The sequence below is a fragment of the Barbus barbus genome (genome assembly GCF_936440315.1).
Source record: "Barbus barbus genome assembly, chromosome: 2".
NCBI classification, from domain to species: domain Eukaryota; kingdom Metazoa; phylum Chordata; class Actinopteri; order Cypriniformes; family Cyprinidae; genus Barbus; species Barbus barbus.
In genome coordinates this window covers 10839466-10894568 of record NC_136730.1, presented here as the reverse complement: position 1 = coordinate 10894568, position 55103 = coordinate 10839466, and the positions used below count along the sequence as shown (strand labels likewise).

Genomic DNA, 55103 nt, shown 5'->3' with positions numbered 1-55103 from the left:
GCTTCTGGGCCCTGAAAGGCGATGCTGAATCGCTGTATGAGTGTGGTGGTCTGCTAGACAATGACTCCACTGTGTGACTTCCTCTTTTTTAACTTCCCTCTTTTGACAAGTAAAAACTCCCTCACTGCACACACAAAATTAATCTAAGCTAAATGGCTCAACTTTTCAGGTTTTCTCTTGGTCATCGCCATCTCCCGCTCTGAATGTCTCTGTGAGTTATGGTGCAAGCTTTGCTGAATGGAAAGAAAGGGACATTTTTTCAACCCTTACATATAAGCTGATTCTTTTATCCTCTTCATATATAATTCTTGAGTGTGTGCTGCTAGATTTAGACAAGCTTTTTGGAACTATAATGTAGATGCTTCCACTCTCAAAGCTGTAAATATCTTTTTTTTGTTGTTGCAAAATGTGTTGAAACTTTCTGCTTTCTGGCCATGCTCATATCTAAAGGCATGTGTACATTTTTTCTGGGTTTGATTATTTTGTTCATATGGTGATCCTCAAATTGGCACTAGATGCCGCACTAACGAGTAGTTTCGTACTACAGACAGAATGCTGCACAAATAAATAATTTTTATTGAAACGAGTTTGTTTTTATATAAGAGGGATAGAAAATATATTTTTATAATATGCATGTATTTTTACGCAAATATCTGAACTTACATTCTTACATGTTCTACAACAACAACTTACATGTTCTACAGATTAATTAATAGTAAATATTAATAATAGTAGTGATAATAAATAATAGTAATAGTAGTAATACATAACAATAAAATAAATGCAATATAATAATAATAATTATTATTATTGTCATTATTAATATTATTATAGCTATTATTATTGTTATTACTATTACATTAGGCATCAAGTGAATTCCATTGACTTCTAGGAGACGAGTGACATATCAACTCTTGGCTGTCTTAAACTGACTCTATTTGGATAAAAAGCTTTCTTTGTTTGTATAAAAACGATTTAGTCTCGTCGTACGTAAGAATCTTTTGAGACGATAATGAGTAGACAAAAGACCTGATGACAGAGACAATATGGCTTGTATTGATGCTTTAGCAATGTTATGTGGAAAAAAAGTGATGCCCATAATGCACTGTCAAACTGAACAGAAACAAAATGACATTAATTGAGATTTAGCCTAACAGTGTTATATTAATAATACATATTAATTTTAATAAATGAAAATATAATTTTATATATGTCTATATATTCGACGTATTTGTTTAAATTGTAGTTACATGTCACCTTTGTCTTTATTTCGTTGATTTAAAAACACTTAAAAGGCACATATATAAATCTCTGATTAATATTGATTCTCCATCAGGTCCCTTTAATGCATTAATAATTTCGTTTGCTTAGGAATGAAAAGTGCTTTTACGAAATACGTCTATGCTGAAGCTAAATTTCTGATCTCATGTGTGAAACAAAGGCACACAGACTAATGCAAGCGTGCAATTAACCAGAGGCCCATTTGGCAGTGCGCCAAATTAGGGGAATATTTGCATCGCGAACAGTAGAGATTTTAAATGAGAACGAAAGATGAGGGTTCATCTGAAAAACAGCTTTGTAGTCTACGTTAGAATGAAAAGTGCAGTAGAGCCTGGAAACTTTATTAAAGCGTTTAGAACAATATTTAAAGAACAAACACCTGCGTCTGTGAAACTGGTAAAATAAAGGTGTTTTAAAAAGAAACACTCCTTGGTTCCTGATCCAAGATGGAAAACATTGCTGAAAATCGTAGGAGTTAATAATGTAATTCATAATGAACGTGCTTGTAAAGGTCTGTAAGACAGACTTTTGAAAAGTGACAGTCAGTGCTTTTGGCACAATTTGCTTATTTCATTTAATATTGTGTTGATTCTTGCATTTAAATGTCGCCATCAAAAAATAGCTGTGGCTTTTGAAAGATGACGGTAGGAATATATTTCTAAATGATTTGGGGTTTAATATTTGGACAACACTATTCTTTCGAACAACCATTTTTTTTTTTATCCTAATAAGCATGTCAGAATAATATTTAACACATTTGTCCATACAAAATAAAAATGTCAAGACACTTTGATTAGCATATTCTCACATCTATACACGCTCTAAGCAATGATATAATGTTTGTTAAAGAGTATGAAAGTTGTTTTCAATCAGAAGGCATATATATATATATATATATATATATATATATATATATATACATGTTTGCAATTCCATTAACAGCATATGCATCCATCCATCACGACAGGCTTTTTTACTCGAGCTCTAAGTGTTGGAAACGCGCCAAATGTGGCACCTTCTTCTTGCCAAGTGTTACATTAGCTGTAATTATGTGTAAAGGGTCTGTTCTGTGTGCTGAACACTGCACCACAAGCACTAAAAGCCAAGTCAAACTAGTGTTTATTCAGGCCTCGAGTGAGTTTGCTTCCCTCAATACCTTTTCCTTTCTCTCAACCGTGATGTTAATAATAACCCATTAACATATTGTTAACGCCCTGCCTGCTTTAACAGAGGATGAGCACGTTATTAGCACATGTTGAGAATTATAGTTATGTGTACAGTATCATAGGTTTGAGACATATTCTTGTAAATAAATTGCAGTTGAATTTAAGGTTGCTTTTTTAGCACATTGTCCATCTCTGCAAAAATTATTTTATTTAATAGCATTAAAATTAAATGCATTTAAATGTTATATTTTAATTATTTTTTTAAATAAAGTATTTAATTTAAAATGAAATGTGTGTGTGAGAATGGGCTCTCGTGCAGCACAAGCAAAGGACTGAGACTAAAAGATCTGTTTATTCTCGCGATACAACGAGGTGCAATGTGACATCACACACAATTAGCCTATGCATAAATTAACTCGCGATAATTAATGTTGTTGATGCCTTGATGTTCACACAGTTTAATATCCACTCAGCAGCTTACACCAACGCACATCCCCTAGATGGAGGCGTAGATCATTGTGGGGTAGGCTATTGATACTTTATTGATCCTTTAGGGTTTATTTTCATGTGAACAGTGCCTGTTAGTTCTGCATAATCGCATGCATCTATTTCAGGATAAATCCAAGTGGTTGTTCAATGCCTTGTTCAAAGGATGCGGCGGGTCTTCTATTGTTGGTGTTCCAGCCAAAAGATGTCGCCTTTTTCCTTTAGTTCTACAGATGCGTAAATACGCAGTTCGCGTGGGGCGCGCTTGACGGGCAAAAAATGGGCTCTCGCATCCTCAGTGTCTCATTATTATTGGAAATCCATTAATAAACATTCATGTAACATTTAAATCAAATGTCCCGGGGCTTATTAATCGATGCATTATCAGCTAACAATGAAAAGTACAGTAGGTGCCCATCTGCCTCATTAGATATTCGCCATTCATCAAAGATGCAGGGGCATTTGTTAAACTCTCGTGCACGCGCCCAATGCCTCAAACCTGCCTGTCACTGAGCACTGATAGTAACGAGCTTCAACTTGCTATTTATTTATATTTCAATAAACTGCAACCCTCCAAGAAAAAAAAAATGTAAAGAGTTTGCTTTTGTGAAGGCAAGATAGTTGCACTATTTGGGGTGCATCCTAGGCGTGTTATTATTGTGGAGGTGATTGCAGACTAATTGTACTCTCTTTTTATCAAAATGATACTGAAAAGATGGGAACATTCATCTTGGCTTTTTTTAGGTTATAAGAGAAAGCTAGTCCCGTAGGAAAGAGCTGTAATGACAGAATGAATCGACATAGATGCCTACATCAAACTGGACTCAAGCAGCCGGGGGGCTTAAGATATATTAAATTACCATGATTGGGAATTTAGGCATGGTTCAAGCCTGTTGAAGAGGCTGGGGTGTCTGAAAGTGGTGCTATTCATCTCGGGAAAAGAGGGTCAGAAGGTCGGGGAAGTTCACAGGATCTGTTCCTATTCTTATGCTAACTTACAATACAGACTCTAATGCTTACTGGTTTGGAAGATATAAATGATTGGACAATAATCCCGGCGCTCTTGGCTTTGCTGAGCTGCTCTGTTGCTAATTGCTGCTCGTCTGGCTCTTAATGAAAGACTTTCGGTTCTGAGCTTTTTTTTCCTCCGTGGATCTTTTAGTATTTTGGGGACCGTATGTTAGGGGAGACCGAGGCGCGTTGCCCGTAGCTTTGTGGGTTTTGAGCTAAATGTGTCTCAAACTTCAGTTATTTGTTGTAAATCTATGACTTAATTTTTTTTGGTTTTCTCCAGTGAAAACACTGTTTAAAAATGTACCGTTGTAATCAAAATGTTTTTTTTTAATCTCATCTCCACCCAATTTCTCATTTACTTTTTAAATATTTTAAATATACGACACACATTTTAGTTTAAAGCAGCAAATAAAATGAGGGACAAACAGAAAAAATACACAACGCAGATATATAAAACAAGGTGTGTGTGTGTGTGTGTCACAAGATCGTGTGTTTATAATTAAACAAGTGAACATAAGCTGATGTATCTGATTTTATTTAATATCAAACGATGTGATAACAAATCCATAAACTAAAAAATAGTTTATAGTAATAGTAGAATAATTGTATTTATTTTCTCTTTTTAAATCTTTTATGTTTTACACGTCTACTGTCACCTCAGAAGGGTGATGCTCATTATTTTAGTCATGCAGCTGATTTGTAATCTGTTCAATTTAAAAACTCTCCCCTAATGTACGCTTCTTTGTTTACTTTTATATAACGAAAAAATGTGTTTTCTCTCTACTACATTACGCCTAACGATTAATTTCTTCTGTGTTTTTAAATAGGTGAGACCTTTATGCCTCCTTGTGCCTCCTTGTACAATGGTTGCTATTTATCTGCAGAATAAATGAATGAATACAACAGCGCCACGTGACTTAACACCTGCAGTTAGCGCGCGCACTTTGGATAATTTCCAGCATTTTTAGCGTTCTAATGCGTTCCATTTAATACAAAACATGAAGAATGTACATCGGAATGCAGAATAAGAGTGTAGCCTACATTAGAACACATGGGTACACCGGCGACCTTTCGTGTTATGAAATATTTTTATAAGTCAACGCTTAATTTTTGTTATCCAAGCTTATGCATTCAACCTGTTTTATTTTTATTAAAAAACTAATTTTATTTAGACATTTTTCGAAAATGAAATTCGTGTTTTGCCATAAATATAAATAAGGCCTAAGCCTTGTTTATGATGCTTTCAACAAAAAATAGGTTGTATCTTTTTTTAAGTGAAATTAAGTCAAATGAATTAATAGTGGGACACAGAGCAAAATCATGTCATCTCTTTCAGCTTTGATCATTCGATTGGCCCTTTGGGAATAACTGGACAAACCACTTGAACCTAGCACATCACCTCTGACCCTTGTGTCAGCTGTGACTGGTCCTCAAGAGACTTCAAATATGACACTGAAAAGCATCAATGAGGTCTTTTGACTGCTGGATTGCACACTGGTTAATATTTATGTTCAAGACTTAATAATATTAATAGAAGGCCTACATTTTGACAAAGGCCTAGCTCTAACAACTCATTAAAATTGATTTTACGGTGGTCTAGATGTTTGTGCCTTCGCTTTTTTTATTTAGGCTACTTTAGCAATACATCAAGACTAATATGTGTTGCTTGAGCATGAAGAATGAATATCTCTTCTTATTGAAGAATAACAAAATAATTCTCCTCCCCCACAGTCTCTTCATTTGCTTAAATGGTATTCAAGTTATTTAAGAGGCTTGTATAGAGCAAAGAACAGGTGTCTGGTCAGTTCTGAGTCAGTCTGACCTCTTGATCCAGGTCATAACCCTATTCTATTGCCTAAATCGCAGAGGTCAGCTAGGAAAGCTGTTGTAAAAATTAGGAGAGATCATGGAGTGTGTGTGTACCTTAACCATATTTTGGGGACAACTTTGTACGCAAAGTCTAGGCCTATGCAATATCTCCATTTGTAATTTGTCCCCCACAATGTCCCCCAACAATTTTTTTTTTTGCTGGCTCCAACATAACAATGAGACAATTTACTGCACATAAACATATTTATAATCTTTTTAAAATAAAAGTCTTTTAAAATGTAAAACCAACACTGTGCAATTAATGTCAAGTACAAAGCGTTGCTATACTGTTACAACTGCCATGGTGGATTAAAACATTAATAGAAATCATGGACATTTTAAACATTTTAATTTAACAAATAGGACCATTTAAAGCAAAACAGCAAATGCATTTGGAAACAAACACATGCGAACAACTGTACAAACAGACGTGTGTTGGGCATTCTATCAGTCACTGTATCGTTCTCCGCAATATTTCTGGGTCCAGTAGAAGCGCATTGGAAAGTGTTACAACTCTTCCTGTCTTGATATAAAATGTAGATTTTAAACATTTAAATGAAAAGCTTGTGTGTATTTCAAATTAAACAAGTCAAGAGCACCTGCTGAATCAGATGACATGAACATATAACAAAAAATCATCAAACTAAAGAAGACGCAAACGTCTCGGTGCTTTTTGTCTTGTAAATCGTCTATATTTTTACAGTCTTACGATTTGTACTTCCACCTCACTGCAGTGGTGCTCATGTACATGATGCTGATTTCCCCCCTATAGCTGATTTCTAATTGCAAACTAATGTCGTTACAACTTACCCCGTGTTACAGCAGTCCAGGTCTCTCCTACAATAGTAACTCGATATCCGACGACTAACAAGTCTCTTTCTCCATAGGCTTATTCAGATATGAGCACTGTGTGTTTGTTAGATTTAGATGGCTGGAAATCTAATACAGAGGTTGTTTATTGCTTACAGTAAATGTTTATTAGCATGTAAAATGGATAGTTGTTCAATTTTTTATATATATAAATATTATAAATTAATGTGTTCTTTTGATATCGTCAGATTGTTTCTTCCCTTCTTTTTTGTTGCTTTAATTGATGCAAGTCCATTCCGCCATAATATATGATATGCAGGCTACTGGTGGGAAGGAGTTTCATTATGTAACAAATTGGAGAAAAGTTTCCGCGTCTCTGTTACCGCGGTTAAGCCAGTCGCAGTTCAGAAAAACACGGTCAAGCCAGCCGCGATTGAAGTTAGGGTGCACGTGTATTACTCTGTTTACGGTCATTGCAGGACCAACACAGAGGGAACGCGCATTCAAAGCGCTTTTCATTCTAGACGCCCAGAATTCAGATGTAATTACATTTTTCGTTATTTTTTTCTGTTTGTTTTATATACATCTGCTTAATATTTGTGTTATTTATTGATGTCTTTATATCTGTATTAGGCCTACTATATTCTTCTACCTGCATTTCATTGCAAGATTCGTAGTAAAGGAGATATGGGACATTAATCGATGTAGAGGGGTATTACGACCCCGTTTCTAATATAGATGGTCAATGGTCAGTTCTTAAACAGGACGTCCTACACCATATGCACGCCTCATATGAAACCATTTTACTGCAGAATTTTTTAGATATGGGACATTATTACATTTAGAGGGGTATAAAGACACCATTTTTAACAAATACAAGAAATGAATGGTCAGTTCTTATATGGGACGTCCCATACTAAATGCACACCTCATATGAAAGCATTTTACTGCAGCGTTTTCAAGATATAGGACATTATTGAATTTAGAGGGGTATAAAGACCCCATTTCTAATAAGTACAAGAAATGAACGGTCAGTTCTTATATGGGACGTCCCATTCTATATGTATACCTCATATAAAACCATTTTACTGCAGCATTTTTGAGGTATGGCACATCATTCGATTTAGAGGGCTATGTGTACTGGACATAGCATGCATCTGAATACAACAAATACAACAAAATGCTATTTAACCACAGAAGTAGAACCATTTTTTAAAAGGCACATAATACATGAGGGGTACCCAATCCTTTTTCAGGAGATCTATCTTCCTATAGAGTTCAGTGTCAGTCCTGCTCCAACAAGCCTGCCTGTAACTATCTATTGTTCCTGACTCTTAATTAGATTAGGTTTGGAGCTGAACCTTTAGTGAGATCTCCAGAAGGAAGACTGGGCATACGCTATGACCCATCCATGTTCCAAACTGCTACAGAGCAAAGACTCCATATTAAGTGTTCTGAAACTGTGTGAGGTATAGTGTGACATCTCTGACAGTGTGTGCCTTCATTTTAGCTGTGCTGATAGAATAGGAGGTACCTTGCATGCAAAGGCCATTATTTTTATCTACATATTTATATTGATGTTTCTATAAGCCTCAAAATTGGAGAAATAATGTACTGTCTTTCAGAACTTTGTTGAATTTGGATGTATGCAACTTCAAACTGCCACAGTACACAGACTTCTCATTTGGTGTGCTGAAAAAGTAGGAGCAGGAGGTATTTTTGAAGAAATAGCTTTTTTTTACTTATCTGAAATAATATTTCTAGTTTTCAATACTGGAAAAATTGTGCAATGTCTGAGAATTTTCTTGACTTTGAATTCCAAATTGCTACAGTAAAATGTTTTTAATATAAAGGGTGCAGATAGTATGGGAGGTCCATTATAAGATTTGGTTGTTGATTTTTTTGTACTTATTAGAAAGCATAAATGTACAGTTGTATAACATGCACTTTAAAAATGATACAGTAAAATGTTTTCCTCTGATGTATGTATAGAAGATGGGAAATGACTTATAAGAATCAACTGTTTTTGTACTTCGATTACACGTAGATTAGACCTCTCTATAAGCTTTTGAAGTAAAATATAATGGTACATTTCTCTAGGTAACACTTTATTTTAGGGTCTCTTAAGTTGCTGCTTATTAGCATATTACTAGAATATTAGCCATTTATCAGTAGTAATTAAGCACATATTAATGCCTTATTCTACAATCCTAATCCTACCCAATACCTAAATTTAACAACTACTTACTAACTATTAATAAGCAGCAAATTAGGAATTTATTGAGGGAAAAGTCATAGTTAATAGTGAACAAGTGTTACCATTCTCTAAAGTGTCTCAGCAAAATAGCTTCATATGAGAACTGGCCACTCATGACTTCTACTTAGCCAAAAATTAGATCTTTGTAGCCCTCTAAAGTGTTGTAATATTACATATCTCTAAAATTCTGCAGCAAGCTGTTTTCATATGAGGTGTGCATAAAATATGGGATGTCCCATATAATAACTGATCATCCATTTCTTCTTATTAGAAATGGGGTGTTTTCGGGACACTGAAATGAGACAATAGCACATTACTCTGCAGTAAAATGCTGCAGTAAAAAGGTTTCATATGAGGTATGCAGATAGCATGAGATGTCTTGTATATGAACTGATCATTTTTTTCTTCAACTTATTAGATGCCCTCTGAAATTGAATAATGCAACATTTCTTCAAAACGGTGTAAAAATGATTAATATGAGGTGTGCATATAGTATGGGACGTCTCGTAAAAGACTTGACTATTGCTTTTTGCTTATATGACTATTGCTTCTTATATGGGACGTCCCATATAAGAACTGACCATTCATTTCTTGTACTTATGAGAAATGGTGTCTGTATACTCCTCTAAATCGAATAATGTCCCATATCTCGAAAATGCTGCAGTAAAATGGTTTCATATGTGGTGTGCATATAGTATGGGATGTCCCATATAAGAACTGACCGTTCATTTCTTGTACTTATTAGAAATGGGGTCTTTGTACCCCTCTAAATCGAATAATGTCCCATATCTTGAAGACGCTGCAGTAAATTGGTTTCATATGTGGTGTGCATATAGTGTAGGACGTCCTGTTTAAAGAACTGACCATTCATTTCATCTATATTAGAAACGGGGTCGTAATACCCCTCTACATCGATTAATGTCCCATATCTCCTTTACTACGAATCTTGCAATGAAATGCAGGTAGAAGAATATAGTAGGCATAATACAGATACAAAGACAGCAATAAATAACACAAATATTAAGCAGATGTACATAAAACAAACAGAAAAAAATAACGAAAAATGTAATTACATCTGAATTCTGGGCGTCTAGAATGAAAAGCGCTTTGAATGCGCGTTCCCTCTGTGTTGGTCCTGCAATGACCGTAAACAGAGTAATACACGCGCACCATAACTTCAATCGCGGCTGGCTTGACCGTGTTTTTCTGTTAAACTGTATTTTTTCCGCTTAAAGGCAAAAGAAGTCTCAACATTAACGGGGGTCAAATAGTTCATGTACATTAACCATAATTTGTTCCCAACTTATTAAACGCATTTAACGATTGCCAGCAATATATTGTGGGAAGATGATATTGAGAAAGTACTAAAATCTTTTTAATCTCTAAAATGACCTGCTCGTCTTCTGTATACGCGCCACAAAAACTGAATGAAGCAACAGAATGAGAATTTTATTTCTAAATAGAATATCCAGTGGAATATTGATTGAAAGTAATCCAAGTAAAAGCAGGCCTATCATAAAATATATCACAATTGAAGCATATGAGATGTAAACGTTCGAGTTCACCTTGGCCAGTTTACCCTTCATTTATAAAGGTTTAATGTTTAACGAACTCAAGAGTGAAATCTCTTCAAGTGTTTTTGTGATTCTGGAACTGCGGAGGAAAAACGCCCATTAAAAATAATTTCACTTGAAGATTAAATCTTGTCAGATTTGGCACAGAGACATCCATGTTAACTTGAGAGGTGTGCGTGAATCTTTTATGACTTAATGTCATTTAACCAGTGTTTTACATCAGGTGCATTTCTCATCATCTGTCAAGGTGCTGAATGAGTATTCCAGCTCAGACAGAAATGAACTCTCAATTTTGGCTCAAAATAAGGTTTTACTTCATGCTATTTTTATAATCTTTTAAATTATACAATTTATGCATGCTTCACATATAATCTTAGTAAATGGGAACGATCATTGACAGAATGTCTGCCAATCAAGCAAATCCGATTGACAGAATGATATAAAATCGTTTGATCTCCTTCCCACAGATTACAAAACACAAGCACATTACCTTAAGCACACTGCGCTGACTCACTCCAGAACAGCACATATGTTTTTTGTGACTTCTGCATAGATAAGAGAGGTGATTCACTGCTAGTTATTTTGCCACTTGCTTATTATGTGCTGTCCAAGGTGCTGACATGAGCGCCAGAACCATGAGCTGTCGAGCTGTCAAGCTGTCTTGCAGTAGGTGGTTACAAAATAGCCTGTGGCCACTACATATGAAGCTGTGTTGACATCCACCTCCCATTACAGTACATTTCTATACAGAGTATAACTTAAAATCGCTTTTTCAGTGTCAACAACCATTCACTCACTGCTTAAATGTTGTTTATTTGTGCAGTTTGAAAAGTGTTTCATACATCACATAATCAGACAAATGATAATCCAGAGAGAAACTGAGCATAATTCCTGTATTAAACTCCATCCAGCCATACGAAATATCTGGATTAAGCACAATTTCTTGTACATTAACTGAAACAAGCAATTTTATATTAACATGAATCATGAATGGCTAACATGAGAGTTCATTAAAAATACTATTTAAAATAGAGAATGCAAATTTGCAGACGCTGATATTTTTCAATTATAACAACTTTCATTGTAAACTTTTCACACGTTAAGGCACATTATTCTCTTCAGTTTATACAGCACTGATAAGATTGTACAACACTTTTTCTAACATCTAAGATGGGTGAACAGCCCAAATCCACACGCCCATACTGTATTAGTGATTGTCTGAAGAATGAAAGGTTTTAATCAATTAGTGCACATTTTAAATTATATTTCATTTCCACAGCGAACCATCTGGAAGAGATGCTGGACGCTGGATTCCTGAGATGATGTGATTGACCATTTGAGTCAAACATAGCAGGATGGCCTCGGTTTCTCCAGCAGCTGATGACAACGATGGGAATTTTTCATAGTTTCATTGCCAAGAGCCTGGTTAGAGAGAAAAATAAAATAATTAAATGACATGGCTTACAGTTATGACATAAATGCCAAAAAGACAACATTAACAACAATGTACACAATCAAAACTAAATTTGCACTGTTAGTAAGTTTAGTGCTGTTCAAAATAGTGGAAATGAAAAACCATATTAATGTTAACATTTGAAATAGACCCAAAGATCTGGAGTTGCATGGTCACAAGAGATGTCTGATTTTTCAACAAAGCCTCTGACGTTGTTTTCTACGTTTCTGAAAGGAAAATAAAAATACTTCCAAAACTAATCCAGTGTACTGACGTTTTTGATGTTTTGAATGTCTCTTCAATATCAACTTGAATATATCTGATCGACTGAAATGCAAATGACAACCCTGCTGTCTTCTGTACTGGATTCCAGATAAATCTAGCGATCCTCTATGAGAGAACGGTTTGCAATTATCAATCAGTCCTGCTAGAAATATGGTAAACTGAAACAATGCAAACACACCAGCTGTATTTTGTTCTTGTTTCACCCCAAATAATAGGAAGTGGATTTATGGATTTGCAAGACTACTAATATTCTAAATGTTGTAGATTTTAGAAAGGTTGGAGTCCATTTTGGTGGCTTTTCCAATAGTTTATTTTAACGAGAACAATCAAACATCTAAATTGCAGTTTGGGGTAATGCTGTGCTGTCCTTTGTGCGTGTGTTATTGGCCAATTTTACAACATCACCATGTTCACTCAGCTTAGTGGTCATTATAGTTTTAAAGAGGATGACATTTGGAAATCATTTTGAGTATTTTTATATTACTCCAAATAATGCAGTCAGTAAAACAAATTTGGTTATCTAGCAAAGGGTAATGCATACAACTTGACAAAACTTTTACATGCATTGACCGTATTTGTTTACAATTCCTCATTCTTCATTTGCTTCCAAATGTGGTGCGAATCATTTCTATACCCCGTCACCCTTAGAATTTGTGTACGATGTGTACCAATGCCATTACCAGTTTTCCCAAATTATATGTAGAGAGGTTTATGGACAATTTAATCCCTGCAGGAGACTTGGCAAGACCCTTTTCTCTGTCAATTTTCACCCTCTGCTTCATTCAAACCCCCTCTCTCTTTCTACAATGTGGGGTTTCTTTCTGTCTCTTTTTTTTATATTCCCGCATATCTTTTTTTTCCCTCAAACCCCCCCCAAAAAAACCCCTCAGACAGCATGCAGCTTATGCAAATCACTGGCCTTTTATTCTCAATTCTCGTCCTCAGCCTTGAATGAGACCTCAAGAAAACACACACACACACACACACACACACACGACTCTCGCTTGTTCTCACCACACTCTTCTGTGATGGGAACGGAGCCCTCCATATGTACCACAGCGCTCCACTATGTTGATTATACTAGAAACAATCATATTAAAAAGTTCTTAATATTGTTGCAACAGTCCACCAACTGTGCAAAGAACTACACTCTTAAAAATTAATGTTTGAAAAGGGGTTTTCACAGCGATGCCACAAAATAACTATTTTTGGTTCCCCAAAGAACCTTTCAGTGAACAGTTCTTAAGAATTTTTAAAATCTTAAGAACCTTTTTCTCCTACAAAGAACCTTTTGTGGAATGGAAATGTTATAGGTCCTTCATGCAACCTTCGATGCCAATAAAGAACATTCTTAAAAATAAATGTTCCAAAAGGGAATTTTTGCAGTGATGCTTTAGATAGAAGAACCAATTTGGGTTCCTTAAAGAACCTTTCAGTGAACAGCTCTTAAAAGAGACATTTTTTCTAGTGTGAAAAACATTTGAAAAATCTCAGGATCCTTTTTTTTTCACTAGAACCTTTTGTGGAATGGAAATGTTATCATGGAAGCACTGATGCCAGTAAAGAACGTTCTTAAAAATAGTGTGAAGAACATTTTAATAACCTAAAGAACGTTTTTCCACTGTAAAGAACCTTTTGTGCAATTTAAAGGTTCTGTGGATGTGAAAGGTTCTTAATGGAAGCATCAATGCCAATTAAGAGTCAGTGTGTACACTGAAAAAAAAGGTATAAAAAGAGTTTTCACTCAGAAATGGTAAATTTCATAAACAATTAGAAACAAAGAGAAAGTAACACAAGTACAAAATTCCTGTAAAACGTATGCCAACAATCTTTGTTTTATTCACAACTTTTGGAAAATAATTTTTGGTGTACATTACACTCAGAGAGTATAGTGTATTCACACCTAAAATCCTGCAATCATCTACCAAGAGCTACAAATATTGTTCTTAGATGAGAAGTTGCAATGAGAAGGATTATGGGATGGAAGTAGACTAGACATTTTAGGAAGGAGGGGAGCTGTTTACCAAAGTCACTGTGACAAGAGGGGTGTGGGGGGCTGATGAATATAAAGTGCTTGCTGCCATTCCCAGGGTCTAGAACACACACACACAGTATATATAAGAGTGTGTGTATACGGAGGGGCGAGCCAACCAGCCTGACTTCCCTCAGACATTTTGACAGGCGGGCCTTTTCACCAGCACATTGCTGGCCCAGCCAGCTCTCGCTCCCTTAGCAACGGCACAGAGTGGAGAGCCCCCTCCAGCCCGCCACCAAAACCACAGGGGTGGGGGGACGGGGCAGATAGGGTGTGGGTTACAAGGGGTGAGCTGGTTCACAGGGGTGGATGAAGAAGTTCCCAGTCTGGCTGGGACTCCCACAGGCAATGAACTTGAACTTGACTCTGATAGCATTAATGAGGATCGCACGTCCTTATACAATATTTGCATATGCACTGGAGAGGGTGATTATAGTACTAAAACTAAAGGATGAAAAGGATGTTCATTATTTGAAATAAAACAAACATTAACTGAAATACAACAAAAAACCCTTAAAAATGTTCAGTTAATGTTTTCTTTCAAGTAATGAAAATGTTTTTATGGTTTTAGTTTTAGTTAATAATAACCCGATAATACTAACAATAATAACCCTGAACTGAAGCAGGTTTATTGTTAATATTATTGGGTTTCATCGAAATAATTGTCTTATATTAACTTGTTTTAATTCAGTAGGTTGCCAACATTTCTCATTGTCATTTAATTTAAATTTAAGCACTAAAATAACAAACTAAAACGTAAAAACTATACAGACATATAAATAAACTAACAAAAATGACATGACAAAATTACTTTATCTAACGAAAAATAAAACAAGAACAGATGTACCAAAAATGGGAGGGGGGGGGGGGGGGGGAGTTATTATTTGAAATGAAGGGAAAATTCACTCAAAAATGTACATTCTGTCCTCATTTACTCATCCTCATGAACAAAACATTAAAAATATTAAAAATGCCATTTGTCCATACCTTGAAAGTCAAAGAGCTCCAAAGTTGTTTGGAGCACAACATTTTTCGAAATAAACACTGGCAGACCTTCAATTTTTTTTCCTTTGGTGAACTATCCATTTAAGAGCAAACATAAAAAACTATGATCTTTCAACAATATATATTTCCTTTCTATTTAAATTTTAAAAGTGATGGTAATTATCCTCATTAGGATGTAAAGTGGGCAAAAAGCGAAGCTAAGCTACAAAGTGAGGATAATTATATCTCAAGGTCTTTTATAATGGTGGGGCCATGATGGAGGTTTAAGTGTTCCCTGGTCTCCACTCTCCTGTTTTTGAATTCCTAGTCCTGCCCTTTGCTCTCGCATCCTCCAGGATACAGTTACTGATGTTCCTGTGAGTGCTTAAAGGATTTGCAGGGAAGTCCCAGCTTCTCTCTTATTTCATTGCTTTATTACAAATTACATCGGCAGAACTTTTCAACGCAGCACTAGTCAGGTCACTGCAAACTCATCTTTAGCACTCTGCATTGTTATCAACAAAAGAAAAGTCTTTGAAAGAACTGGTTTTCAAAGTGACCTCATTTTTTTCAAGGTTATGCCCTCAATACAATACAGAAATTATGATTTTAATGGCATAGACCTGAATAATAAGGAACAAAAAATATCATATAAACTGATTTTAAGTCACATGAGGGTACTTTTTCTATGCTTAGAATTAGTCTAAAAGCCCACTTACAGGAACAGTTCACCCAAAAATGAAATTTGCCATCATTTATTCACCCTCATGTTGTTCCAAAACTGTATGACTTTCTTTTTCTGTTGAACACACGCGCACAAAAAAATATATATTTTGAAAGGCGATCTTACTTTCTTTTGTGTTCCACAGTAATACAGCGACATGAGGGTGAGTAAATGATGACAGAACTTGTATTTTAGGGTGAACTGTCCCTTTAAGGTACAATACTCGCTTTCATCCATCTCTCAAGTTCAAGATCTGGATTAAGGTGCTCTATAGTTCTGTGATCCTAACATCTCCATTGTGGCTCTGGATTACCTGTGTTTAATAGTTCAGTTTAGATCTACCACTCTGCTGACTGTGGTTCTTTTTGCTGCCTGTTATTCCAGCCTGAGTCCTGCTCGGGAATCCCAATCCCAGGCTTTTCATGGCCACTCGTCCAAAGAGGGGAGAAAAAGCTGGGGGAAACTATTTCAAAGCTCCCCTGTAGCTGATACAAAGCTGAGAACAACCCTTCGTGGGATAATCGCGTTTATCCCGAGATTAAGACGAGATCGACAGCTGAGGTATCCAAGGGGAATTTTACCATAAACCACACAATGGCCTTTAACACAGACCCAAAAGATGCTTCGGAGTCATTTCTCGCCACTGTTCATTTCTTAGTTATGATCAGCAATGAAAGCAATTCGCAACTCGTCTACCCTTGTTACGTGTCTTCATTAACACTATCCATTCTCAACTTGTCCTCGAGAGACATCTTTGGTAAAGCATGCATTAAAAAAAAATATATATATATATATATATGCAGTACAAGTATGTAGTTTATCAGAAAGCAATAGCAGCTTCCATTCTTCCTGTAGTCATATACATTTCCAAATCTAATCTGGCACTAAGTTTTTATCACAAGAGCATGAAATGAAATCTCACAGAGCTGGCTTTTAGAAATAAATATGTGGGCCCCTATAACACTGGACATAAAGATGACATATGACAGGGAGAAAACTGTTAGTATGCCAGACAAATATTCCCAGATAGCCACCTCCCATAGGCCTTTGATATTAACATGCCAGCTGCAGCAACTGCCACATGGGGCCACAGACTGAGGCAGACAGTAAAAGCCCTCCCCCACCTCTATTCTCAGCCAAACACACGTTTCCTCGATATTTCATTGTTCATCAGTGTATTTATTAACGTCAATTGTTTATCTCACCCTATTTTTTTCCGCTGCGTTGCTGTCGAGAGCAGAAAACCTCAGTTGGTGACACAGTGTCCTCGATGGCTTTGTATGCAAGTCTTCTAACTCTCATGCAATACTTTTTTTTCCTCCTTCTCACTGCATCCATGTGCTTTTTTCTATTTTATTTAGCATAAATAATTCCTCCTTTCTTTGTGATTCCCCTTTTGCTTGCTGTGAAATACTGGCGCTGTCCCAGTGCAAACTTTCTCTGTGGTTTTCTGTATCACTGCTTCCATTTTACTGGGTAATATATTGTAATGGAGCTTTAATTAATTGCTTGCCCAACTGCTGTGCCCTAGCAGAAGGGTGAGAGGAACAAACTGTCCTTCAATTTCAACTCGATTTTACATGCAAAATGCATTAATATATACACAGAACTTTATGATTCCTACATACTTTGCAATGCACATCATGCATGATATCCAATACACTACATGTATGCATTAGCAGATGCTTGCAAAAGCAATTCTTCAAAGAACCAACAATAATTGCAATACATATGAATAATTAAACTGCACACACTAAGACAAAAGATATACAATAAAAATGCTGCACTTTAGAGTACACACTCACATTAATCAATTAGCATGGACCTTTAACGACTTAAACTCGATAACAAATCTAGCAGGCACTGCAAAAATACATCACAGAGAGGAATGCATCTACAGCGTGAGCACACATGATTGTGTAAACGCTCACGCAATTCCTGTCTGCACAAGCATACGATGCAACTAACAACACAAATAAAGCCCCGTCCTCAGCCGTTCCCTGAGGATAGTCTCTTAGGGTTTTGGTGCTAATTTAGGCATCTGGCTCTGTCTGGGCCTGAGCATCTTTCTCAGCTTATTACCCTCCACTGTCTCTGGCACTCCATCCGTACAGACAATGGTGGGAAAGAGGGGGGACCGCGGACCCACGTCAAGTGCTCGTCGTACAATGCTGCCATTGTAGAAGAGGAGAGGGGTCTGGAATAATAATGTGGGCACTATCAAACTGTTTACCAACACAGAGCCGACAGTTGACCATTTGCTCCTTATTTATTACAAATCATCATTTGTGGTATTGCTACTGATGCTTGCATATGTGTAAGGAGAAGTTGTGTACAAAACACTCTGAAACTGATTGACTTTCTCACACACAGACTCGACAACACATTTTTCCATCATCCACACAGATGCAAATGACCTTGTGTTGAAGTGATTATTGTGCCAGACACCTTGGGAGACATTTCAAGGAATTGCCCTTTTCAGTCTATGAAAAAATATAATCACAGTCATGCCTAAAATCCATATATGCCACTCCATAAAGCACATTATGTTGGACTGCTACCAGAGAGAGAGCTATAGACAGTAATCCAAATGTGCGAAGGATTTTATGTTTTAAAATTTGAATTCTTAGATTTTCTTTCAAATAATTCCATTCATGCATACACGCTTGTATGAATTTAGACTGGAATTATTTCACAGAACTACAGTGCATAATTCTCTAGCTTTTGTGCTTGCTTGATGCAAAAAGAAAAACAAAAAAAACATTGCGTTTTTCAAACTCAAATACTCATCATGTGTGCATTCTGTTTGACTGAAAACACAAAGAACTGGTAAACCACAAAAACAATACAAAGTTCAGCGCATGATTTGCATATTGAAAACTGGAAAAATCTGGTATGGGTTTGGCACCGTGCCAAGCGGCATAATTAACACTCTTCAGCCACTGCTCTGCAGCAGTCACATAATGCTCTGACAAGCATCCACTCCCCCTGCTCGACCGCTTATACTCACACACACAACACGAACACAGAAACACGAATGTGAACATTTATTCTTGCTTCTATACGTTTATAAACACCGTTAACATTTGCTGTTAAACCATCTACGGTTGCGCTACCATTATGCGCCATTTGGATAAATGCATTGTTATTGTGTAACAGTATTGCATTAGACTCTCTGTTCAAGGGTATAAAATGTTTTGTGTCCCTATGTGAGATATTTAAGCACTGAAGGTCTTTTACATAAAACCCTGAGAGATGCAGAGGGAAGAAACCCCTCCCCCTCACAGCAAGATACACAGCCTAATTAGAAATTCTCTATTAAAGGTACAGTCTCTCATTTCCAGGCTACTATTTTGTTTACTATTTTGGTTGTAAATCATCAGTCTTGAAAAATCTGTCTTTTTTTCTGCATGTAGATGGTGAAACCATTTCCATATATTAATAATATAACAACATCAATTGAGACAAAAGTGCTGTGTTAAATCTTAAATCTGAAGCTTTGTGTTAATCATATTTTTTTCTATTACAGGCTCAAAAAAAATTCTAAATTATTATTTCCTTTTAAAATATGAACATGGATTGTTCTTGTCTCTCATATGCAAAACTGAGAAAGCAAATGCTCCTGCTTAATGAAGATTGTAAAATTAATATTTTGAATTCAGAATGGACACATTTTTGCATTGTACATTCGTGTGTGTGTTTCTCCCTGGAAATTTCTAGAATGCATGTATAATTCTCTGCAACGAAAAAAAGGCAGACAGAACACAAGCACAACAGTGACATCAAAGTCTTTTTTTGCTTTGAAATTCAAAAATCGGAATTCAGATTTAAACGTAAACATTCAAAATATAGAACGCTGCCACGTGTCGTTGCTAAAGCGCCGCTGTGCCTTTAATTGGGGGCTCAGTCCTCTCTGCTTGTTCCTATGCAATTATGTTAATATGCAGAGCTTGTCTGGTCTTTTTCATTAACAGAGACGCTTGCATCATTGTTTCCTTTATTTGTAAGCTCCACGGGCACCTTCCGTACATCAGTGATCTTTTTTACACGTCATTTTTGATGGGCTTTTCTGCCAAGCCTCCTCTTTTAGGATAAAATGTCAGTCTTTTTAAAAAAGCTCATTTATGGACAACGAGGTCTTTTAGGCACACAGGGTTTCCACGCTCAGTAAGTATGCAAAAACAGTTTTCTGTTATTACGAGGAGGATTCAGTGGCTTTAAATATTCAGCAGATGACGCATCATTTGTCTCGTCTTTGCATTTCAATACGTTTCGATGGATTTTGAATATTTACGCTCTATTCGTTTGTGTTGTTTTGGTTATAGCAAAAAAGCTAGAGCAAATCCTAGAGCAAATGCCTGTACGTGTTCCACCTATTGTAATAATCTTCACCAATGAACACACCAGCACATCTCTGTATATCACCAGCAATCCATTATGACGCAACCAGTCACCTTTGTGAAGTGCATTTCAGTGTCTTCCATCTATTTCAATGACATAACACGCAGCTCTCTGCAACCAGGCGGCCTGTGTACATTTCCGTTAACCACGTAACATCCTAGTGAACCGAGCGAGCAATGTGATGTTTTGCACCTCTCGCCTCTTGACCAGCTAATGATACAAACTGTGGCTATTTTAAAAGGCACAAAACATCATTAAAAGCACGGCACAGTGCGAGAGCCTGCAGACCTCTTTTCTAACATTAAAGTTGGGCAGGGCAGCATGCGTGCTTTTGTAAGCTGGTGAGGGGCACTTGGCACCTTTGTGCCAGCAATTTGCTGTATCATTAAGCAGCAGAAACAAAAGTGCTCTTCAGTCCAGGTTGACTCTGTTGCTTTGGTCAAGAGGATGCCGTATGTCAATTAACTTAGTATCTCGAGTGAGTTCAAGCAGCTCTCGCTTTTTGGTCATTTTGGTGTCATCGCTGAACCGAGGGTTTCGTCGCACGGTTTCGTCCTGTACACACACATAACGCAACCTTCAGTCAATTAACGGGGTAAGAGCACAAATTAATAGCTGCTTTCATTGAAAATACGTATATAGCAGCAGGAGGGATTCATTTGCGTTCAAAGCTTGCCACAAATCAGAAAGCCTTTGTGCATATCTCAGTGTGCGCGTTTAGATAACGGGGATATTTTCTAATTAGAGAAAACGATTTGGGCCTAATCTCACGCCGCCAAAAAAGCACTTTCTAGTAGGCTTTACGTTTCGAACGACCTGGCAAACCCACCAGTGGAGCTAAAAGCAGTGGCAAAAATGCGGTGGCTAGTCTGATATAGGCAACGATGCAGCTTACCTCATGCCAACACAGCCATTTTAGGGAGCAGCAGCCAGCTTCTCCATCAAGATGGCTTCCTGAAAGCACACCCCTCATTCAGACTTGCAGTCTTCCAGCATCTGGTGGTCCGTGGCAACTGGCAGACTCTTTGTCCCTGTTGGCACTTGGGATGTAGAGTCTCACTCCTTTCTTTTTTTTCCTCTTTTCTCCGGGGGCACAGATGGCACTAAATGCTTCCGTTGACGAAGAAGGGAGGGGAGCTGGTAGAAGAAGGATGAGGGTTGACTATTATTTTTCTTTTCTTTCATTTGGACAATTGCACCATTTTTTCCTCTCTCCCTCTTGCTCCAAAAAGGCAGTGTAAATGGCAGGCAGTTGCTAAGGGGAAACAAGAAAATAAAGGACAAAAAGCCCCTTTTATCGCTGCCAAAGCAGATGTCATGGCAACTGCTATATATTATTTCTTTGGATAATATAAATGGTATCAGGCGACCATAATTTCTTGCTCGTGTCATGCTAAGTAACTGCACGTTCAGACAATCCTGGTATTAGTAATGTAAATAGTTGTGCGTTGGCTCAACACGAATGGTGCGAAGGCACGAACGTCCAGCTTTTGTGTTCTCGTGCGATTGGTCACTGTGAAGGTATACTGAATTGGCCCACATCAATTACTGTCCACCCATAATTTCATTGAATAACCCTTATTCAATTGTGCTAGGTAACCAGTTTAGCTGGAAAAGATCATTGTTAATGAATGATGACAGAATTTCTTTGCTCACATTAATTTTACATAAAGTAATATGCAATGTGATAGTGGCCCATACATTCTTATCATTATCGAGATGGAGACGGACATATAATTTCCTCTCTCTGATCATTTATCGCATTGAAGCCTTTGGCCTAATGTCCTGCAGTCATACTAACCACAGATTCTCAGGCATGTTGAAATGTATTGTGATTTAGATTTATTTGCCTTCTTTTTACACAGGTCATGTCTAATGCTTTGAGGGATATTTCGTGACATAATTATGCTGTTTTATGTTTAACAGCCATAGCGAGCCCTTTTCTTAGTCATTTGCTAATATTGTGTGTGAATTGCACGCCTGCCTGATTTGAATTCTCAAATAAACATACGCCATACAGCTTAACACAAAATGTATCTATTGAAAAATATTATGATTTTGATTATGATTTGCACTTTACTGTAAAGAAATCGTTGGTGTCTGCTACAAATGTGAAACTTAGATTAGTGTCTTTAAAGGTTGAATATCTACAATGTGCATTTATATATGCAAAATGCATGAGGATCGTAAAGGCGGGTGGTTGGATGAGTGTGAATTTGTGAGGAATAAACTATAATGCACACATACACAAAAACAGGAAAACATTTTCACAGATCTAGGTCACGCAACCACAAACAGAATGCTTTTTATGAATATGCATGTATATGTTGAGAGAGGGAGAGAAACAGATAGGTTTTCTGCTGAAAGATTCATGTCATGCATATAGTGTCTTGGACTTGATTGGGGATTACTATCCGCATTTGGTTCCTTTCAAGTGCATGCATTCATTAGCATATACTTTATGATTTACTGTGTGTTTGAATCAGATTAACTCTACAACTAATTGTTCTAATTACAATGTTGCATTGTAATACGCCTTGATTGTACTTACCAGATGGCGTTTCCCCCCTTAGCTCCAGTCCTCTGGTCTCTCACAAAGACACTGCAGTTTGAGAGGCTACAGTGAGGTGAAGTAATAAAAGACACCAGGATTAGATGATCATCCGAATATTTTAGTTTTACATTTAAATTATTGATAGAATTCACAAACACATAACTGACAGCCAGATAATGAACACTGAATTAAAAAGCTCAAGCAAGGCCTAATTTGCACATTTCAAACCTTTTTTTAAAGTGGCAAATTTAGAGAATGTAAAATCTGCTCAGTCAGCTCATGAATTGTATTCGTTTTTGTTCTCTATCATCTCTAGGTTAGTTGCTTTTTTTCTTGTCAAATTGAAATGATCAATAATTTCCTCTTCTCTTCATTTAGTTTAATTGGCACTCTAAACTTAGACACCTTTCTTTCTGTCTCTGAAAATAAAAGTATGCATCTTATGTATTTAGCATGTGCATTTATTATTATCCATACAGCAGTAAAACAAAGACTAATATGTCAGGCAATGTATTGAGTCCAATTGAGATTAAATTGGCCTAAATTTGAAGCACACACGCCATTAGATTTTCAGAAATGTCTAATATTGTGTCACTATAATAAATACCTTAATTTAATATAACCATAAATGAAGGACACAGTATTTTTAATACGTGATTTACTGAAAAGCATCGTAACACACAGGCTAGAGTATGTGTGTGTGTGTGTGTGTGTGTATGTGTGTGCTTCTCTGAAGTGAAGCTTCAAAAGCACAATTTTGAGCTGTAAACATAAACTAATATTTGCATTGTAATATTACAATATTTTAACAGTAATATACGGGTGATGTATCACAATTATGTCTTATGTCATAAAAAAGCCACAGGGATGGAAAAAAATGCCTTCGTTCCGCATTCGTTTCCGCCTCATGTCTTCATCTTTGATGTGTACAGCCAGATTAATATGACCAATCATAATGAAGCTGCTTCCGCATGATGTCATTGCCTAATAGTTGTTACTGTGACTGGGGCAATGACGTCACGTTCATTTTTTTTATATCAAGGTTGTTTAAAAAAAAGCAGTTTATACAAATAAAATAAAATAAATATATATACTTTTATAATTTACAATTTTTCAAGTTATTATTTTTTTTAGTAAGTCTATATTCTGTGAGGCTTAATGTCAAAAATGTCTAGTAGCCTAACTATCTACAGACTGCAAAAAAAAGGAATTCTCATTCTTAAGATTTCAAGATTATATAGTAAAAATTCGTAATATTTTAATACCTTTTCTACTAAATCATCACCAAAACGAAGGAAGCCATTTCGTGGACATGACAAAAACGATTCCACCTTTTCATCATCTCAGACATCCTTATTTGTCATCGTGTGTGTGTTGAGAGGAGGGATTTTCAACATACTATTTAAACCTTCATTTATCCTCGATTAGTAAAATCCACATGGTTTCCCAAGATCGAGCTATGAGATCCGATTCAAGCGCATTAAACGCAGGCCTCATTTTGCGCGTCAGGTGCTGAATAAACGCAGGGTTTACCTGGTTGGGGAAAAGATATGGGGGGGGGGGGGGGAGGGGGGGGGGGGGGGGGGGGGTTCGAAGTAGGCAGCGTTTGGGACTAGCTAGGATGTTTATTAACTCATCCAACGCAAAGTTAACAATGCGCTATCTTGACAAAGATTTTGCGCGGAAATTAAAGTACAAAATAGACCTATTACTCGATTGTGATGTACAGCCTAAATTTATTTATTTACAACCTAAATAACAGCAAAAGTTTGCTGTTTGTTTTCTCTGATTCAGTTTTCTCGTTACAATAATTGTATAGGCTACAATTAGCTACACATACTTTTTCTCCTTATAGCTGTTTAATTATTTCTCAGACGAAATCACACATTTGACATCAAAAGCAAAACTGACTGAAGTCAAACTATAACTTAAAAAAAAAACAGGTAAGTAAATCAAACATCAATTTTAATATTTATAAAAAATATTAAAACTGTAAATTGCAGCTCTTTTATATAATGTCAAACACAAGTCAAATAGCTATAGCCTGGTCCCTTTTGATTTTTTTAACAAAGGCACTATAGGTTTCGAAATTGTTGCAATAGTGAACGCGTCCACAAACGTGCACCTGTGCAATTAAAATGACAAATCCTGAAACATTATTTATGACCTATACGCAAGTTCATATTACATTACATTGCAGCGGTTTAAATGGTCTGTATGACTCACTCAGAGCAGAGGGCCTGCTTACCTCATGCAGTTCCCTGCGATCATTTCTTCCCAACTTGTCCACTATGCAGTTAAGGAGGACGTTTCTACTTTCGGTTATCTAGCTTTATGAAGGCAGATAAACACTCATACAGCTAGATAACCAAAGATAGCAACTACCTCCTGTCAACACTTTTTTATTTATTTATGTGGAACATCTCATAAAGTTGACCTGGTAAACGAAAACAGGGTTATTGCGCAATAAATAAATTACACTCAAATTACACAATCTTTTTTATAGACCTGTAAATACTGTTAACAAGTCAAGTGTTGAATGTTCTTATGAGGTTCTCCAGACCTCAAGCACGTGGTGAAGACAATCCACAATACTCAAGGCCTGAAGTTGCGGTTTGGAGAGCCTTTGGAGTTCTTGTCAGGGTTTCCATTCATCTAAACGGGATTTTGTCCCTTCTGGTCACTAATAATCCTTAAAAATTTCATCTGGCTCGTTAGCTCCCAACAATCAGACAGTTATCACGCCTCCACATGCCTACATCACCATGCATCATTTCATCTTCATCTCGTGCATTATAATTCCGCAAACTGCAGTGGGTAAGGCCTTTTAGCCAAGAGTTTAATGTAAATCTTACTTTTCCCTACAAAATTATAAAAATTAAATAGCTTATAAAGTTAATATTATAGGCCTATAACTTTTATTTTTCAGGGACGCATGTTGAAATATATTTCAACAATTATGTTTTTCATTTTAAACTTTTTCTGACTGTTCAAAACCTGTCTACTGAACACGTAAATGTGACGTCATATCGTTAATTACATTTGGTGTTATTTCTAAATGATACAAATTATTACGCTTTTTCCATCAAGTATATGCACACTGTATTGTATTATAAAAGCTATTTATATAAGCATGCATTTTGAGAAAAATGTCCGCAAGCAGACTAATATAGCTTTTTTTATTTATAAATATAAATATAGCCTATACAAGAAAAGTGCAGTAGACATGATTTACCAACATCAAGTTATTAAAGGGCTAAAGCACTGCAAACATACAAGTAGTGTACATAATCCAAAATGACTTAAAAATGGCTTCTTAGGTTATGTAGTTGTTAATGTAACCGCTACATATTTCATGAAAATGTCATTTTCAATACAAAGTGCAGAGGGCCATGCACACTTACCACTCAACATGGCCTTGTCTGTCACATGGGGTCAGTTATAAGCAATTCACGTAAATTGTTAGTATCATACATATATGCATGCATAGCCTATGCATTTATTTATCATTTAAAGTCCACTTAGAGACTGCTAAGTTATTAGGAGTTATCGTGACCAAAACAATTGAGTGATTCAAGCTGTGCTACGAGTCAGTTCACGTTTAAAAATACAGCTGCACAAGAGTACGCAGAAATAACTGAGGTAATTTAAAAACCTTACTTTTAACAACTGACGTGCATATTCCTCTCTGTCAGAAAGTAAGCTACGAGTGGCCGTGTGTCGGGGACAAATAGAGGTTCCCGTGCGTCTCGCGTTAAAGAACATGACGCTAAAATCTCGGAGCGGCGCAGAAGCATCTAGTCAAAAGCCCAACTCTTCAGCCATGCGTTTTCCATTCAGAACTCGCAGTCCTTGAGTATTCAGCCATCGAATGCTGCGTCTCAGCCATCCAGAGAACGGAACGGGCAGTTTAATTTCCAAGATGGGGAATTCCTCCCTTGAAAAGCATGCTTACAGTGTTCATGCGTGGACGCGAGAGGAGACGCGAGGTTTACTTATTGAAATCACGCACGCATGCGATGGTCTCGGTCTCGCTCCCTTCCCTCCTGCACTCTGTGCATGCGATGTTCTCTCTCTTCAGCTTGAGAGAGTCTAGTTTCTGACTAAATGCATCCTCCTCTGGCAGTTCTCTCCTGCAGTGACGTCACTCCAGCAGCAGGCTGCCGAGCGGCCAATCACAATCACGCGCGTGCTCCCTTTCTCCCCTTCTTTCTCTCTCTCTTGCGCGCGCGCTTTCCATGGTTTGCTGAGTGCGCGCGCGACAGAGTGTCGCCTATAGGTTTCAGAGTTCCTATAGTAAGCAAGTTATGCCTATAGTTTTAGCATTGCCCTAAAAATGTGCCTTTTAAAATGATTAAGAGGGTTATTAAATTCAAAATATAAAACTTGGTACAAGTAGGTCGGCTTTATGCATTTATCATTTCAATTTTGCACATACCTTTACATGGTAAATCACTATAGGTGACTGCAATCTGTTACTCTGTTACCATGTGTCTATTTGTCCCCAAGTACTGAAGCTTCTGGAACCGATGAAAAAAAAAATCCTTGTAATCCAATAAAGCTGATTATGTGTCTAAAAGGAAAATACAAAATACAAGAGTGTATAAATACAATCGTGCTTTAAAAATATATCTGATAACCATATGCAGATTTCTTTTTTAAGAGAAAATTATATTTTTAGAAAAGAAAAGGGACAGCAGATGTAAATATTTCCCGTTTCCTTTTTGTTTTCTTTGTCTCTGATGACCACCGTTGCATTAGGAATTCTTATTATTAAAACGCGTAACAGAATGCATCAAAAAATGTTACACTTATTGTTGCATTTGCTACAACTACAGTACATTCCAAATTGTTTACAGCAGATATTTTAGCTCCTGTATTGCTACAGACAGTTTATTTCGGCTTGATTCAATATCTGCCTTAATTCAAACTTTATGGCTTGAATTACAGGGTACATAATATATAAGTTTTTAACTTTAAAAGAAACAAAGGAAGACAGAAATAAACCATTTAAAGCGCGATCTAGTTGTAAACTGGTCAGCTGTAAATAACATTCTTGAAATCCGCTGCAACTGTTTGCTCTGATCGGCCACTTACAGTCTATATTGCCTTTACGCACTGAAATTAAAATTGCATTTTGGACAAATATTTCAGACGCGCACTCCTTTTTCTCCACCTCAGTTGATTTTAAATGATATACTTACTGTCTATATACAATAGCTATATTTAACATTATTAACACCACTTCTTACTGTAGCCTAACTATTATTATTACTGGTTCTTGCATGACAATTAAGCTGCACTTCTCTTTACAATGTAGCCTCTTAGAATAACTTTCTAACACGGGTACGCGTGCACATATAGGCTATTTAGATGAGTGTCAATTTATAATCAATCAGTAAAGAAAAAATGCACGTGCATCTTATAGGTCTGAAGGCAGCATATCCATTCCGACAAAAGATGGAGACTAAATGCTGTCATTTTCTTGACCCCTACACGCGTAATGAAGTGTGTTTAAGTGAAGAGTCCGCTCTCTTCATTCACAAAGGTCACTTAGGTTAAATGAATGTCCTGTCTCTTGCCCTGCAGCTGTGAGTGTTTGGACATACCTCTGTTACAGCACTTACTGTGTTGATTTGAACCTGTAGAGCACTAAACGGGACTTTAACCAGACAATGAACCTTCAGTGACAGCAGAAGAGCGCATCTCTGGCTCTGAGACTGGCATTTTAAAACTTACAAACAGGATTAATGAGAATAACTAAAAATACTCGTTCTCTGATTATCAGTCAGCTTTACACCAGTCTCCATGTTACATTAGCCTACACAACTAATTGGTCTTCTGATGTTCTTAACATTTAAGATTTGTGTGGTAAGCTACTGCTTGTAGAGACGTTTTGCTATCCTTAATGCTGTAGCTGAGTGCATATATTAGCATACGATACGTGGACACTAATGTTAAGTGTTGCAAGGCCTTTTATAATCCTGTAGTTTAAGTTTTGGCAACGCTTGATTTTGGATATGTAACGTGCAAACTACAGTCTTGACATCAGGGACCCCTGGCGGTGAGTTTTCTCTTTATCAAGCGCGTATTCAGGCGCTTTAAACAATTAAGCTTCTGTCCAAATAAATATAAAGAGTTAATGGTTTCAAAGAATTTATAAAATTGTGTATGTTTTATGTAGACAGTAATATTTCCCATGCTTGTGAAGTTGTCAAGAAAGATACTTACTTGCGCTGCAGCGTTGAATTGTCACTATGTAACTGGTTACCATTATTTTCTTTTTAAAATGCAGAGATAACTTGTCACCCTGCTGTAACAAATACAGAAACTGCATAATTTTATTTTATCACCTGGAGGGAGAAAATGATATAAAAAAAGATACATTTTATTTAATACAGTCTAATCTTACAAGTGCGTATTCTTCAGCCATATAGATTATATGTGGTTATATATATTGCTGGGTTTAATTGTTACTATTTTTGTTCACATTTCAACGTCAAACGACATCGCAATCATTTAGGCAATTTGTTTGTAAAAAGTAGCTAATGCTATTCATTCTTTATCATAAATGAACAAAAGACACTGAAACAAAGAGCCAAAGAGCCAAGTTTCTCTTTGTTTTTGCTATATAGAGAAACATAGGATTTACATGTGCTCATTTATGACAAGAAAATCCAACTTTAGGTTTAAGATGATCATGCAAACGCTAAAGCATGTTAATGTAAGTGGATTAGTTATATTAAAAAAATGCATAGGCCTAAACAGCCAAATAATGTATTTTTCAATTTACCAAAAACTTTTTGTCCGTAATGACTCCTTGCGTTGCTCTTCTGATAAAACTGTTTTGGTTCCCTAAAATGTCAGAATATAGAATATAAGAAAGACTATAACTTGTAGCACTAGCAATATCCTTACTCTTTTAAAACGAAATATGTTTCTTCTGTTTCCGAACACTATTTTAAGATCAACTTTCTCACCGAAAAACGTCAAAGTGGGTGAAATACACAAAGTTATCACACTGTATAGTGGTCTAGAAGTGTGGTGTCATGCCGCCACCTGGTGGTTATTTAGGCTACGCATCATTTTACACGCAAATTAAAAGCTTTTGCATTGGTTTTCAGTGCTTTTGTTGATATTTAAGTGCTCTAGCTAAACAGTTTAAGTAACCTAGCCTACTATGTGCACATTGTGCACAAATACTTTGGTGAAGAAACTCTTATTGCATAAAAAAATACACATTTAAATTTAGCGTGCAGCTTATAATCAGCTCATTTATTTATTCATGACTCACTAATAATATCAGGTAAAATTTAAAATGGCAATATTGTAAATATCTATTTAGACTTATCCTCAAAGCCTTAAAACTGCGACCCCGGCAGGACTCGAACCTGCAATCTTCTGATCCGAAGTCAGACGCCTTATCCATTAGGCCACGAGGCCCGCGAGACACCGCTGCAGGTCACACGTCACACCACCAAAGATTGAACAATAGCTACAGGAGCAAGTTTGTTCACCGCCAGAGGGCGCAAGGTCTGTTCTTATTAGCATCGCTTCCAATCCACAGGCGGCTCAGAAGAGGGCGAAAACACACAAACGATCACTTAACAAGACGTTTTAATCAAGAGTCGCTTCGAGTCAGAATATTCAGGTTTACCCAGACAATTACCCACTACAAACTATTTTGCCTGTTAATGGTTAACATCAGACGCGGTACTGTTACTAAAAATGAGCACAAATTATCGTAGCTATTAGCCGCTGCGTAGCATAATCGCTAAAGATGATAGTTATTTTACACATCTCTGCTGACGGCATTGCGTTTTACGCCGTTCTTTAGTACAGTGAAGATTTTTCAATGCATATACATGCAGTATATAGACGCCGTCGCAACTCCGTAGTCATATGGGCCAGTGGCGCAATGGATAACGCGTCTGACTACGGATCAGAAGATTCCAGGTTCGACTCCTGGCTGGCTCGGTCATCTTTTCAAAATTCACACACACACACACATTAATAATCTTGCTTCCTAGTTATGTTCTATTATTTATTTTTCGTTTTTAAAATAACATATGATCTGGTTAAGGATTTTTTAAAAACATTTATTTTCTGTCAAGGCATGTTGATTTCATGGTTTATGAAAGAAAAACCCTTTTACATTCACTAAAAATGTGTCCAAAGAGTCAGAAACCTGCAACAGTTGAATAGAAAAGTGCTTGAAATGTGACCGAATGAATCGAAAGTACATTCCAAGGATTACTGACAATGAAAAAGTACAAATAAACAATTTACAATTGTTATAGTAATCTATAGCAATAAAAAGGCGATATTCTGAAAACCGTGGATTACTGGTACAATACACTGAAGATACAAACTACACTGGATTTCTCCGAACATCAATTATTGCTGAACTGGAATGAAGTGGTCCTGTGTTGAGGCTCGATCTCCTTAATTCTCTCCGTGGTCTTGTCCCGCTCCAGTGTGTGGAATTCGTACTGGGCTGGATTATCCTGTTATTTGGCAGTTCACAAGATGCTCTCTGCCTGAGCTCCTCCATGCTGTACTGGTCCTCCGTGGGGAGTGAAGAACGCCTCCATGTTGGTGGAAGAGGGGCATGTACCAGCTCTCGCATCTCTTCTCTTGACTTCTGAACTCTCTCTGTATCAAGCATAGACTTGGCATCTTCAGTAAATCTGCCCTGGACCCCGCTCGAAAGCCGACTGTCACAGTTTGGACCTGAGAAAAGGTGTACAAACCATTCAACAATACTCAAATGGAGCCCCTGGCACATTAAAAGCAAAAAGTCACAAAAATGTCATTCCATCCCCATATTATTTTTTTTACGTCATGAAACAAACCGATTTGCAGTCACGTTTTCAAATGCACTGCAAGCGATCATGACACAACCAATATTTTTTCCTTAAAACACTATCCATCAACCATCCAAGGCATATATATACACTAGTATAACTAAACAAGCATAAATGAGATCTTTGCACTCTGGTTCTAGATGGTCAGGAGATAATGACTTAAATATCAGTCTGTTCCTCCCATACTGACTTCAGGGACTTGAATGCGATGCACAAATGAACTCAAATGAACTATTCTTCAATTATGCTTTTTTTCAGCTTTGATGGTATAAATCCACTTCCATTAAGTGTATAAAAGAAGCTCAGACATGCTGCTTGAGATTTTTTGATTCACTTTCAAAAGAAAATAATAGGTCCGAATAACAAAAGATAAAAACTGTACAAGAAGTAATGAAGAAAACGGTTCAATTTATTCATTACAAAAAAACTGAAAACTTGGAATTTAAATTAGAAGCTGCCGTTTCTTCCATAGAAAAATAAAAATGTTGGATAAAACACTGAATATATAAGAAAAAAAAAAAAAAGTTATTGAGTGGCAGCAGTTCTCACCTTTGCCTTGTTCTCCAGCGTGATTTACAGGGCCACACATTTCCCTTAGTTTGTTGTTCAGCTCCTGATTGGCTATTTTGCAGAAGTTGAGCTCTTTGCTGAGGTTGTGGATCAATCCCTCATACTGCCGCTGTCTACCAGCCAAACCCTCATCCATTTGCTCTGGAAACAATAAATTGCCAATACGTTCACCTTACATGTTCATAATGATTTGTGAATTCATGGATGATATTGGCTCATTCTATAGCTTCTATAAAAAATAAAACAAAAACGAGATATGTTCTAAAGTCTTGTTTTGCACTGAATTACATAACACTGGCTATGTTTTATAACCAAGGATAAATAATGATAAATAAAATCTAGTGAATGTGCTTAAAATGATACTTCTCCCAGAAATTAAAATCTTTAATTAAATTAAAATTTAATTTACTCTCATTCAGACTTTGGTTAATCCATGAAACACAAATTATGATATTTTTAATATAACCTGAGAGGTTTCTATCGCTTCACTGAAAGTCCAGGTAACCAAAACTTAGAAGACCCAAAATGTCATATAGGCGTAAACGAATCCATATGAATCGAGTAGTTTTAATCTCGTGACTTGTAAAGAGATACGATCAGTTTGCATAATGAGCATATTTAATTTAGGATTTTATTTACATCTGGTATGTTTGCCAAATGCGATGTGCTCAATGTATGTGTCGATCATTGTTTAGATGTAAATAAGAGCCTAAATTAAATCTCTACATCAAATAAAGTGATTGTATCTCTTCAGTTGGATCAGGATAAAAATGCTCGATTAATTTTGAGACACCTTTATAGCTTTTTTATAGATCGATTACAAAACTATACTGGTATTCAAGGGCATGCTTTAAGATGGTTTAGATCCTACCTGTCCGATCGATACCACTTTGTTCATTTAAATGGGGAGTCATCTCAATAATTTCCTCCTATTAAATTCAGATAAGACAGAGATATTACTTGTTGGACCAAAAAACAGTACACAGAATCTCTTGGATTACAATTTGCAACTAGACGGATGCACTGTGACGTCCTCTAAAGTCAAAAATCTGGGTGTTATATTAGACAGCAGCTTGTCCTTTGAAAATCATATTTCCCATGTTACAAAAACAGCATTGTTCCATCTTAGAAACATTGCCAAGCTTCGAAATAAACATCTTCAATAAACAAGCTACAGATAGTCCAAAATGTAGCGGCTAGAGTTCTTACCAGGTCAAGAAAATATTATCATATATTACCCCAATTTTACAGTCTCTGCACTGGCTACCTATTAAGTTCCGTATAATTTACAACATTTTATTACTTGCCTATAAGGCCCTAAATGGTTTAGCTCCTGCATACCTAACTTGTCTTCTACCACGCTACAATCCAACTCGCTCCCTAAGGTCACAAAACTCTGGACTTTTGGTAGTACCTAGGATGGCAAAGTCCACTAAAGGAGGTAGAGCTTTTTCACATTTGGCTCCCAAACTCTGGAATAGCCTTCCTGATAACGTTCGGGGTTCAGACACACTCTCTCTGTTTAAATCTAGATTAAAGACACATCTCTTTAGCCAAGCATTCACATAATGCATCTTATAATCTTGTACTGCAGTTATATCTGATCAAATGTACATTATTATTATTCTTTAGCTTGGGTTGAACATTAACATCCCGAGGTAACTAGGAATTGCAGAAGCTTCAGTCTGGATCCAACCCTTAAATGATCTGAGATTACCGAACACCTGAGAAAAGATAATGCCAACCCCTCAGAGGACCTCAGAGGATGCCAACGCTACCTACAGAATTACCAAATTTTGCCATACGTTAAATATATAAAGGTTCTGCAATATATAAATATATTGTGGAAACTTAATTTCCTGTAGAGCTGCTTTGCAACGATTTGTATCGTAAAAAGTGCTATACAAATAAACTTGAACTTGAACTTTTTTTTGGATCTTCTAAAGTTTGGTTACCTGGATTTTCAAAAGAGGGAAAGGGATTAAATATATCTTATTTTTGTGTTAAGTGTTAAGTCTTATAGGTTTGGAACAACATGAGGATGAGTAAATGATGAAAGCTTTAATTTTTGAGTGAACTATCCCTGAAAACTGCAGTAGTCTCAGGACTCAAACCTCGGCACTGCTGCAGCAGCAGCTGGATGTTTCTCTCATGTTCCTTCTGCTGCTGAGTGAGTCTACGGTCTGCCTCGAGCTGCTGTCTTTCCAGAGCTGCTTCCAACCACCCAACCAAGTTCTGCTGCTCCTCTACTCTCAGCTCCAGCTCAGCTAGAGCAATCTGCAGCCTGCGCTCCTCCTCACGAAGACACACGACCTTTGCAAAACACACAAAGCGTCATAACAGTCACATTCTTAGCTGAAGGTCAAGTGAATAAAGAAATATTTCAATTTACTTGTAAAATGCTTCTCACAATAACATGCCGTTAAACAAAAAAAAAAAAACATCACACAATTGCACAAGTCTTTGCCTTTCCCGAATGTGTTAAACAGATAAACTTACTTCTATTAAATAGCAGCGTGAATATGGAAATAATGTGAGAAAACGTGTTGTTAACAGTGTCTACATTTGCCAAAACAGATGTGACCACACAGGCTAGAAGCTAATGTGTGGCTGAGATAAAAACAGACGTGCAAGTGTTGTTATTGTTTAACAAGGATTCAGTGCTGCATTACAATGCTTTGCCAACTGATAATAGATTGCATGACTTTGAATAAAACTCCCCACCATGAACAAGTACACTAAAGTGTCACCCTATAAACTTCACAAACGATCATTTGAGGAAACTCAGATGGTGTCTGACCTTATCAAAGTATTTACAAAGCAGAGCTCTAGTTTCAGAGGCAGACAGGTAAGCGAGTTTGGCCATCAGATTCATCTCCCATTGGGTGAGCATGCTGCCTGATGCCCGCAGCTGCCTCTGTCTCTGGGTGATCGCCTCATTTTTGTACTCGATAGCAGCATCCAGAGCCTCGATTGCCTCGTCCAACTGGAACAGTGTTCGTTCTTCCTGATGTTTAACAGAGGACAGTGCAGCTTTAAAAAAAATGTAATTTGAACATCATGAAAACAATGTTTGTTTTTACCAAGAGTTTTAGAATACTAACATTCTATGGCACAAATGTGGTTATGATATTCTAATTCCAGAATTTAACATTTTAGAATTCTTAAACTTTAACAGCATTTAAAGCAACTGTACATGATTTTTCTGTTAAATTTGTCTATTCCAACTGCCTAAAACAGGGGTGTCCAATCCTGCTCCTGGAGGGCCACTGTTCTGCAGAGTTTAGCTCCAACCCCAATTAAACACACCTGAACCAGCTAATCACTGCAGGACAAGTTTGCAGACTGGTTTGTACTTTAAGCAACAAGTACTCAAGTACTTTAAGACTCCTCCAGACTGCAAATTGGGGCGAAAATCTGGGCAAAGTCATATACTGTATTCCACCCTAAAATTAGCTAGGACATTCTAAATCTGGAATATTAAAGATCAAACACAGATGAGGAGAGATTGAGTTTGGAAACTGAGAAATATCAAATATGACAAATTCTTCATGTCTCTTCATATACTTCAAGGTGTGTTTTTACGCTGTGCTTTGAGTGTTGCAAATCCAAGGTGATTCACACATGGATGATTTGCAGATTCAGATTCGATAAACATGATAAACAACAACAACATTTTGTGCACAGTTGTACATCCATGAAGTGTATTTTGCATTTGTGAAACATTTTATGAATATACTTTTTGGTAATATATAGTTCATTGAGGGAACTCATATGTCTGTTTCCCAAACACAACCTCTGGATATGACGCTGAGCACGTCCACTCAACTTCTTTGGTTGACCATGGCGAGCCTGTTCTGAGTGGAACCTGTCCTGTTAAACCGCTGTATGGTCTTGGCCACCGTGCTGCAGCTCAGTTTCAGGGTCTTGGCGATCTTCTTATAGCCTACGCCACCTTTATGTAGAGCAACAATTCTTTTTTTTCAGAACCTCAGAGTTCTTTGCCATGAGGTGCCATGTTGAACTTCCAGTGACCAGTATGAGAAAGTGAGAGCGATAACACCAAATTTAACACACCTGCTCCCCATTCACACCTGAGACCTTGTAACACTAATGAGTCACATGACACCGGGGAGAGAAAATGGCTAATTGGGCCCAATTTGGACATTTTCACTTGGGGGTGTACTCATTTTGTGGCCAACGGTTTAGACATTAATGGCTGTGTGTTGAGTAATTTTGAGGGACAGCAAATTTACACTGTTATACAAGCTGTACACTCACTACTTTACATTGTAGCAAAGTGTCATTTCTTCAGTGTTGTCACATGAAAAGATATAAAATATTTACAAAAATGTGAGGGGTGTACTCACTTCTGTGAGATACTGTATATTTTTTGATATAAAAATTGTTCTTGTGCACATTAGGTTTTATGCATATGAATTTGGCTACACGTGTGCATCATTTCTTTTGCATAAAGTATTATTTAGAAAAATCTGCTTCCATAGCATTCTTGTATTTTACAGTTGCGAGACGCAAGAAAAAGGGTTTTGTGTGAACAAGTCCTTAGAATTTTAATGATGCAAAACAAATCTGGATAAGAATTTAAAAATGTCTAAAATGCTTAGAAATCCCAAAACTCTACATTCTAATGAATTAAAACAATGTTATCTGGGAAATTCTAACACTGTGTCTACACCAGACAATAAGAAAGACACTAAATAATGATTTTGTTTAGATTGGATGTGGTGCAACATACTGCTGATGCACTGTTCTATTTCTGACATGACTGTGCTACTTCTGATGTGAAGGTCACATGAATTTGTAATAGTCACTTTGTCATGTCCAGTGTAGAGCGTCTCAAGCTGTTGCAGCTCTGAAAGTTAAGACTTCTAAAAGTTAAGATTTTCACCTCAGGAGAGAGCAGGTCGCCCTGTCTCAGTTTGTCGTCCAGCTCCACCCTCTGTTTGAGAAGCAGGTCCTTCTCCTGCCGGAGGTTGCAGATCTCTTGTCTGATCTGCTCGGAGTCCTGAGCACTGCTACTGCGCAGCAGACCGTTCCTCTCAGTCAGCTCCCGTTCCAGAGACTCAATTCGGCTCGACAAGGTCAACAGGTCTTTACTAAGAGCCTGCAGAGAGAACAGACCATACCACAACTTGTAAAGACTCATAACGGGGTGGGAAATGGGACAAAGCAAAGCCATATTGTTTTTACAGACTTGACTAGAGCGAAGCTTTTTGGATTCCAGGCCACTGCGTTCCAAGAGCAAGGCCTCTTTTTTGGCTAAGATCTCTTCTCTCTTGGTCAGCTCTCCTTCCAGGTCTTCAAGTCCGCGTCGTTGTTCCAGAACCTTCTCCATTTCCTCATCAAGCCAGCGTTTCTGTTCCTCTATCTTCTGCTCAACCACAGATAATTTGAATGCCATTATTTACATATTAAATATATGCTCAATAAGTTTTGAATTTATTCTTCAGATGCTTTTATCCAAAGTGGAACTGAATTCAAGGTTTACATTTTAAGTATATGTTAATTCCCTGGGAATCAACCCCACAAACATGATCTTGGAAAGAGCAAATGCATTGCTCCAAGATAAATAACAAAGCACAAACCAATACCAGACTGAGAGGGAATTTGTGCAGCAAACTGAACTCTGAACATGTTGAAACAAGCTATTGAAACCTACCCTCAGCCACAAGGAAACTATAATAAAATTCTTTCAAACGTCAGTCAAACTGTTAAACACTATGACTGAGTAAACAGATCTAAAAATAATATTTTATTGCTGGGTAATAGCTGTGGGAAGGGTTTGATGAAAAGGAGCACGATTTTGTTTTTCGGTCTCAACCCACCTGCTGTTCCTCTAGTGATACGAGCGAGCCGTTACTTCCACTTCTCCTCTGGCGCTGGAAGGCAGCGATTTCCTCTGTCTTAATCCTCAGAATTTTCTGCTGCTGTTCGTTCTTTATCTCCAGCTCCTTTGAGAAAGAGAAAGAGGCTGTTTGGTAAATGACTCTCTATTGAACGACAAGAATAACTGAGAGGCTGAGGTTTTGCTGTAGATTATTGTTCAGAATACAGAAACGCAGATGACTAATGCTGGCCCTTACAGAACAGAACACAGTTTCCTGAAAGAAAGAAGAAAAAACTGATGAACACTCCAAAAAAACAAGAAATGTGTCATTTCTGCAACAGTAGCAGCACCATACAAAAAGAAAGACGTGATCTGAAGCAAACAAGACAGAAAAATAGCTACATTTTATATTTTATGGATAAAATGTGCAAGCACATTTAGTGTTTTATATTTTATACACTACTGTTCAAAAGCACAATGTTTCTGAAAGGCACCAAGGCAACATTTATTTGCTCAAAAATACAGTAAAAACTATTTTAAACAACAGCTTTCTATTTCAATATATTTTAAAATTTAATTTATTCTTGCGATGGCAAAGCTGATTATTTCTGTCTTCAGTGGCACATGATCTGATTTGCTGCTCAAAAAACATTTATTATTATCAATGTTGAAAAAAGTTGAAAATATTTTGAATGCTTTTTTTCAGGATTTTTTGATAAATAGAAATTCAAAAGAACAGCATTTTTTAAAAATAGAAATCTTTTGTAACAGTATAAATGTTTTTAATGTAAATTGTTGATCAATTTAATGCATCCTTGCTGAAAAAAAGTATACATTTCTTTCTGACCCTAAACACTTGAACAATAGTGTATACATTATTTGTTATATCAAGAAAAACAGCAACTGTCTGGAAACAATCATTATTTCTGCAATTCCACTGCTAGTGAAGCATAAATTACACACTTCACTTATAATTCCATTTATACTCTTGATTTCTCTCAGGCTCCGTTTCCCACCTGCGCTGATAAAAGACCGAATGCAACACTCGGCTCACCTTGACTCGGTGCTTTCCTTTCTGCATCTCACTCTCCAGCCGTCTCTTTTGCTGGCTCTCCTCTCGCAGGCGGCGCTGCAGAAGGTCCTGCTGCTGCTTCATGTTCTGCACGTTCCTCTCGAGATCCTGCACGCGCCGTTCGCTCTGCGCAGACAGGGAGGCCAGCTGCGCAGTGTCCCGCTGCTTCTGCTTCAACACCTGAAAGCACAGCACCTGTGAAGAGCTACATATAGACTGCCAGAATCTAGTTTTGCATTGAACTTGTATTGCCACAATCTACAGAATAAGTATTATAAATTGATACAGTTCGTAAATATTCACTAAAAAAGAACATTTCTTAATTCCGTCACTTTTGTTCGCACAAAGATTCTTCACAAATGATAACTAAACCTAAAAGTGGCTATTTTAATTTATTTTATGACCGAGTAAGGCCTGTTTCAAATGTCATTTAAGTCATTCTATTTGGTCAATTCATGATGTGATATTCAAAATGCTGAAATTTTGGTGTGCTGACAACCCTAAAACCGTTCTAGAGGGGATTGTCATAATGATGCCTTTCGGCAAGTCAAAGCAGCCAGACACAGACCTGAACTTTGCTTTGCGCAGCTGCGATTTTCCTCCTGCACTCCTGAGCTTTGGAGCGATCAGCAGCGTCACGGCCGCCTTGAACCTCCAGGTCCTGCAGCTGCTTTTGTGCCTCTGTGAGCTCCACACGGGCCTGCTCCGCCTCGGCTTCCAGCTCAGAGATCTTACGACTGTACTGCCTGTTCATGGCCTGGGCATCCTTACCTAGAGAGAAAGAGAGGACAGGATCATTTTAGAGAACAGGAAGATTTGTAAACCACAGGAAAAAACACTGGTAAGTATAAACTCATAACTTGGGGCCAGTAAGATCAAAAGTGAGAGTAAAAGACATTAAAAAAAATTATTTTAAATAAATGCTCTTCTTGTGAACTTTCTATTCATCAAAAATCCTGAAAAAATATGAAGCAGCACAACTGTTAAGAAGAACTATTTCTTGAGTAGCAAATCAGCATATCAGAATGTTTTCTGAAGGATCATGTGACACTCAAGAATGGAGTAATGATGCTGAAAATTCAGCTTTGCATCACAGAAATAAATATATTTAAACAGAAAATAGTTATGAATAATATTTCACATTATTACTGTTTTACTGCATTTCTGATCAAATAAATGCAAACTTCAGGAGCATGAGAGACTTTAAAAAAAACATAGTATAATAATAATACCGACCCCAAATATTTGAATGGTGATGTGCAAAGACAAATTCACAAGTTTAAACTGAACAGCTACTGTTGTGAAACTAATGCAATTAAATAAAAATTAAATGTATTTCTTTATGAATATCTAAATCAAATCATTAAATTAAGCCATCTGAGATCACATTCATGCTTGGATATGTTGAGATGGGGTGCCTTTGTACAAAAATAAAAGTGTATTTTTTACATTAAGACTTTAAACAAGTCAAGCGGCCCTTAAGGACATAAAACAACACAAGCATCTGTCACCAAACACTGGGCACATAAAACGAAGCATTTAATATAATATGCTCCCATGCTTTGGACAACTTATATTGTGAATGCTAGCTCTGTGACCTTGCCATTTTGTTTCATAGAACTGTGTTTTTCACTGCTGTAAAGTGTCACAACTGATGAAGGTTCTTGATTGCACAGCACAAAGACTTGACTAATAAATGATGAAACTGGTTGTCAATCATTTTCATTATTAAAGTTTTTATTGATTAGTTGCATACTAGTAGGGCAAAAAAAAGTGCTGCAGGGATGATGTAATTTTGTAAGCATTACCCTGAGTCTCTCGACAAAAAACCAATAGGAGGTTTCCACTGGCTTTTGCATTGCTGAAAATAAGCTCTATGACCAGCAAAGGTTTACGATCCTTAGATGTATTTTTCTTAAATATAATCTCCACAAAAAGCTAAAGTCAGGCTGAAAACCATTGTCACATTATTTCACTGTCAACACCACTAAGCTTCCACCAACTCTTTCAATCTTAAGTTAAAATTAGAATAGTCATTTAAAATAGATAGAATAGTTTGCAAGAGAATGAGTATTAACAAAACCAGCCTATGAAAGTGGACTAGTCTACTCTAGTCGTCTAGTAATCCCCAAAGTTCCAAATAGTAATTCTAAAATTCATCTAAAATTATCTTTATTTGTAAGTTTTCTGAGATGAGTACCTTTTCACCGCTTGCTTCTCGCGTTGACCATTCGAAGTGCCCGGTCTCGACAGAATTGCAGTATTTAAGTGTTCACGCAAAAATGATCTGTTACGCTTTAAGTGAACATTAAAGGAACTGTTGGGAAAAACATCTGTGTAACATTATACTGGATCTGTGCAGTACAGTCGGTCTAAATAATATATAGGCTGCCTGTCGAACTGCTTTTGTAGTTTTAATAATCAATTTATTTGTAATGAACACACAAAAGGGATTTTTACATTTGATTTTTTGTTTTTCTTACTTGAATGCTTTTGTTTAGATGTACAATGAAAAAGGTAATGCGTAGTGTTTTGCATCTGTTCTTATTTATAATAACAACAATAAAACAAAACAAATTGCTATATTGTGATTATTAATATAGGAATTATCATTAAGAAAATAACCGGAGGAAAAGATGCAGCGTTGCTAGGTGATTTTGCTTTGGAACCTTCAGAAAACTTAAACTCAATTTTGAGATAAATGTAGCTCAGTCATTTTTCATCATTTTGAAGGTCTTTTAATGGATAATGTGAAAACAGAAATTACTCATTTTTGATAATATGCTCATTGTGACTCATTTTGCCAGCACAGGTCACATATATAAACTGCTCTTCCAATGAAGATGAATGTAATTATCATAAAAGGTGCACACAAATATTTTCAGGTATTTGAGTCAGTACTCTACACAACAGATACTTTAGAATGCACTTTTTTTTCTTTTTGTTTTGTTTTAACACCGTCTTTTATTTTGGTACTGGTACTTCTGAGCAGCAGGTTTTCTCAACAGCCTCACCTGTCTTGACCAGCTCTTTAATGAGTTCCTCCTTCATACGGATGGTGATGGAGAGCTCTCTTATCTTCTGCTGTGCCTGCAGAAGCCCTCTCTCTGAACAGATCTCGCCTCCAAAACCTCTCACGCTCTCCCACACCGAGCTCTCGCCAATGCTGCTGTTAGCTGGAGAATCAATCACAGCAAATCAAAGCTAACTGACTGAATATTGGAAAGAAACTAATGTAGGCCAGTGCTCTACTGTCAAACACGGAGACCCTTGTCAAATGTTTTCAAGGACGTTGAACTCACATGTGCGTCTGGTGCATTGTAGACCCAGAGGATGGCCGAGTCCAAACGCCTGAGACAGGGTTGCCCTGGTCCCAGCACAAGACCCTTGGAGCAATGGAGCATCTTTCTTTGTCCAGGTTACATTGATGGATCTGTCAAGAATCATGGCAATGCTGATATCAATTAGCCATTCACCTTCTCATTAGAACTAGATTAATATCATTTTACATACTTCCGTTTATCTCTGACGGTTTGAACATGGCCATCTTCATCTCGGTTCACTCCTTTCCCAGAAGTTTCATAATGAGTGTTTCCTCGTCCACTGTCCCACTGGGTCTGGTCTGAAAATGAGCCGTTGTCTACTGACACACACATTTCAACCTAAAAAGAGTTCACATAAAGGTGAAAACTACATATTACTACATATTCTAACTACATATTTCACACATCGATCCCATAGAAAGCACAAGATATTCCCTATTCATTTTTTTCGTCACGGATTTCATAAAGTATTTAGTAAATATTTTTCAGCCTTTAACCAAACCAGAAAGCTCAAATAATAAATAACAATATGAAAACATTTGATTTGAAGTGTTTGGGGTTGTTAGGGCACCCAATCGACTGTAAAATCTCACACACACACACACACAATTTGTAACAATTTTACCAATAATAATCCTAGTGAACTATATTATTTGGCAGAAAAACAATTTATAAAATGTAATTTATTCCTGTGATGGCAGAGCTGAATTTTCAGCATCATTACTCTATTCTTCAGTGTCACATGATCCTTCAGAAATCATACTAATATGCTGATTTGCTTCTTAAGAAACATTACTTATCATCAATGTTGAACACAGTTGTGCTGTTTCCTATTTCTGTGGAAACAAAACGGTTCATCTGAAGGAGCATTTTTTTTGTAACAGTGGAAAAGCTGTTTGTTCTCACTTGATCGCTTGATTTAAAGGGGTCACATGAAAATGCTAAAAATAACATTATTTTGTGTATTTGGTGTAATGCAATGTGTTTACGTGGTTTAAGGTTCAAAAAACACATTATTTTACACATACCATACATTATTGTTGCTCCTCTCTGCCCCGCCTTTCTGAAACGCATTGATTTTTACAAAGCTCATCGTTCTGAAAAAAATGCGGTGTGCTCTGATTGGCCAGCTATCCAGTGCATTGTGATTGGCTGAATACCTCAAGCATGTGACAAATGTTACACCCCTAACCATATTAGGAAACACACAACAATACTACAGCGAGAATTAAAGTTACGTCATCTTTCTTTGCGGAAACATTTGGGCGGTGTTATGCAAATCTTCCAACACAGTGATGGAGACATGTGGGGATGTGTTTAAATTAGACTTTTTAGGAAGGCGTGGATGAGTCGTGACTTTTATAAAGAATATCTCTTTGGGTTTGAGACTATAGTCTTTGCAACTTCATGGATTTTGTATATGCACAAACAGCTTTTAACACTCCAAAGACAAATGAAAATTTGAAATTGCATCATATGACCCCTTTAATGTGTCCGTGCTGAATAAAAGTATTAATTTCTTTAAAAAGACTTACTGATCCCAAACTTTTGAACAGCAGATGTACATACATAGTTCTGACTAGGTTTGTACAATGTAAACAAAACCAGAGAAAAGTCACTGTAAATGCTGGTTGTTGAGTGTTTCGGTTTTATCCCTCTTTTAAAATTGAAACTAATAAAAAAAAAACTATTAATGTCATACCTAACTAGGTAAATGTAAAATTCGGCAAGGTGCTTCTTCGCTGTGGTTTCAGCTGCTATTTTTTTCTGTGCTGCCATCTGTTGTTTTGGAGAATAGTGCAGTGGTCAAGTCTCACTGCACACAAACATCTCTCTTATGTGCAGTGAGCCGTCCCAAACAAGGCTTAACACACAGCCGCTCATGGCTTATTGCTTTAATAAATAACCCTGTCTCCAGACAATACATCAAATGCAAGCTTGTCATACAACAGGCTTGAAAAATAAGCATTAAAAGTGGGTTCAGGGTGTATAATTGACTGTTAAGACATCACAATGTTACATTGACAATTAGCTGAATTTGTTTGCATCTGAAAGTATGTGGGTGAAGTCAAAACACCGAATTACACAGCGTGTGTGGCAAGCGTTTGAAGATGTTTGTGTACTACTAACAGCTCAGCCCAGGTGGCGGCAGCTGTGGATTGTATCTTGAATTAAAGTTGATGTGTGTTTGTGGTCGAGGATGCTGTGAGACAAATCAAAACATATCAATTACCTGTCTATCGAAGCCTCTGCCCACATCACTGTCGCAGGGTGGGGTCAGCAGTAGTGAGTTTATAGGAGCCGTGTGAGGTCTCTGTTTCAGGTGGAGCAGCCCCACTCCTCCAGGCTGGGCTAACAGACTGTGAAGCTCCGTTATTAGATCCTGCTGCTCCTGTAGCTTATCGCTCTAGGAATGAAAGAAAACGACATCCAGTTACAACCAGGTGAAAATACAAAAGATGTCCCCAGTGTTGTTTTAAGTCTTGTGTGCATTGCACCAGTGTTGTGCACCATTTAGAATTTGAAGGAGATGGATAGATAGATTTTATATTTGCTTATATTAGTTTAAGATCTTCATCTAATGATTTTTTTTACAGCTTTATTTAACGAAACTGATTTTTAATGGTTTTAGTCAACAATTACACAGATAGATAGATAGATAGATAGATAGATAGATAGATAGATAGATAGATAGATAGATAGATAGATAGATAGATAGATAGATAGATAGATAGATAGATAGATAGATAGATAGATAGATAGATAGATAGATAGATAGATAGATAGATAGATAGCTAGCTTCTGTGGCTATTTTCATAGTGAGAAATATTATAGCTGAATTATATCATGTTTTGATCATTTATTTTTTACTAAAAACTCCAAAACTGCATATGGCTTAACTCTTGTTAAAATTGATAGAAAATTATTTTTCCAACATTGGGACTAATTTCATGAAGTTTATTCATTGTATATAGATCCAACTCTGTTTCATTATTGTCTGTAAAAAGGATCCATCAAGAGAACCTAATTAAAGCAGAACCTAATTAGACCTAATTTCTTATTTGCTATAGAAACAGTTTTTCCAAGACTTTTGAGAATTTATTCATTTCCAACTCCAAATGAAACATAGCATAATTAAATCTTCATTCAAAAACACTTCTAAAACCACAGAGAATTTGATAGAGACTTCAATTCTCTCACCTGTTGTTTGTATTGTTCCATAGCATCTTCCAGGGCAGCTAAGAAATCTGTGTTTTCTTGCTCTAGTCGCTGTATCCGGGCTTGCAGCTGGGAAACGTAGTCCTCACGGTCTCCGCTCCAATCCTCTTTCACATGGTCAGGATCCTTTGGCATAAATAAATCCCACTGCCGTTAGAATTACGCAGATAATCACCTCATGACATCTAAACATCTCTGAAATTAATGCTTGAGAAATAATGACCTGACAAGATACATTATTGCCTTTCTATGATTAATTGCTAAACATAAAATATTCATATTTGAAAATGGATGTGCCTGCAGCCAACCTGGTTGTTCAGTGCCGCCCGCCCTCTTTTCAGTGCGGTGCTGTCCTCGGTAGAGCTGCTCTCGATGCCGCTGTCCAGCCCTGATGCTGAGGTCAAACTGCTGCGTTCCTCCTCAACGGCGCAAAGCCACTCTTTCACCCGCAGGAGCTGACCTGCATTCAGAGTTCCTTCACCCTGCAGCTCCATCAAAAGCCTGTAGGCCGAGTCCGTGCAAGTCCTATAGTGGGCGCTCTCTGCTTGCAGCTTCCTCACGTCCAGTTCAAAGGGCCGAAGTCTTTTCTCGGGGTCGGAGCGAGCGATTATACGGGTTTCAGAGCGCTGGCGGTTCTCAAGAGCTCGTCTTAGCGCTTTGATCTGGAGTTCAAGGCCCTCGATGCGGTCTGGTTCCCCCCGGCAGTTGACTGTGGCCCGGTTCTGGATGTTGCGAGCCCGCTTGGCATAGTTGAGTGTGTTTAGGCTCTCATCAAAGTCTGAGGAGGAAGGGCTTATGCAGGCAATCATGAGGGTTTTGGCGTTGCCTCCAAGAGAGTCCTTTAGGATCCTGACAACAAGATGCAACACAGATTGACACATCTTAAAAGCCTTTTAACTATAACAAGGTGATGTTACACATTCCCTCTTTCCAAAACTTGACTACAAAAACACCACTGAGAGCATCATTCAGAGATGGACAGGGTAAAATAGCATTTTCACACAACAAACTAACAATATATAGACTACTGTTCAAAAGATGGTGGCCAGTAAGATTTGTTTATGTTTTTGAAATAAGTGTGTTATGCTTATCCAGACTGAATTTATTTTAATTGATCAAAACTACAGTAGGAACAGAAATATTATCAGCATTTAAAATAACAGTTTTCTATTTTAAAATGTAATTTTTTTTTCTGTGATGCCAAAGCTGAATTTTCAGCATCATTACTCCAGTCTTCAGTGTCACAAGATCCTTCAGAAATCATTCTAATATGCTGATTTGATACTCAATATATGTGACCCTGGACCACAAAACCAGTCATAAGTTTCAATTTTTGGAAATTGAGATTTCTACATCATCTGATGGATAAATAATCTTTCCATTGATGTATGGTTTGTTAGAATCGGACGATATTTGGCCGAGATACAACTATTTGAAAATCTGGAATCTTAGGTGTAAAAAAATCTAAATATTGAGAAAATCACCTTTAAATTAGCGATGGATCTGATCAAAAATAAAGTTTTGATATATTCACGGTAGGAAATTCATCAAATATCTTCATGGAATATGATCTTTATTTAATATCCTAATGATTTTTGGCATAAAAGCAAAATTGATCATTTTGACCCATACAATGTATTTTTGGCTATTGCTACAAATATACCCCAGCGACTTGTACCACTGGCTTTGTGGTCCAGGGACACAAATAGTTCCTATTATTATCTATGGTGAAATCTGTTTTGCTGCTTAATATTTTTGTGTAAACCATAAAACATTTTTTCAGGATTCTTTGATCCTTTTTAAAGGTAGTGTACAATTACTCAGAACATCACAGTAATAAACATTTTAAAGAAGAGTTATTTTAAATATTACTGTTTTTTAAACAAATAAATGCAACCTTGGTGAGCATAAGAAAATTCTTTCAAAAACAAAAAAAATCTTAACAACCCAAAATGTTGAAAAGTATGTCACAAACTAAATGTTTAAAATTCCTAAAAGAAAAAAGACAGTGGAAATTGGTTTTAGCCTCTAAGGCTATTTTCTCTGTAAAAACATTGTAGAAAGATTATACAAAAATATATAATTAAAATTTAGAAAGACAAGATTTACTTTCTGTTGACACTTCTAAAATAATTGTTGCCTTTAAGAGTAAGCAATAGTAATAGTGGTTCTTGCTTTAGCAAACACTACTAGCCATTAAGGCTAGATCTTCTTGCAACTATACAGTAATCATCAGTCTTTTTTTAAAAATTAGTAAAATTACCTGGTGATTTTGGAATCCCTGTATGGTATATGGGTGCCTTTTCTTTTGGGGTCCCCAAGTGCTCCAATGACATTTCCAAGAGCCAGAAGACCACTGTTGATCTGAATGCTCTCCTTGAGCCGTTCACCAGTGTTGCCAGTTTTGAGGATGCGCTCTGATCCAGCCAAGTCCACAAAATGAAATTTGGAAGAGAGGATCTGCACAGTCCCAGCCGCTGCTCGAGAACCTCCACGCCTCTGTTCCATAAGCACCGTGAAGATGGTGTGAGAGCGACTGGAGTGGGGGTTCATCTGGGTGGCCCCAGTGTGACGGGCCGTCTTTCCTGACTCCAAGAGACTCAGCACTTCATCAAGTCCCTCCACTTCACATTCCTTCACACCGCAAAGCACTGTGGGTAAACACAAAAGATGTCTTTCTTTTTCTGAACAGTCACATACTGCAAAAATACTTTCTGAAAACTTCCTGATTATTCAGCTTGTCTAGACAGGCAGTTATGAAGAATCAAAACACCAAGTACATAAAAAAGAAAGAAATTAAAGAGAAAATAAAAGAGGAGAAGAATCAAAACTTAAAATGTCTGAATTTTAAGCTGACATGATTTTAACTTACCTGCTGTGTGACATGCTGTAATTAAATTGTAATTAAGCTGTAATTAAATTGTCTAAAAACTATTTTCTAACTATTCTTAATAAAAATGTTACAGGATTATACTGTTTGGGAAAAAAACAATATGATATTAACAAATAATACATTTTAAACAATAAATACTCTTTAATTATTACACAGGGAGTTTTTTTTAAGTCATTAATTGACAACCCACAGAACTGATTTTGATAAAAGTCAAAGTTTGTGTGAAATTTATGGTCAGTAAGTTTTTTTTATACGAAATTAATACTTTTATGCAGCAAAGAAACATTGATCAAAAGTGAAAGTAAATATAATATTACAAAAGATTTATATTTTAAATAAATGCTGATTTTCTATTCATCAAAGAATCCTGAAAACAGATTCATTGTTTCCACAAAAATATGTTGTTTTCAACATTGATAATAATAATAATAATAATAAATGTTTCTGGAGCGCTAAATCAGCATATTAGAATGATTTCTGAAGGATCATGTGAAGACTGAAGTAATAATGCTGAAAATTGTTTTGGAATCACAGGAAAAGAAATACACTTTAAAATGTATTATAGAAAAATTATAATAATTTTAAGATAACACTGTTTTGATGTATTTGATGACTTCTATAAAACATTTAAAAAATCTTACCAAATGGTAGTGTATTTTGCACATTCCTACTTGTTCTATACTGGAGGAGAATTGTGTTTTCCCTCACAAACTTACCTATGTTGCCCTTTTCATCCTCTCGAATATTTATGTCTTTACTGGCCACCTCAACTTCCAAAAGGTCTCTGAAGACCTCTTTGTAAACCTCCATGTACGACACTCGGACAGAGAAGTCAATGAGGTCATTCTCGTCCAGCAGTTTGAAGATCTCAGCCACGGCTCTGGGAATGATGCCCTGTTCGTCATCCCTAAAAGCGGCTGCGGCCAAAAAACCAACAGCAGGTTAATGAATAACTATGAGGCAGAATGCTAAAACGCAAGATCTCAGATTGCAAGTGGACCGGTGGCAAATGAACCGGGGGAGGTGTTGCTGGCAGCACGAACGTGCAAACTCATGGAAGCATTTTAACAAGACACAGACAAAGCCTTTACTAGCCTTGTGAATCGTGTCTGGTCTAGATGAAGCCCAATTAATAATATGCTGTAAGGAACTGAACTCAGGCATGCCTTTGATCTGTTTATACACCTCCGATGAAAGAAAAACATTGCACTTCTATATACTGATGAATTTTAAAACACTGTAATGCTGTTTATTAATGTGAAGCAATCTGTATTGTATAAAGCTCTATGGGTGGGCGATCTGACGATTTTCTAATGAATAACAGAGATTGTGACCAAACGTGTCCTATATATGTCTGTATGTAAATATATCCACGCATCTTTCAGTTTTAAAGATATCAACATGGATTAATGAGAAAGTGAAGAGTGCAAAGTGATTAAAGGACTTATTAAAATCAAATTGACAGACGGCTTTCTGTGCATGCCTAAACAGTCAAAAACACACAAAAATAAAATGCCTGCCTAGGTGAATATTTACATAAACACATTTGATTGGGAGAAATCTTAAAGTGACAGCAGCCTAATAAACCAGCTGCTGTCTGTCATTAATGCTAATCAAACAACCGAAGAAAAAGAGAAAATCACTCAGTGCTAATCATTATTAAAAATCAATGTAGATTTCATTCATGCGTTTTTATATTTTACATTTGATTACTTTATTCAGTTTCTATAGTATTTCTAATCTGAATAAGCTACTGTTAGACAGACTTACCTGAAAATATTAAACCACTGTTTATTTAATTTGTATATTTGTTCTATTGCTTGTCATTTGTTTCTTTGTTCGGACTACTTCAATAAGCCTGAGAACTTTTTTACTTATATTAGTTGTAGGGCCTACTGGTTTTTACAGCACAGTAACTTGAAAAATAATTGTGATAAGACTGTGGTCTTTCATAAAAAGAAAAAACAATAGTAATATGATATTTTTGCCATATCGCACATACCTATAAAGTGCTATATAAATAAATGGTTTGACTTCTGTATAAAAAAAAACTTACAAATGTTGGCTTCTCCAATGGTGTAGGTTTTGCCCGAACCTGTCTGCCCATAGGCGAAAACAGTGGCATTGAAACCATGAAAGAAGGCCTCGATGAGGGGTTGAACACACTCCGTGTACACATCCTCCTGCGTAGAGTTATCCTCAAACACAAAGTCACAGTGGAAGTGGCGGTCATTGCCCAGGGTGACCCTCTTCTCCTCTGGGTCTGCAGTGATGCAGCTCTCATGGTTGTGCAAAATCTCTTTGGGAAGCAGCGGACGCACCCGGATTGCCACCTGTACAGCCGTTTCCTCCACCTTACTTTGGCCGACTCCTTTGGGAGACATTTCTGAGCTGATTAGCGGTCCTTCATTACTTTCGAGGGGCTGCAATGCCGCTTCCCATGGTCACTGAATGAAATAAGAAGCAGTTATAGACCGACAAGAGTATACGGCAAAACATCTCTGAAAGAGTCTATAAAAATATGGCCCAATGTACTAATAAATGGAATTTTCTCCATTGTTTTTTTTCACAATACAGTACAATACAATTAGCCCTGTTTTAAATGATGCATTAAATTGTGTTGTGTTTTAAGGTTAAAGGAAATGTCCGTGAACTTCAAGGAAAATATTCTGGTAACTTTCTATGGATTTTTTTTCTTGCAGTGCAGACACCTATCAAACAACCTTAAGGTCAATAAATATTAATAATAATAAAAATAAGAAGTCACTTTACAAAGGAAGAGTAAACACAGGAAACATACAAATAGGAATAATAAGCAACAATTCTATTCTACTATATATAAAAATAATAGGCCTAACTGATAAATAACTGTAAATAAAAAAAACAGTAGTTGTTAATATTACAATGTCATCTGTTCTGTTGACAAAAAGCAAGGAAAACGTCACAATAAATAAAACAAATGCTACTTTTCAAGATATTATAAAACAATAAGTACACAAAAATGCACTTACAAAAAATAAATAAAATGGGAACAGATAATAAGCTGAATATTAAACAAAAATTTCTAGCAGTGTATTAACTTTTTATTGTTATTATTCTTAAATTACCATGCATGCATTTTTGTTAAGGCCTATTAACTGAGACTGAAGTTTGTTAAAAGTACATTACAGCAGGGCTAGTGAAAGGATATTTATATTGTATATTCGTTATACACTCACATTTGAGTATGTCTAATTATTTTTTTGATGATTAATGCAGTTGAATAATTTTGTTACAGTGCATCTATTGTAACTAACGTAAATGTGTCTCTTTATCACTGCGGTCGACGTTACATTGCGCCCAAAAGTATCACAGACTCCGAGGCAATACACAACTAACGCTATAAGACAATTACACCAAGACAGTAAACTAACTTATAATGTTTGCATCCCCCCACCCCCAAAAATGGCTAGTTACCTTTAAATCCGACCGAAGCAAAACATGCACGAGTTAATAAAGCTAAGTATTTCCAAAACACTTTTGCAGCGCAACAAATGACAACAATAACGAGATGTATAAAGTCTCAGTGAGTTCATAAGTGCAGAGGAATGTGTTGAACTCTTTCCTAAAGTCAGATTAGCCGAACTGCTACAACAGTTAGCCGCTAGCAACCTCATTAAAAAGTTTAAATCGCTCGTGACACAAAGCTCAGAAAACACGCAGGCGTTTATTCGCCTAACAACACACTCAGCACGCGCGCTCTCAACCCGCTTCTATCAAAGTTTAGAGTGGCTCTTCATTACTTTCAAACTTACTGTTGTATCAGAGTCCATCAATCTGAGTCCGCAGGGCACATCCCAATCCCATTCCCTGGATCCAGACCAGGATCTGGATGAGCGCGGAGGATGCATTGAAGGCATTAAGTCGGCTTCTCAAATGCCTGAGTAAAATCTGACCTTTGTTTAGTTTTTTTGTTGTAATATTTTGACTTAACTAAAGGGAAATTATGTTCAACGAACCGTTCACAAGTATTATTGTGTTTGCATTTGCTATATGGATGATTAACAAAGAAAGAAAGACAATAGCCTATTAAATTGTTTTTGTTTGCAACTCCAGCCTGTATGTGATTTATAGCCACGCTAACATCTTTATTCTTATAGGGGAGACTAGGGCTAGTTGTCAGTCACAGTTTATAGGCTACTGCAGAAAATGTTTATTTATTTATGCAAATATACGTTTCTATTTGAAAGTCAATTTCTTTAGAAAATACCATGAACACGTGAATTTGTCCTCGACTATATGGGGTAAGTTGTCACAGGGGATCCGGTCTATGCTCTTCAGCAAAATTTAAACCATAAAACAAATTTTAACTCACCCTTTCTTAACGTAAGGTCTGTCATGACTGATTTTAGTGTTTTGATTTTTGCCTCCAATAGCTTCAGCCAAAAAAAAAATAATAACAATTTAATATAAAAGGCTGATTTAAATAATTATAGAGAAAACATATTTGTGTAATCAGACTTTTGACTTAAAACCTTATAGTTATAGACTATTTCCTCAAGTCTATAGCCCATAGCATTAGGAAACGAACGGCTTTCATAAATGTATATTTTAATGTATTTGTACATACAATTGTTTACAAATGCACATGGCAAATGCACAAGAAAGAGACATATTTATTTGATTGATTTATTAGGTGAACACAGTACACATAAGAGTGAGTGAACAACAGTGGATATCACATTATTTACAGTAATTAGGATGCCGGTTTTTACAAATGTTCTCTGTATGTAGCAGAATACTGGGTAATCATCATAAACATTTAGATTTTTAATCTTTTGCCTCTTCAGGCACAACGTCAGCATCAGTGTCATCTTTATAGCTGGAAAGTGATGACCTGTCAGTCAAAGGCAGGTGAACTTCAGGCTGAGTGGATTCTGGTCACTGAGGCAGACTGTGACTTGTTGTCAGAACCGGTGACTTCACAACAACAAAATCACTAGTCTTCCATGGTGCCCAAAATATGTGAACGTGAAGAATTTATGCACAATATTTACCATGCATTTACTGATTACTCTCAGATTAATGTGTTGCCCAGAACTAGGCTGGCTGATGCTGACTTATCATTGTAACAAAACATGCATTATAAAAATTAAAGCTTCTGATCATATTTTAAAAGTTGCAATTTGTCATGATGAATAATGACAATAACTAATGCATATTTAAATTAAAAAAATAAACATATATAAATATGAATACATTAAAAATAAAAACAAACAAATAAATAACTAGAACTGGAACAGTTAATCAGAAACAAGGACTGCAGATCCAAAGAAAAAAAGACCAGAAAGCCAATTAAACCCTTGTTTAATATAAAGTGACTTGAAGACACGTTCAGAAAAAAATATCTGGAGTTAATAATGTCAAGCCATTGAATCCCCCTGCCCTTTCCAGACGCAGTCTCTGCTGTCCATATCCGTCTTTATATCCACAGGTTATCAACTGACTCCTCATTACTCAAGCCTCTTACACTGATCCTTTATTACATTTCAATGTTGGCTCCCAGTTTAAATGTGGATGCACAGGGGCTGCCCTCATAAAACATTTACCGGCGCTCTCTAAACAGTTACGCTGCATAACTTTGACTCTAGTTTGGAGGTTTTACAAAAAAAGCTCTATTGGACAGAACCCCATTTACTTGTACATAAATCAAAAAGCAAGACCTCACTGGGATGATGCAGACTGTCATAATAGTCAAGACTGTAACCAAAGACAGATCCTTTCTAACCATTCTGCACATCCGCATGCATTCAGACATTTACCAAAGGTCTCGTCTCATGAAAAAGGTCTCTTTTACTGTGGACTATCCAATCAACCTCTTGGCGGATATAATGGTTGAATAGTAATGCATTATTAAAATCTTAAGAAATCATGTCCTCTAGTTGCAAAGAGGGTCTTACATTTTGTACAATTTCCACTAAGCATTGTGGGTAAAAGTGGGTGTAGTGGTTAGTGCGTCCTTGTGTGGTTTGAATGGACACAAATGGTCATAATAATCACTTGTGCAACTTGCTTGACTTGCCACTCATGAACCATTTTCACAGGCACTCTGAAATGAGGGGGCAAACAATGCGAACAAGAGAAATATTGTTCTGAGAAATTGTGCCCACCGTCGAAATAAACAACAGAACTACCATTTCCAAAAGAATAACTTAATTAGTCGGTTTTGTGGGGAGAATACAACTCTCCAGAGCCACTTATGTTTCATTCAGTGACAGATGTAAGAATAGGGAGAAAATTCACATATCATATTTTTCAGAGAATTTTCAACACCTGTACACAAAGTTAATTCCTGTTGCTGTTTGCTTTGTATTGTATTTTTGTCATTTAAAATGTGCTAAATGAATATTGAGAAATGTGTTGTGCATTGTAAACATGA

General features: G+C 36.7%; 1 protein-coding gene across 1 annotated transcript; it reads right to left on the bottom strand.

The window, feature by feature from the left end:
• Positions 1-30909: 30909 nt before the first annotated feature.
• Positions 30910-52602, bottom strand: LOC306883562 (kinesin-like protein kif7). The gene is made up of 19 exons (XM_079438919.1): positions 52480-52602; positions 50742-51132; positions 49402-49602; positions 48056-48443; positions 46101-46641; positions 45775-45918; positions 44807-44980; positions 42764-42912; positions 42553-42683; positions 42265-42426; positions 39819-40021; positions 39233-39430; positions 38177-38302; positions 37546-37722; positions 37240-37455; positions 35131-35337; positions 34445-34643; positions 32310-32471; positions 30910-31626 (listed from the first exon to the last, which is right to left on the bottom strand). The coding sequence occupies exons 2-19, from the start codon at positions 51067-51069 to the stop codon at positions 31265-31267; spliced, it is 4068 nt and encodes a 1355-aa protein (XP_079295045.1). The 5' UTR covers positions 51070-51132; positions 52480-52602; the 3' UTR covers positions 30910-31264.
• Positions 52603-55103: the final 2501 nt, after the last annotated feature.

Bases quoted from the DNA above. Each gene is read 5' to 3' on its own strand.
- LOC306883562 (XM_079438919.1), bottom strand. From the start codon at position 51,069: ATGTCTCCCAAAGGAGTCGGCCAAAGTAAGGTGGAGGAAACGGCTGTA. The intron at 45,919-46,100 runs GTTGGCTGCAGG...TTTATGCCAAAG, and splicing joins GGGCGGCACTGAACAACCAG to GATCCTGACCATGTGAAAGA. The intron at 44,981-45,774 runs GTGAGAGAATTG...TTTCATTCCTAG, and splicing joins TGGAACAATACAAACAACAG to AGCGATAAGCTACAGGAGCA.